At 39.9% G+C, this 53,313-nt stretch overlaps 5 protein-coding genes across 7 annotated transcripts; 1 reads left to right on the top strand and 4 right to left on the bottom strand.

Annotated features, from left to right (window-relative positions):
* Nucleotides 1-2,557: 2,557 nt before the first annotated feature.
* prph2a (peripherin 2a (retinal degeneration, slow)) lies at nucleotides 2,558-10,907 on the bottom strand. Its single transcript, XM_057825462.1, has 3 exons — nucleotides 10,053-10,907; nucleotides 7,857-8,103; nucleotides 2,558-4,282 (listed from the first exon to the last, which is right to left on the bottom strand). The coding sequence occupies exons 1-3, from the start codon at nucleotides 10,631-10,633 to the stop codon at nucleotides 4,073-4,075; spliced, it is 1,038 nt and encodes a 345-aa protein (XP_057681445.1). The 5' UTR covers nucleotides 10,634-10,907; the 3' UTR covers nucleotides 2,558-4,072.
* Nucleotides 10,908-11,415: 508 nt separating this feature from the next.
* Nucleotides 11,416-16,820, bottom strand: tbcc (tubulin folding cofactor C). The gene is made up of 3 exons (XM_057825463.1): nucleotides 16,756-16,820; nucleotides 14,915-14,994; nucleotides 11,416-13,212 (listed from the first exon to the last, which is right to left on the bottom strand). Exon 3 carries the CDS (start codon nucleotides 13,202-13,204, stop codon nucleotides 12,179-12,181), a length of 1,026 nt encoding a protein of 341 aa, XP_057681446.1. The 5' UTR covers nucleotides 13,205-13,212; nucleotides 14,915-14,994; nucleotides 16,756-16,820; the 3' UTR covers nucleotides 11,416-12,178.
* bicral (BICRA like chromatin remodeling complex associated protein) lies at nucleotides 16,575-31,693 on the top strand. Of its 2 annotated transcripts, none has more exons than XM_057825458.1 (11): nucleotides 16,575-17,226; nucleotides 18,997-19,061; nucleotides 20,806-20,851; nucleotides 20,943-20,991; nucleotides 21,097-21,162; nucleotides 23,737-24,870; nucleotides 24,974-25,056; nucleotides 25,188-25,333; nucleotides 25,411-25,505; nucleotides 28,011-28,113; nucleotides 29,262-31,693. In XM_057825458.1, exons 3-11 carry the CDS (start codon nucleotides 20,811-20,813, stop codon nucleotides 29,597-29,599), a joined length of 2,055 nt encoding a protein of 684 aa, XP_057681441.1. In that variant the 5' UTR covers nucleotides 16,575-17,226; nucleotides 18,997-19,061; nucleotides 20,806-20,810; the 3' UTR covers nucleotides 29,600-31,693. The 2 variants fall into 2 exon arrangements, with proteins under 2 accessions (XP_057681441.1, XP_057681443.1); XM_057825460.1 differs by lacking the exon at nucleotides 16,575-17,226 and adding an exon at nucleotides 17,254-18,907.
* si:dkey-21c1.4 (uncharacterized protein C17orf80 homolog) lies at nucleotides 31,448-39,622 on the bottom strand. 2 transcript variants are annotated; one of them, XM_057825464.1, is made up of 5 exons: nucleotides 39,310-39,622; nucleotides 38,396-39,142; nucleotides 33,521-33,619; nucleotides 32,070-32,186; nucleotides 31,452-31,995 (listed from the first exon to the last, which is right to left on the bottom strand). In XM_057825464.1, the coding sequence occupies exons 1-5, from the start codon at nucleotides 39,317-39,319 to the stop codon at nucleotides 31,967-31,969; spliced, it is 1,002 nt and encodes a 333-aa protein (XP_057681447.1). In that variant the 5' UTR covers nucleotides 39,320-39,622; the 3' UTR covers nucleotides 31,452-31,966. The 2 variants fall into 2 exon arrangements, with proteins under 2 accessions (XP_057681448.1, XP_057681447.1); XM_057825465.1 differs by lacking the exon at nucleotides 33,521-33,619 and having other exon boundaries at nucleotides 31,448-31,995.
* A 150-nt stretch (nucleotides 39,623-39,772) lies between these two features.
* On the bottom strand, nucleotides 39,773-53,091 carry LOC130909235 (guanine nucleotide-binding protein subunit alpha-13-like). Its single transcript, XM_057825461.1, has 5 exons — nucleotides 52,532-53,091; nucleotides 50,175-50,401; nucleotides 43,413-43,463; nucleotides 41,293-41,493; nucleotides 39,773-41,200 (listed from the first exon to the last, which is right to left on the bottom strand). The coding sequence occupies exons 1-5, from the start codon at nucleotides 52,812-52,814 to the stop codon at nucleotides 40,829-40,831; spliced, it is 1,134 nt and encodes a 377-aa protein (XP_057681444.1). The 5' UTR covers nucleotides 52,815-53,091; the 3' UTR covers nucleotides 39,773-40,828.
* Nucleotides 53,092-53,313: the final 222 nt, after the last annotated feature.

Raw genomic sequence — 53,313 nt, 5'->3', positions numbered from 1 at the left:
ATTGTGATTAATAAACGGCAACTGACCAGTCAGAGAGCTTCCTCAAACCCACCCGTTATTATAATAAATAATAGTAATGGGAGATTTGTGTTATTTATTATGTATTTATTTTTTTTGTTTTGTTTTACAAGTTAGACCTGTTGAGAAACTAATTGCTAACTGTGTACTGTAAGTCCCACCTGTGGTTGTGTGGGCAATTGCCTGTGCTTTGCAGAGTATAGCTTAAATAATTGTAAATTGTTGTCATACCATTTATACCATGGTTGTTATCTGAAATTGAGGCTTGTAAGTCCCACAGCATGGCAAGTGGGCAGCACCATTTTCTGCTTATGTTCCTGGACCTGAGCCCGTCTCGTCATCCCTGCGCTGTCATATGTACTTTGTGTTCCGGCACCTAATGATTTACAAATTAAGCACTGTCTATGAGTATTACCTCACAATCATATGAGTATCTGAGAAATGGGTGGCTCAGCGGTAGAGTAGTTGTCCCATTAGTTGTGGGTTGGATTCTCTGCCCGATGAACTCGTCTAAGTGTCCTTGCGCAAGATACTGAACCCCACGGTGCTCCTGGTGCTGCGTTACCAGTAAGTGGATGGCGAGATAGTGTAAAGCGCTTTGAGCGCCTTGAAAGGTGGAAAAGTGCTATATAAGTATAACACCATTTACCATTTACCAAATGTTGAGAATCAGCAGTAAAAGCCAGACTTCCCTTTCCCCATTCAATTCATCCAGTAACTCCTTAGGCAAAATGAGGTGGACATAGTTTCCTCCCTCGGGGACTTACCTGTAGAACCCTACCAAGGAGGCATCTATGCGCCATCCTAACAAGATGCCCAAACCACTTCATCTGTCTCCTCTCAATGCAGAGCAGTGCAGTGGCTCTACTTTGAGCCCCTCCAGATGACTGAGCTTCTCTTAAGTGTAACTCTGGACACTTTGCGGAGTAAACTAATTTGTATCTGCGATTCACAACCCATAGTTTATGGTAGGAACGTATATCAATCGGGTAACTAGATTAGTAATTAGTTTCGCCTTTCGCTCCTTCTTTATCACGGCAGACCAATGCATAGTCTGCATACTTCAGACGCTAAATGCTACATAAGGGTGTAGGTTTGGTGTCGACATTTGTAGGGACGATATGACAGCATAACCTACACTTTTTTCTGAGGACAGGACATTGGGTGAACGGGAGTCAGGGCTACATTTCTCACAAATATGTATCTAATTAATTGGTAGGCTAAGTTATCAATGCAAAATAAATCTGGATTGATTCATATTCACTTTCACGTGTGACTGTTCGAGTCAAACCTTTGTTTTCAAGAAAACTTAAATGTCTGGATTCTATTAGCAAATTTAAATTGCAATATTTGAACATATCTTAAATTTATACTGTAAATAAATACAAACTTTTTAATAATCTCTTAACTTTCCAGGAATGTAAATAATAAACATTTGTCTTAAGACCACTCAACATTGTATGTCTAAATAAATTAATTAAATAAAACTGAAAAAACTTCATAGGGTATAAACAAAAATGAATAAAACTGGAGCCTTCCTTCAGGTAAAACTATACTGATTTTGTCCAAAACCACAGCCAAACTCAACAAAAAATGAAAACTCTTTACCTCGATTATGTTTAATGTATGATTATCTGAAAAAAATGTCTGCATAGGATGTAAATAAAAATATTTTTAAAAATAAATAATGTAGAAAATTAATACATTTTAAATAAATGCAAGTTATCAGCCAATCAAACATGCATTTGAGGGGACAAAATGGACCGGCACATTCAGCAAGTAAAAAGGGTAAATGTCTGAACGTGATGTAAAATACACTTAATAATGGTAGGGTCAATTCTATCCTTCCAACATATGGGAAGACAATATAAATGACCTACAGTATATAACAGAAGTCATTATATAATGCAAATCAGGTAGCTTAAAAGTTGGTGGGGACAATTTGAGCATCCTGAAAAGTTGCTAGTGTTATGTCCCAACTGTCTCGATGCAAACCTGCGCCCTTGATATTACACATAATGTAACAGTCAAACGTCTCTTTTAAACCACAGTAATAACTCATTTATTCATTACATGATTGAATTTATAAAGATAATAAGGTAAGGAAAGAGTACTCGACCATCTCATGTTTAAGTCATAGGAATGTTTGAAATTGGGTGCCCAACAGTTCTACATTTGTTTTCATCAATCTTGTGAAAAGACGCCTTCTTGTGGACAAAGTGTGCAACTGACCTAGGTCAAGACCTAAAAAGACACCAAGATAATGAAGAAAATTTAAAAGGTCAACATTACAAAATATGCAATTTATAAATTGTTGGAAATAATTTCTTAAAGTATTTGTATTTTGACAAAGTGGACTGGGACAGTATTTAAAGTGTTACCTGTGGTGACAGCAGAGCTAGGAGGTTATTTCAGCAGTTTCCTCTTGAAAGTGTTTAAACCAATTTTCTTTGTTAACTTTTTTGAATGGATAAAGTAATCCACACAACCCTTACATTTCTGCTTTGTTATTGAAAGACAGACAAGGTACTAATCCCGCTCCGTTTTGTTTTTTCTTGCCTCTCCATGCCCAGCCCCCATTGACACTTGCATGTACGTGACGTATACGTGCTGGCGGCAGGACATCAGCCGCTCACCTGGTTGAGGGGGGCTCAGGCTAATCTCAAATCCGATTAGGCTCCTTATCTACTCAGTGCTGCTTTTATGTGATTTGGAGCCAACCGAAATACCGTGCAAAGAAGAGTCAGCCTCTTTCACCTTTACTGCATCAGGGAACGGCGATGAATGTAGAATGTAAACAGCTACAAAATCCAAACTAATTTACTCCAAACATTTTGTAATAAGTATGGAAGCCATCGTGGAGCAAAATTTGTTTAAAAACATTGGTCTCTACCCGATTAAAAACATGAATTCTCCATTATTGTGAGGTTTTTTTCCCCACAATTAATAATTTCTTTGGTTACACGGCAAACACACATTAGGCATTTACACACATTTTCTTCACTTTTCCTGTAGATGTAACATATGTCCATATAAAAAACATTCATCTCCAAATGTCAGAATTTTTATACATACTGTATATGTGCGTAACATGAATTTTTTAGGTGAAAAGGGCATAAAAACACGTATTTCAACTGTATTGCATTCAGGTTCTGCGTCGTTAAGATAAAATTCAACCTTAATCTTTAATCCATGTGAAAAACAGGTGCTGTAACTCGTTATTTCATGAACTTCACATCCACGTAAAAATACGAAATTTAAAGGTCGTACACGGTCGCACAAACCACTCTTGTTTTTACACACACATACTTGTTCAGTCAGAGCATGTGAAGAGTCATCCCATGTCCGTGCATGTGAAAGCAGTAAAGAGCATAATTGCCTTGATCCGGTTGTCGACTTAATCGGGAGCCTTGTGGCCCTCGCTGTGTCTCGGGCCTCCTTGACGCGAAGGCTCAAAGTCAAAAGACGACAAGACCACCGCATTTTCTCACACAAACTCTACAGTCATTTTATTCGTTTTTCCTGTTTTCTAAACACACAGCCCATATACACATTTACATTGAAATTTATATGTTTACATTTGTATATTTATATATTAACAAATGATGTGATATTTATTTTTTTAAAAAAGGTTAAATCTTCACATTTTCTACACTATGTACAAAGACCGCCACGCCACCCTGTTGTTAAATATACAGAGACTGAATGACAGTATGTTGAGGATGTTAGGGGCTGTTTTTTGGGAGGGTAAATATTTAGCTGCCAAATTCATTGACGGTGTTGTATTCCGATTAACAAAAATATATAGCCTTTCTCTTCAAATGGCCCTTGAATATCTCGAGTTGCTGCGACAGGGGGGTTGCACGGTAACCACCATCCCCATCCAAAGTGTTTTGATTTGATCTAAATTGCAGATGGTTAACTACGCCTCGGTATTCACTATGTACAGTAGATTTCCTGCAAGGAGCCAATAAAAAAAAAAAACATCATTAATTCCTTTCGGGGTGGTAGCGGTGTCAGTTTTGGCAGGGCGTGCTGTGAATTGATAGCCGGCTCAGCTCACAGTGGCCACGCCACCCTCTTCGCCTCCCTCCTCCACTTTGCCACCTTTGCCCATGGCCTTCATTTTGGCCATAATGTCGGTGAATGTCTCCTTGACCGTCTTCTCCAGGAGCCAACCCTCACTCTCGCTCTCTGGGTCCTCGGGGTTGGCGAGAGTTGACAGTGAGCTGTCGACATACTGCAAGCCTGCCGTCACTGCCACCTGCAACAGGATGGCAAAAATGTGGCTTAAATAGATTTTTTTTATTGACCTGTTTCTCATTCTGGTTAAAACTATAACTACACCAAGGCTGAACAAACACAAAATTCTACACCTCTGTGAATAAATAGCCACCCATTGCACATGTCTACAAAGAATCTTATATACTTTTGATAAGATTCGCACTGGAATTTTGTGGTTTTGTTTTCCTTGTCCCACGTCTTAACCCTAATCCTCACCTTAGAAAATGACATTTTTGAAGAAATTGAATGTGAAACCTACTATGCTATCCATTCATTATGCGAACATGTAGACTAATGTTTGATGGAGTGGAATGATGCTGAATGAAGTGATTTTGGGGCAAATTTTTGGTCACCTCACTTTGATTTTGGGCAAATATGAGTTGTTGATTTCACGTTACTTCCTGTTGATTATTGTGGTTCTGACTGTTTGAAATTGTTATGGTCCGAGACCCAGCTTCATGAAATTGACACAAAATCTATGGCCGTCAGTCAGTTGCTAAAATATTGTACAATATTATCCTTAACACTTTATGGCGCAAGTGAATATTTTTTGTTTTTTGAAAACAAAAACAAACTTAATTTAAAACCATATAGACCTGGTGTCTGTATATATGGATATAACATCTGGAAAGTATGAGACAGAAAATATAATTTTTATAAGTTCTATTTTTTTTAAATTATTATTATTAATTATTGTATTTTTATTTTTTAATGACTAAATAAAATTATGAATTAGGAAAATGTTAATAATAAATTTAATAAAATTAAAATGAATTTAAAAAACAGCAATACACTCTGGTTATGGCCCCCATTTACAATTTGAAATTGATTTCTTTTTTAGTGTTTATCTTATTGCCTGCCATTGTCAAGGCTAGACCAAGTCATTTAAACTGGGAGGGCTGGCTGTGAATGCTCATCTTCCAGTCTAGTGTCGTCAATGGCAGGCAATTAGTGCCCTATAAACAGTGGTTAATTTGTGCCGGATCCTGCCGGAACAAGATCGGGCACCTCTTGATTTTGGCCTCCCTGTGTTCTGGGACTTATTTGGGCAGATCCGGCACCTCTCGTGTCTAGAAAATAAGCAAAATATAAAAACGTTTTTAAAAAATGTATCAAATAAAATAATAATATGCATAAATAATAAACAGAACAAATCCCAAGAATTGCAAGTTGTTTATGAAAATGTAATTTCATTTGAAAGATTCGGAGATTTGTTGATGCACTGAAAGCTGCACCAACAAATCACGCCCCTGACAAAAAAAAAAAAAATAATAATAATTGCGAAAACTTTGTTAAATTTGTGGCATCTGGGGAGCAAGCAGCCAGGATCAAACGGTATTTCAGCATGCCGAAAAGACAGTTGCGTTTACTTTTTTCAAAAAGAAGGAAGATGGTTCAAAACGAGTCAGAAAAGCAACAACCGGCGATGAGGGCAGCTTCAGCGATCATGCTAACGGGCCGGGCCGGGTGCAGCAGGAGGCTAGCGCTGCAGCAGCTAGCCAGGTTCACCTACAGCCAGCCAAGCTGGGGCATGAGGCTGTTACCATAGCAGCAGCTGGTCAGGTTCAGCGCCACCCGGAGTGGGGTTCAGCTACAGCGCTAGCTTTCAGCCAGGTGGACCACCAACAGCTGGAGCAACAGGCCAGTAACCTCATGGGAATTTTTGGTTTGGGCTGCACAATTTGTAAGGCGGTGGGAACATTGGGGCCAGAGAAGATGGAAGGGATGAAACTCTCAAAAGAATGGGTTTGTGTTATTTATTGTAATCTCTGATTTTTATTTAGACCTGTTGCGAAACTAATTGCTGACTGTGTACTGTAAGTCCCACCTGTGGTTATGTGGGCAACTGCTCATGCTGTGCACAGTATAGCCTGAATAATAGTAAATTTTTGTCATAACATTTATTCCTTGGATATTATCTGAAATTAAGGCTTGTAAGTCCCAGAGCATGGCAAGTGGACATTTGCGTGTGTTTTTTCAGCACCATTTTCTGAGTATGTTCCGGGACCTGTGCCCGTCTCGTCATCCCTGCGCTGTCATATGTACTTTGCGTTCCGGCACCTTATGATTTACAAATTAAGCACTGCCTATAAAGGGTTAATATTGTTTACAGTGAGCAGTCACACAGATAACTCCTTTATCTGTGCCAGCATAGATGACTTGCATAACCATTTTTAATCTGGTCTTCCTCCAAGTAGATCAGCTTCCAGGGAATCGCCTCTAACCAGGTTTCTAGAGCAAACTGTTGTCTGCCGTCTGTAGGACATTACCTAAAAGTGTCTGCAGTCCAGACAGGCAAATTCAGGGCCAATTTAAAGCAGCCGCCAAGAACCATCAGATATTATGTTGGCTTGTAGGCCACGGCAACAACACAAAAGTTGACAGCGATAGACGTCCAATCCATTTGAATTGGGAGGGCTGTGACTGAGTTAAGGGATACGTGAGGCACCATACTGAAGGGAAGGAGGAATTATTTTTAGGTTGTTTAGGGAAGGGGTAGATGCGAGTGGAAATGAGGAAAAGGAAACAGGCGATAGAAGTACCAGCTGGGTCAAGTGTTGCTCCACTGACACAATTGGGACAAAGTTCTCGTTTGACGTTTTCCTCAAGCATTCCAGACAATGCGTACTGTGTTATGAATATTTAACGATTTTTTTTTTCAATATATTTTGTGGGGAGGGTCTATACATGTGTACATTTTGAGGAAAAGTGCAGGCTGTGTTTGTGGAACATGCTAAAACCATTATTAATTTCAATAGATTAATTATCATGTTTGTGTTGTTGATTGAAAAGCAATAGCTACCCCTATTAGAGTGTTTTATCTTGTAGTATTGCAAACTGAAAAATACTCTCGTAGTAATATTGTTTTAATGTGATTAAAAATACTATATGTATTTTACTGTATTATTATGACATATAAAAACTTTAACATTGTTAAAAAATTAAGTGATGTCTTATATTGTAAAGGTAAACTTGAAAAATAATATAATATCTTGCAATGTTGAACTTTTTGTCGTTGTTGTTTTTTTAAAGGAATAATTCAATTTTGTAGGATGCAACATTTTCTAAATATATTTTTTCATATTGCGTGGTACTTTGGGAGATTAACATGTTTTGGACTCTTTAAAATGTATTTGATACCTTTTAACATTATTTTCATTTATTATTATAACATTTTTAATCAAATATACAGTGATATCATGTAGTACTACTCTAGTTCTACTTGTGACCTTTCATTTTATTATTAGAATACTTTGGAGGGCAATAAAAAAAATGTGCTTGTTCTGCAAATGGCCCCCAGGCTGGACTTTTTACACCCCTACTATGCCATAATGACCACAATATTAAGTAAATCTCCAAAATCTAATTAAATCCAATCAAGCACCTCATACACGTGCACTTATATCTCAAAGGGGTTTCTAATATTCAGCTTTGCATATTTTTTCTGCATGAGAATGAATCCATTGCACTGATCTGGCGTGGTCCTTAATATTGTGGTTACTGAATGGTTATATATAACCTGCTGACAGTATCATTGCTGTATGTCCCCTGACCTCTAGCATGGTGACCAGCAGCACCAGGAGGGCGATGGTGGTCATCATGCCTCCATAGTAGGAGAGAAGAGCGTCGCGGCAACCGCTCTTCCACACGTTGAGGTCCTCGGTGTAGTGGTCGTAGCTGTAGTGAGCCGAGTTGTTGGTCATCTGATGCTGGATGCACGGCCGCGGCGAACTTGGGTTACAGCAGCTGAAGGGCACGCCGTCCATCAGGTACTGGCCGTCCACGTTGCTTCCGATGCGGCTAGGAACCAAATAGCATACCATCATTGGTGTTTATAGTACATTTTACAGTATGTTGTTAGCCTAATAACATAAATGTCGAAGTCAGTTTGCCTGAATAAATATCAATGAAAAAAACAGCAATTCGTCGCCTCTTCTGTAGGTTGAATTTTTTTCAATCCTCTGAAAACATACGAAAATTACACTACTCTTTTAAGTTAATTGATGTTGTAGTTTGCAAAGTAAATAACAACTGTGATTTTTTGTTTTGTTTGTTTTTTTAGCTGGCTAGAGAGAACGGTGAAACAAATCAAAATAATTAACTAGATAATTTATTAAGTTTTTTTTTTTTTCTTCCATTAAAAATTGACTACATAAAAATATGTTAAAAATGATAAATATTTGACCAATGTAATTCAAAATGAATATTTTTTAAAGAAACAATGCATTTGAATTAAATAAAAATGCATAAAACATTTTTATTAAAAATAATTGAATATTTTATATGCAATTTAGATTTATAATGCAATTAATGTAAAAAAATAAAGTTAACTTATCTGATTTTTTTAACGTAATTGTATTTCATTATATAAAAAAATATTGGATAACAAAAACATGTTTTTTTTAATTGAAAACAATATATTCAAATAAAATAAAAAGATCAAATAAAAATATATTCATGTGAATGACATTTTATACAGTGTAAAATGATTTATTAATATTTAAAGTATTAATTAATTGGAAAAAATGCAATATTTGATATGAGTACAACTTGTATGTGCCTTCTAGCCTCAAAATTTGAGCGTACTAAGCTATAGGAACATCCTTAATTAACCTCAAATAGAGTTGAGCCTCAACAATGCAATGTGCGCAGGACATCCCGCGACAGTTGACTGACATTTGTGGGTCAAAGTCGGAAACACTTAATCCAGAATCAAACTGAGTAAACCTCTTTGATCGCACAGGAAATACAATATATGGGTCAGTTTGCAGAGCCGCATCCATTTTCGGGCCTTAAAAGAATCCACCAAAGTCGTCAAATTTTTAATGAGCTCACAACAAATGTCACAAAACACAACCACTTTCCCTCTTTGTCAATATAAACCATTTTAAAACGTTCGCAAATTAGCTTTCCCAGAGCCTGGTGGGGTTGATTGGACGAGACGCTGATGCTTAACGTGATAATCCTGGGGATTTACTAGTCATGATGGGAACACTAAAACAAACTGGAACAACATCAGCTGCACACCTACTTTGCACCTCCCCCTACGTTTAGTCGTTGTTTACAAATGAAAAACAAATTTTAAGAAAGTATAATTTGCCAGTGTTGAGAAAACGACAAAGGTACGGGCATCAGATTTCTTTTCTCTGAAAAATAATCGATCTACAATGGAATAGCAGAGTTTTTATGAACCATTTTATGGTTTGTTAGCACACCCAAAATATTCACGGGTCATTGTGACCTGCTTTTGATTCAGAGTGAGGAGTTTCGGTTAATCAGCTCTGGTTTTGATTTTTTATTAGCCGGTGAACATAACTTTGTGGTGAGAAAAATGTATCACCATGTACTTAAAATCCCTTTTGTTCTGGTCTGACCCCACTTATTGGTTTCCGCACTTAATCCCATCCTGACCACTCTCTCACTCCTCACCTTGATAAAACTGCCTAGTAACTTCCACCTACTTCCTCATTCACCATCACCATTTCTGTCACACTAATCCTCAAAAGGACGCTGGCAAATAACGCACCTGCTCTGACCTTCCTTAACCCTAAATCCACTTATACTCAACTCAGCTACAGAGTACCCCCACCTCTGTAACCCGTTATTGAAGTAGCGGTGGTCAGGGCCAAAAAGACCAAATTCTAATATTAATCTATTCACAAAATTGACATTGGTTACACTACTGTAAATACAATTTATACCACTACAAATCACACATCAGATTCATCAGAATACCGTATTCCACTTACTCTTTGACCTCTTTAGCGCTGAAATCCAGGTAGCGGTTGCTGACCCACTGGATCTCGAACCAGTCCCGGTAGTTGTCGTTGCCGCAGCATCGGAACTCCATTTGCATCAAGTCCAGCGTCCGCTTCATGTAGCAGCGTCCTGGCGTGTCCGTGTCCTTGTAGTAGCGCATCCCATTGCGCAGGCCCTCAGCTAGTGTGAATTGCAACGGGATGCGCATGATAAAGCACAGCAGCGCCGTGACCACCAGCAAGATGTTGAAGACCACGCAGCCTATAAGGAAATTCTTGAGCATGGGCTTCCACTTGACGAATTTGGTGGGGTCCAACGAGTCGTAGCAGATCTTGCCGCCTAAGGCGTTGATGCCGCACGCTATCAGGCCCATAAAGATGAGTAAGTTGGGCAAGAAGTGGCTCTCGTTGTTGTCCATCAATTCTGAGCGTTTCCGCAGTTCAATCTTGAAGAAGAGGCCCATGCTGAAGACCAGCACGCCGGCCATGACGGCGAACCAGAACAGGAACCACACGCTCTGGGCGAGCTTTACCCGCTTTTTTAGATCGAATTTGACCTTCAGCAAAGCCATTGTTCAAACGGATGTGTCCTTTAAAGAAAATGTCCAGATAGATCCTTGAAGAACTGCTGGATGGTTCTTTTTTAAAAACCTAGTCCAGGTTTGCGCTTTGATAGTCTCTTTTGATCTTTCAATAATCCATCAGAGATCATTCCCTTCGTGACCTGGTTGAACCCCAGTATGTTATTCATTCAAAGCCACCCCCATTGTTCCCCCCAAAACTTCCAGGTTCAACACCTTCCCTTCGCTCGATTTCTTCAGGAAGATTTCTGTAGGGATCCTCATGACTAAACACACCAAGTTACAGTGCGTCATGCTAAGCTCCTGTAAGCGGCCTGATCCAATTTGCGAGAAAAAAATCCTCCCGCATAAGATGAGCCCGATTTGAAGCCACAGCCCTGTGGGTCTTAATTGGTTTGAGTGATCACGTGTTCATTCTGGTTACCATGATGCGCATCTCCAAAGACGAGCAGCATGAAAAAGGCGCGATTCCAAGAGTCATTGACAGACTCAGGTCTTCAGGATCAACACAAAGCGGATGTCAAACTGCTGGAGGCCATTAGGACATCAGCAGCACTCTCATAAACAACACAGCCACTTCTTGTGTATTTGCTGGATACACAATCCAGGAACAGAGCTTCATCAAATATATTGTGGGATTAGACATGTAAAATTTGAAAACTAATGAATCACAATTGTTCAACAACATGACTAAAATATTTGTACAAATCATTGGAATTTTAGTATCAGCAGTATTTTAATTTTGTAGTCTTTGGTGAAGGGAGACTGAATACAAAACAGATTTTACTTTGGAAAACAATGACCAACATTTTTCTATGCAATGGTATGGGCAAACATGCACAGTGAATCATAATCACGTTATATGAGAAATAGTTTATTCAATCATTGAATACTTGTAGCTATAAATAACCTAATTTATATGTACTGAAGTACACTGTCATTAAAAATATATATATTTACAATTTAAGTAAGACACCTTCATCAAGTGCATCTTAGTGGAAAGAATCCAAATTGAAAAAACAATTTCATTTTTTGATATGTAATAGTGGAGAAAACAGGCAGACATTTTATCAATGCCATTAGTTCTTTAGCAAAATAAATACAAGTACCCCAGATTGCCTGCCCTCCCTCATACACCAGTATTACCCATTATGCCAGTCACCTGTGTGCGTTCAAGTCTATCAGTGCTTACATGCATGGGTATCACATATGGCACAGCTGTACTCATAAGCGGTGTAATTTTGTGTTTATTATGTCTAAGAAGTTCACTATTTGCATACTTAAATACTGCCCATTTATACTTGGTGTTGTCCGTCCTTTGAATACCACACTAGTTCATCATTTTGAAATGAAGCTATAACTTTCAAAATTTCTACTTTAAAATAAGACCCCCCAAAAGTAATTCAGGTTACGCATTCATTCAGTTTATTAAATAATCACGTGTTTTATTACAGGAGTTTTGTTTTTTAATACATTCCAACACCAAAGCACTAACAGATCACAGTAAAGTTGTGATTTCAAGGCACGGAGGGGATTTTAAGCATCCCAGGTAGTTTTACGGTCCTCTTCCGGAATAACTGTCCAGTTGGGCGAAGGCGTCCCCGCGGCAAGCCAATTGAAGTCATCCACCTGGTCCCAGTTGTTTCGCTCCGGGTCCAGTCCGGCTACGCGGAGGTCCTCCTCCAGGTTGGGATAGGACCAGGAGTATGGCGCGAAGCTGATGCCGCGACAATCCTCCACGATGGCGCGGCTAGTGACGTGCAGGTAGACGCAGGTGTCTTGAGTGTTGTGGGTGCGCAGCTGCTGGCATGCTAGAACTAGGGTGCTGCTCTCACAAAAGTCCACAAAGACAGAGGTGGCCACGGGCCCGCAGAGGATCTCGCAGCGGTCGATGTGCTTCAGGTGCAACGTGCTGGGCGAACCGTACAACCGCACTTTGCAGTTGGACAAATGGGACAAGTGCACGTCTTCTTTCTGGATCTCTTCTGCCGTCTTTACAAGGACCATGTCGCTCATGTTAGAAAAGCCGCATTGTGCAATAGCTGGATCTCCATCCACTTGTGTAATACCGGGATCTACAGGTGGAGCGACCGCAGATTCCTCCACAGTGGCCGAGGAGGCTTTCGTGCGACCCCGGAAGCCGAATTTTTTCTTGGGAAGCACTTTCTCTCTCGTCTCGTTAAGGGACGTCTGCAGCTTCTCGATGGCCACCTGGGCTTTCCGCCGGTCGTGCGTAGTCAAAAACATTATGCTGTCGTTGAGGAACTTTTGCAACTGTACCGTTTTACTCGAAGCTTCCTCAAGCCTCCGAGCCGCCGCCTTTTGATCAGCGTCCAAACAACCGCACAGTAGCTCCTCGATTGCAGAGCGCTGGTCGTTGAACGTGCTGAGAAAGTATTCGACGCTCTCACTGGCCACCGAGAGGTTCTCTTTGGCTTCTTTTCGCCGCTCGGCGTCCTCTAGCCTCTCTTTATGTCGCTTCTGTAGCCGCTCCTTCATTTTAAAAGCACCGTTTCGGCTCTCCTGGTCGTCCAGCTCAACCACTTCATCGGCTGCCTCCATGTTGTCGCCTGAAGTAGTGTTGTATCGGTCGCGAACGATTCGTTCTTTTTGAACGAATTGTTTGGGTGAACGAGACCGAACTAATCACCATCTGCACTGATTCGTTCTATGAAGTTGGTGGCGCTTGTTCGCTGCGTGGGAGGGCGTTGAGCAAGCGGCAGCGTCTTCTGACATCGCACACGACCAATCAGACGCCAGCCTCATCGCGGGCAGGGGAGGGAGCGGAAACAGAATCATGGCGTATGTCACTCATTTCCACGTGTGGCCAATAAGCAGCCAGCGTGCAGGCAGGGGGGAAAGACTGAGTTTTGTCACTTCCCGTTCAGTGATTCGGTCCTCCGGTTCCTGACCTAGCTTGCTGCTAACTTGACTTTCCAGTAATGACTATGCGGTGAACGAGTCATAAAATGAAAGGAAACGACTTTGTCACATATTTGTTAACGTGGAGCCTATCAAATGCTGCTCAAAAAGACAAAAACACCACACAAATCTAGCGAGCATGGTTTAGTGTTCTACTTTTCTCAACAGACTCGGGACTGTGCCTATGACGATATACTATCAAATTTACAGTAATTTAAAACACGCGTAGCTACGATGCAAGCAAAACCTGAGCTGCGGTCGCGTGACGGCAGTGAAGCGGGCAGAGAACTGTCACTATATGGAGGCTTCATGGCAGCGATATGTACCTCATATGTGCACAGAAAAAAAAATAATATTTAGTATGATCACCATAATACTGATTTGCAATGAAACTGTATATACATGTCAATTTTTTCCGAGTGTTTTTTTTTTTTTTTTTTTCGTGTCAGAGGGTGTCGGTTGGTTTGACAAATTATGTCAATCCGTCCATCATGTGCTACTCAAGCGCCCCAAAAACAAAGCGCGCGGACACGGGAGATGTCGCAATATGTCTACATTTTTCTTAACAGACTAATGAGAGTAGAAAGGCGAAATCATAAAGCAAACAATTATTTCTCGTCAGCATTTGACGATCTGAGATGCGGGGACGACAGGGAGCTGACCGGATTATTTTATTTATTAATACCAGTGCAAAAATTCAAAACGATCATCTTAATAATAAAAAACAAAAATACAACAGAGCGAGAGGTTAATATGATGTGTTGGCCGTTCCATAATTAGAAATTAAACTTTCGATTTATTTTTATTTTCGTGACAGCAGGCATGCCGCGTTGGCTGTTAGCAGCAGCATTGTATATGTGAGCAAGATCATGCTAAAGAAAGTCCGTGCGCCCCCGACCCCAAACCCCGACTTCCCCCTCAAAAGGAAAATGTTTAACCGTGTCCTAATTCGAAATGCAAGCACGAGCCATGACTTTGAGCCCATAGAACTAGGACAAACGACGCGGAAGTTCTCCCTCGCTTTTGCAGCAGCGGGAGGGAGACGAGGCTGTCTCTGAGAGCAGAATGATATCGCCTGTCACTCATTTCTGAAACTACGACGAGTGGTCAATGTGCAAGAGAGGGAGGGACCAAGCAATGTCACTTCCCGTTCAGTTATACTGCGAAGCGGTCTTTGGGGATTCGTTCGGCAACGTCACTTCCCGTTCACTAACCGAACGATTCATTTGGGTGGGGAGGGAGATGAGGGGGGCGAACGATTCGTTGAACGATTCGTTTGAACGAATCGTTTTACTGAACGAACCGGAATGGATTCGTTTACTCAAGTGAACGACAGATCCCGTCACTAGCCTGAAGATGACGTCAGCTATTCTTCTTCGCACTGTTGTTTTGATGGTAGCGTCCAGCGCCACCTGCTGAACACGGCGGCACTACAATGTAAACAAAGAATGAGTTGTCGTGTAATCTCATTTGTCATAATCTAACAATTACGCAAAGTGTTTCCCAGTCGTCGAACGATTTAGAAACATACCTTAAATTGTTGTAAATGCTGTAGAAGAGTAGTGGCAATTCTTGAGTATTGTAAACTGAACGACAGCCAACCGTTGTACTTAAGTATAGTCATTGATACATGTATTTGTTTCTTGTTTTGATTTTTTTTTTTTATGACTAAAAGTTCGGTGTTTTATTAATTTATTTATGTATTTCTATATCTATTTATTATTTTATTTGGATTTTATTAAAACTTTGTATTTTTCAAGCGAGGAGAACGGCTTGTTTTTTCTGTTTACCTCTGATACTACTAACTCCATATTCTACAAATCCAGACTTTATCTACACTACTTTAAAATTTTGCACCCAGAATGTATTCTACTGTAGAATAGTGTGTTAGCAGGCCGGCTAACTGTTAGTGAGTAAACATGAGTATTCGCAGACAGTCGCCCCAGTTTAAAAGAATTCGTCTATCGCTATTAACGGCGTGCAATGACTTAAATTCTACGGGTGAAAAAACAAACTTTAGAGTGTTATATTGTGCCGTATCCAGGGTGTATATCTTTTTGTATTCATTTTAATTGTAGTAATTTAGTTTTTATTAACACTGCATTACTTTATACATTGATTTATTATAATACATTTTTTTTAAAATACTATAATGATTATAATATTTTTCAAATTGCTAATATATATATATGGCGGAAAACACAGACAAGACTGAAAAAGCAGTTTCTGCCCTTGCACTCCCCTTTAAAATAAACTGCTATATTTTAAGCCAAAAAAACTGTTGTGTTTGATAGAACTGCCATAGCAGATTCATGGCGCATTAAGCCCCCAAAATATTTTTAATTTGTCCGTTTTACCCTGGAAACCCCCGTTTACAGACGTCGCGCAACTGGTTTTGTTTCAACTCAGCCATAAAAACAAGGTAAGTAATTATATTTATTATTCGAAATGCTTGTCATTTTTAGCTAAGAATCATTAATCAATGTCTAATGTATCGTTAAAAAAAAAAAAAAAAAAAATTAAAAAAACTATTCACTCACATATTTTAAACTTTTAAATAAATTATCTCACAATGAAAAAAATAATTTTCTGTAAATACAGTAAGTCACGGATATTTTCCTCATAACTATTGCTTAATTGTATTTTTTTGTTACTGTCGCATTTTGCCAATATTTTAGATGATAAATAATCGATCCAAACAAAGAAAAATTGGGGGAAAAAACTTTATGAGAGTAAATATATGAAAAAGAAAATCTCAACCACTCCTTGATGTCTGTGATTTCTGCATCACGACCCTTGTTATATTACCATGTTTCACCCACAAAATCCCCAAACAATCCGGCTGTGGCCATTCACAGCTGTATCTTGACACACGTTGATACATGCCACATGTAGTTTTTGGATCGAAAAGAGGTAAATACGAGATATCTCGTTACAATAATGGCGCCTTTAATTATGCACTCGCCTGGTCTCACCTCCAGTTAGGATTTTGCTGTTTTTTTTTTTTTTTAATGCCCTCCTGTTTAAATGTTTTCTTCCCCCTGAAAATTGAGATTTTAAGCTTTCCAATGATGTATCACACATGCATATAGGAGAATTTTGAAATTTGGCCAAATTGGAGGTCTCAGAGCAGAACTTCGTCACCTCAGTGTTTTCCGCCAAATATTTTTTTAATGATCCAAAATACTCACTTTCCTTACGTTCCCTATAAAGGATTAATGGTTTTAAGGATGCCTAGTGAGCACCGTCCCTGAAAGGGTTAAACATTATGTATTCCAATTCAAAATCTACTGTCCTGTGTATGAAAGAACAGCACTAGTCCCAGGTAATTTTTCGCCACGCCTTTATATAGTCACTTGTCACGAGTGACGTCACGCATCACAGGCCCGCCCTCTACTGTTGGAAAAAGTTCACTAATCTCCATTCGCCGAGTCATTTTAATTTAATGTGTATTATTTTTTTTTTTTTTTAAATAACTTGACCCTCCATTATGTCAACTTTTATTATGGTACTGTCAGGGCCGTGGTGCGTGGGGGAGGGGGCCGCTGGTGCTGCTGTGCCCTCCTTGAACTTGCTCTTCCAGCGGTGTGCGCGCTAGCCCCCACAGCCCGTGCAGCCATGGCGAGGAAACCCCGTTGACAAGGCACTGCTTTTTCATGACGGTGAGTTCCCCCTTTGAGTGTATTATCATTTTGGGATAAAAATTGCAAGGGAAAAAACACACACGGCCTCCTTCCCTCTTCCTCCTTCGGGGAGGGTTAGGGAGACAACTTTGAAAATGGAGCCGAGGCAGCACAGTGTGGGGAGACAGTAGTGAGGCGAAATAACACGAGTGGTGGGAGAGAGGGAGAAGAAGGAGGAGGAGGAGAAGGAGGGGGCGAGCGAATTAAAAGTTGGCCAAATGGAGATATTGGGTTTCAAGTGGAGTGGAGATGGGAGTAAAGAAAAAAGAGGGTTTGCCTCTGCGAGTCTTTATGTTATGCTAATCGGGATAAATATTTATAGATTCGTTCTTGTCCGTCCAAGTGCGCTTCCAAAAAAAAAGGCAGGGCGTCGACGACACTTCGACGGGCTAGCTAACCGTAAAGCCGAGCGTTTGGTCGTCAAAATGTCTCCTGAGAGAGCGGAGCCGACGAAGACTGGGACCGGGTTAGAGAAAGAGTGCGGCCGCCCGGCCAAGCCTCAGCTTCGGGGGAAATGTGACGTGTGGCGCCGTTCGGGACGAGGGAGAAAGCCTTGCCCAAAACGCGTCGAGGCAATCACGTCGACTGGCCCCCGGACTGCGATTATGTCGATACGAGGCTGTTTTGGAAACAAAAGCTTAAAGGCTGCACATTTAGCGGACTTTCACGTCTCCATTTTGAGGCGTTTACTGGACGCGATTGTGACAACATGGCGTTCGAGCTAGGGCGGCTTTGAAGGGCAATTCGAGCTTTGTTCGACACATTCGTGGCTCCTACTCTGGGTTGGAGTTGTCGCTTGTGTCAAACGGCTGATTTTTTTTCTTTAAATTGTTTGGTTTGAATGTTGCCTTTTTAAAGCTATTCCACAATTTTGTTTAGCTACGGCGCCATTTCTCACCATTCTACATGTGCGACTCGATTCGAAACTGTCACGCCAGTGATTTTTGTTAATCATTCGGCAAATAAGTGCCTTCAAAACTGCTGTGGCTTTGATACGAACTTAAAAGTCATTGTTGCCCTCGTTTATATGTTTAAAAAAATACAACCCAACGCTGTTTTGACCCCAGTAAAAAAAAAAAAAAAAAAAAAAACTTGTCGTAACGGCAGAATGCATATTTCTCGGTAATAACTTTACCGTTGATAGTAATTGCTGCCGCCAAAAGGACTTCAAATACATTTATAATAAAAGCTTTATTGTTGTTTGGATGGTTCAAAGATGGAGTCTGAATGTGACTGGTGCAGCGCTTTAAAAAAATACTCTGGCTTCCACAGCAGCCATTTTGTTTAGATTGTACAGTGCAGAAAATGTTATTTGAGTCTTACTTTTCTCTATGCGCAATAATGACGTTCTAGCATGGAAAATGTACATTGTTCCCAAACACCTGCACAACAAACTGAAAACATGAATGTTAGTGTCAGCAAGGCCTGCTCACACCCTTTATTTATTACACAACACAGTTGACGGCTGACATAAAGCCAACAATTCATTATGTCTGCCCTTCAAGGTTATTTGGAGCACGGTGTAGTTCCTTCCACACAAATGCATTTTCACCCTGAGTGGTGACTATTGTAGGGCAGGAAAGTGACGGGTGGGTGTAGTGTGTCACAGTACAGTAGCCATGTTGTCTGAAGGAAGACTACACTCCACTGCACTCCCATGGTGATACATTGCATCGTCTTACTAGCCCTCCCATTCTTTGTCTGATTTTTAACTTGACTGTCATTTCCTTCCCATGTCCTGTTATGAAGCCTGGCCCGTTCCTGGTAACATAAGTGTGTTACATGACTGGATCCATGTGGCCAGATACTAATCTGTAAGTGATGCAAAATAGATATACACAAATTGGACACAACCGTGAATTCATTTGTATTTAATTAGTGCCATAAGTTTTGTCAAGACACTTAATGCACTTTACTCACTCACTGCCATTGATGTTGACAATACCAGCCCTCTAAGTTTAAAATAGATTGGACGTTGATTGCCATCAAAGAGTTAAAAATTAGTAATTCGATTACTGATTCGATTTTCGGACTATAGGCCGCTACTTTTTTCCATTCATTTTGAATTCTTATAGTCCAGTGCGGCTTATTTGTTGATTCGTTTGGGTTAATAGGTAACGGCGGTGTCATAAGACAGCCCTAAGACCATCATAATTATGACATGACACTATCTTGGGCATTAATTAATGCTTATGACAGATGTCATTATCATCCGGCAAATGTGTCACTAACTCAATTTATGTCCAGCTCGGATCTTTTCCATCATTCAAAAGTGAAATAATTTGCTGGATGACACAACATACATCTGTCATAAGCCTTCATTAATTAATGCTCATGTCATCGTCTTGTCATAATTATGATGGTCTTATGATAGTTTTATGGCGCCACTGACAAAGTGTTACCACATACAATAACTAGCAATTATGAAACAACTGGAACAGTAACTGAGGAAATAATTAGAACAGAACATGAATTATGATTGTTATTTACATCTGTAGCACTACAATGCAGGGAGCTAGGAGGCATGTTGGATGACAACAGTGTTGACAGCAGGTGGCAGCAGTGGTTGATTGTCACCCCCAAGGAAGCAGTGATGGCCAAATGAAGCTTCTTGAACCAATTAAGCTTTGTAGACAATTGGTTCAAAACGTCATGGTGGTTAATTTGGTCTTAGTCTTATGATGCCACTGTAAAATAAAGTTTTATCGATTAATATCTTTTGGTGTAAATATCCAATAATACAGTGAGGATGGCTGCGCCTTATAGTCCAGTGCGGCTTATCCATGAACAAATGCCATTTTCGTGTCAAATTTGGTGGGTGGCGGCTTATAGTCAGATGCGCTATATAGTCTGAAAATTACGGTACTTGGGAGAAAGTGGAATGTTTGACAATAAACTTGATTTATTTTTTCTCACTGGCAAAATTTAAGCTTTATGCCATCAAAACATTGTTGTGAACTGATTAAAAATCAATGTTGTTAGCTATTATAACGACTGAAAATTTTTCTTCATAATAGTTTCGAATGCCAGAAGCAATCGAACAATTCTTATATACAGTTGGGGAATATTGTGCTTCTCTTAATCTTTTGCGTCGACCTTCTATCTTCACTAGTTGACGTTTCTGCCCATTTTCCCCCAGCACAATAACTTATACTAACAAGATCATAACTTGTACAGCATGGGTTGTCTTTTGTAACATTTTGTCATTAACTTGAGGTTGAAAAAAGTACGCCGATTTTGTCAAATGATTAGGAAAACATGTTTGTTCAAATGTTTGAAGTATTTTTAAGTACATACAGAATCTAAGTATACAATCACATTCTTTTCATTATCATACCTCTAATGGCACAACCAAAAATACGAGGAAACCTCAGCCAAAATAGCAACCATAATAGCACTATTATGTGTTAATAGAATTGAGGATTATTATATTTTTAAAGGCAATATTAATACAGCTTTTGGACTCATTGAAGTGTCCAGTAAATGGATGCTAATAAAGTATGCAATCTTTTGAAGTGACTTTCAACAAAGTTCATTTGGTCTGTTGTTTATCTTCAGGTGTCATGGATGATGAGGATGACCGCCATCTTCTGGATATTTTAGGGTAAAACAAACAATGATATCGTAACATTAGGAATACGTGACCTGAATTTTTGTTGAATTCCCACTTAACATCAGTAACTTGACATTTTCAGAGATGTGGATGCATTGAATGACTATCTCCATGGCAACAACAGCAAGTCCGTGAGTGGCTCTTTAAAAAAATTATTTACAACTGTTCGCATTTAGCATGTTTACGTGGAACTTTCCACTCTTGACGTTGGCAATAGCGTGTTCTATTTCATGCAGATTGAAGAGGACGACGTAGCCAATGCTGCGTACGGCTCGGACGCGTCTTTCTTTGCTGGTGATGCTGTGAGTACAAGAGTCATACTTTGAATGCTTCTTTCAAAGGAAACTGGTTTGAATTCCATGAAGGGAAATGTAGACGTGTCATGTAATTACTTTTAATTCCTTCAGTGGCATTGCACCTTGCCATTTATTCTTAACAGGGTGTACTTGGCACAATAGAAATGAGCAGAGCAATGAGAAATTATCCAAAAAGTTCACAATATGCTCGCCACGCCTCCGCAATATACTATATGAGTCATGATGAATGAAATCATCCTTCTTGCCAGTTATTAAAGTTAACTGCCACATTTTGCAATAAAACTAAAACGACTTGAAATTATCCACAGTCCAAAAAGTTGCTTAGTCATGCATGTGCAATTTACAGCTCATGTGGGAAATATTCATAGCATTTTACTATATCGTCATTGTTCCAAAGTGGAATAAGTCAATCCTCACTCTTCATTCCCGACAACCACCATAATAGAAATTTAACTCGTTCATGCATTAAATATGATTTTTAAAAAATCCTTAAAAGGGTCCATTTAAATCAGGGGTCGGAAACCTATGTCTCGTGAGCCATATCTGGCTCTTTTGATGAGTGCATCTGGCTCTCTGCCAACCTCTAATTTTAAATGTGGAACCGGCAGGTTCACTTGACATGAACAAGCTGTGATGTCACACATTTTTCCTGGACCTTCAAACAAACGTCGCAATAATATGCTTCAGTTCTGTGCCCATTGGTGGTCCTTCCGTCGTGGATTGCACGGAGATGGGCGTTAGTACAGAGCTCGTCTCGCGTGTTAAGTCTCCGCTCTGCCAGCAGCGGGGCTGGCCCCTCCCAACTCAATGCAGAGCAAACTGGAGTATATAAAAAATGCGTAGGGGAAAATTAAACTACAAAAGTGAACTACGTGATACCCAAGTCACAGAGGTGTGCAATCAGTTTCACTTTTATAACTTTTTCGCCTGTCAAAATTGTTGCCACTTCCAGGAGAGCGAGACTCACGAAACGGCTGTCCCGAGAGGCTACACCTGTCAAGGCACACGCCCCCCTTGTTGGGGTTTCCTCTTCCAGGAAATATAAGCAGCGCAAAGCCAGGTTTCTATTGGTTATTTTCCAAGTGGAGAGTGCGCAACTGAGCAACGATTGTAACATCCCAAGTAACAATGTCAGGCTTTTGTTGTTTTCTAAAAATTTATTTCAATCACAACTCGGCGACTGCTCGTAAAAGCCGAGCGTGCCCTCACTCACGCTCCTGCATAATGTGTTCAAATGTTCATGAAAAAAACTGTTCACAAAACTGGCTCAAACAAGCTGGCAACAGAACATTATATATATATGGCGGAAAACACAGACAAGACTTAAAAAGCAGTTTCTGCTCTTGCGCTCTTCTTTAAAAGGAACTGCTGTATTTTAAACCAAAACAACTGTTGTGTTTGATAGAACAATATGTCTATATGCTGCCATAGCAGATTCAGGGCGCATTAAGCCCCCGAACTATTTTTAAATTTGCCAGTTTTACCCTGAAAATACCCGTTTACAGACGTCGCGCAACCGTTTTTGTTTCAACCCAGCCATGAAAACAAGTAATTATATATATTATACAAAATGTTTGTCATTTTTACCTTAGAATTATTAATTGATGTCTAATATTTTGTTTAAAAAGAAAAAACGACTTTAAAAAAAATTTCACTTGCATATTTTAAACTTTTAAGCAAATTATGTCACAATGAAAAAAATGGCGTCTGTAAAAAAAGTCACGGATATCTACCTCATAACTATCGCAAAATTGTTATTTTTTTGTTACTGTTGCATTTTTCCCGATTTTTTAGATGATAAATAAAATTGAAAAAAACGTTTAAAAGGGTAAATATATGATAAAGAAAATCTCCACCACTCCTTGATGTCTACGATTTCGGCATCGCAACCTTTGTTATATTACCATGTTTCACCCATAAAATCCCCCCAAAATACAACTGTGGCCATTCACAGCTGTTTCTGTGACTCAGTGATACATGCGACATGGAGTTTTTGGATCAAAACAAGGTAAGTACACGATAATATCTCGTTAAAGTCATGGCATCTGTAATTCTACTCTCGCATGCTGTCACCTTCAGATAGGGTTTTGCCTTTTAAAAAAACTTAAAAAATAAAAAAAAATGTCTAAAATGTTTGTTCCCCCAGAAAATTGAGATTTGAAGCTTTCCAATGATGTATCACACATGCATATCGGACAATTTTGAAATTTGGCAAATTGGGGGTCTCAGAGCGGAACCTCAAGTCACCTGAGTCTTTTCCGCCATATGTATGTACAGTATATATATATATATATATATAAAATACACACACACATGCTGTATGGCTCTTGTGGAATCATATTTTAAAATATGTTGGGTGTTTTGGCTCTCTCGGTCAAAAAGGTTCCTGACCCCTGATTTACCTGATTCCTTATTAACACATTACCATACGTCTGGATTGGGTGGGGCTTTTTAAATGACCAAAAATAGTCACTTGCCCTTGAAAGTGTTAATAAAATCAAACAATATTTGTCCAAAGCATATGCAATCATTCTTCAATTCTGTAAATGCCTCTGTTAGGCGAACGCTGGACTCAAAGATGGTGCCTCCACAATGGCGGGGTTCGATGGGGATCCGACGGGGGATGGCCTCCAGCTCTCTGGCAGCCTTTCATTCATCGAGGACCACCTGGGAGTGGGGAGCCCCCCCGGAGGCGGTGTGGACCTTGGTGAAGAGCAGCCCTTCGACATCCTTCAAAAGTCCCTGCTGGAGGCCGACATCACGGAGCAGACTTTGGCGCAGGAGGCCTTGTTGGACACCCAGCCTGCGCCCACCCTCGTGCAGGCCCCTGTGCCCTTCTCCTCCCAGCTGGTCTCTGGGGGGTACGGGGGAGGCGTGGTTACTACAGCGGCGACGACGACATTACCGGCTGCACAGTTCCTTCAGGGCGTGTCGCCGCTGCCGAATGGCTCCACGCAGCACATCCAGCTGCTGGGGTCCTTCGGGACGGGAAGCGGAGTCATGACCCTGAGTGGTCTGGAAAGAACTCCTCAGATCGTGCTGAGGGCGGCCGGCCCCGTCGCCACGTCGGGGTCCCCGGCCCCAGGCGGGCAGGTTTTCGCCCCCACCCAGGGGCATCTGAGCCAAGTGGGCTTCAAGAACATTCCCCTCCAGAACGTCATCATCCATAGAGGTCCGGGAGGGGCGCAGACTCTTGTCAGGCCCATTCAGCCTAAACCACATCAAACTGGGACTCAGACTGTATTCAGCCTCCAGCCTGCGGCCCCAACCTTGGCTAGCGTGACTACCAACGCTACACCACAGTCGACCACCAACGGCTCTTTGGTGGTGGATCAGCAGCAACCACAAACTAACATACAAGCAGGACAGTTTTTGCTACCTACGCCTTTGGCCGTCCATAACGGCCCCACCGCAGACCAAATCGCACCACATAACACGGTGCAGTTAGTCGCCGGGCAAAAACTTACAACGCAGGCAGGTGGACAGCTAATATTGAATCAGGGAGCAACGACCGGCAGCGCAGCGCAAACACGGAAGACCGTCGCACCTGCCACGTGTGCCCCTGGACGGCTGTCACTGATCAGCCAGGGGCAGTACTCTGGCAGCCCCGTGCAGCGGCTTCTCGTCACGCAAACGCCGAACTGTACGTCTTTGTCTCCTTTACCCAACACGCCCGCACAAGAACACAGACAGGTGAGCAGTACTCTGCAAGTTGTACTACCTAAAGCTGATCCTGTATGTTGTAATTCTGCTACCGCAGTGATTTAATTAAGCTGCCGTTGATGGCTTTTCCCAGAATGCTTCAGGAGCTGCTGTCAAACAAGTCCAGCTCAACGCACAGAAGAGGCCTGCCCCCGCACCACTGACAAAAGGAGGAATGTGAGTTCACCCTATAGAAAAGTCATGCAGTTACTTAAGAATATTAATCCTTGACACCTCCCGAAATAGATATAACATGTTTTATAGATATAACATGCTTTATTCTTTAAAAAAAAAAAAAAAAAATCTAGAATTTTACAGCAGCTAAGGGAACATCACGAGCGGGTGGACAGGCCTGACCGGAGACACTTTACGTCGTTCAGTGACGTGCTGCAAAGGCTCCTGCCCTTTCATGTGTTCCAGGGTGCACCGCCTAGCCACGAGGAGTTCTCGCAAGGTACATTTATTTTCAACCATTTTGGTTAGAAGTGGTAGTATTTAACTGATGGCATCCTATGTTCTTTGTATCGACAGTGGATGAGGAGTTCGAATCGGTTGCGACTCACGTTTTGATGAAGACCCAGGCCATGATCAATAAATACAGACGGCTGCTTTTGACTGAATCTGAGGTATTCAATGTCGTGCCATTTTATTTAAACCAGAGGTGTTCTCATTCTGTTCACAGAAAGTGATTTTTTTTCTCCTTGTCTTTTAGCCTTTTATTCAAGTTTATTTATTTTGCTAGATACTTGCTCACGGTAGATTTCTTGTCCTTTTTTTTTTTTAATCTAAAACAAACATATTTTGAACATATTTTTTTTTGTTAGTGTGGAGATGCTTATCATTGCAATTGAGATCTTATTTTTATCTTTTAAGCATATTCTCCCTGGCTAAATGTATGCCTAAGTATTATGTATTTTTTTTTAGCAACTAAATGTACATTTTTTTAATGAGTATGTCAATTTTGCAACAGTTCATTTAAATTTAATAGGGATGTCCCAATCCAATCCCGCAATCGGAAATCGGGTGAAAAGGATCAGGTTTTTAATTTTTTTAAAAAGTGTTTTTCTGCTTAATGCTCGTACAGCGCCACACCCTCCCTCATAAGCGGCGCAGCCAAAACTGCATTTGGTACTTAAAGTTAACGATGATTGACAGGTTTGTAGCTCTGATCTTGCCAGAGAAACTTAGATCAAAGGCACAAATGTGTCGATCAGCGTTAAACTTGCAGCCCAGTCATAAGTGTGCTGTGGCAACTAAAGGTGTGTGAAATTTCTGATTCTGCCACAGAAGATTCGAGAACGATTCACAAACATCCATGTTCCGATTACTTAAATATACTAAGTAGAACTAAAACACAGTCAGCGCGGTCTTCGGGACGCAATGAGGAACAGACCAAGAGTAAACATCCACAACTCATGCCGCTAGATAAAAAAACACCGACAGCCCCTATTTTATGGGGGTTGGTGGTGCGTCCCCTCTTCCCATCCTTGAAGGCCGGTTAATGGGGGCGCGGGTGGCCCAGGGGACCACCCTGGATCCCTGGGGGCTGATGATAACCCCTTTACTGGGCTGCGAGAGGAGGGATGGGCTGCACTGCCCCCCGTCTTTCCTTGGTTGTCAGGGCCCCCACGTGGTTTTAGCCGGAAATACATCTAGCTGATGATAGCACCAACATATTCATAGTTAGCCTTGTCAATGTATTTCTTGTTTTTTGTGTTTCTTCCGTCTCTCTCCTTCTTGTGTTCCCCCATAACCCCTTCCTGTTTGCTGCTTGGCATAATAAACGAAGTATGTTAAATGATCAGATTGGGAGTAGGGCGTACTCCAATGTGAAACATAAAAACTGTTCAGACCAACGGGACACTCAGACTTCCATTCTCCGTTTCAAACAGCTGAAAAGGACAGGTTTTTAGAAAAAAAAAAAAAAACTGCGACAGCCGCTACAAGCAATGCCCAGTTGCTACAAACTTCGCCGACATAATGCTACGGCACATATCACATTTATATAGAAGTAGACATGAAATGACAGACTCGGCGGCGTTAACACATGTATAGAGAATTAGATGTGAAATGACACTCGCCAGCGTTAGTAAACAATAATTTATATTCGAATCGTAGCCTCCGAATCAGAATCGAATTGTGAGGGACCCCAAGATTCCCACCTCTAGTGGTAACTCATTGTGTAAGAGGCTGAACCGTGTTTTTTTTTTTTTTTTTTTTACGTTCTTGTTTAATTAAAAAAAAAAAAAAACACAATTTACGAAGGCGGAAAATTTAATGTATACTTTGATGTCTCCGACAAGCGCTGAGCAGAAGCATCAAAACAAATGACCACTCATGCTGTCTGTAATCCGTCATTCCAGGGATATCATATTTTGCTTTTTAAAAAGAGAACACAAATATCAGACATAAATAATCCCAGTTTAGGTTTATATTCAAATTATATGGATCGATAGCATGCACGCACTGTCCGTGCATGTCACACACACATACGCGCAGTTTGCCCCGACTCTCGGCCGTGTAAGCAATGTTGAAATATTGCTTATAAGGAGCAGACAGAAAACCGATCATTCACAGGCTTATCCTCAACCCATTTTCATTTTTTTTATGACTGTTGTCAAGTCCGACCCTTCCTGAAAAGCCGTGTTCAAGGCAAGCTAGGCGCTAATAACGCACAGCTGCACTGCTACCGTGGCGTCTCTCTCGCTTTTTGATGACGTAATTGCTGCATGAATTCCGATTTGAGAGACGGGACAGTACAGACCGCCGCGACAGTCTGGAAAAATGTGGCACAGATCGGATTTGAACCACATACGAAAGTGACCCATATCGGATTTGAAATGGTCCAGTTCTATGCGACTTGTCACGTTCAGACCGTCAAGTTAATGCCTCACTCGAGTCGGAAAAAACACGAAAAAATCGGATTCGTGCATTAAGACCTGTAGTATGAACGTAGCCTTTAAAGTCGCAGCAATCTTAATTAATGCCCACTTAACATGAATTTGAATCCATCAGTAGTTTTTACGCCCTCTTCATTTTCCTTCCATTTGAGTTGGTAACATTATTTGTCACTTTTTAAACTATTTGAAATGACTCATACTTCTGACGAGTTAACCCTGTTGTTACGGCAGCATTCCAGTCCTTCGTCAGAGATGGTGATGATCGACAGGACCTTCAACCAAGAGGAGCGCCACTGCCTAACGCAAGACAAGCGTATGCTACTCGTGGATCCAGGTACTTTTTGTCTACGTTTACGTGTTTTGAGTAACTCAAATTAATTTACCATTTCACTGTCAACTAGGGCTGCAGCTATCGAATATTTTAGTAATCGCATTTTCTACTGAAAATTCCATCAATTAATCAGTTTAAAAAAAAAAAAAAAAGGTAAATATCAATTATAAATTTACATGAGAAAACAAGACATTTCACCTACTACTGAACCATTTTTAGACAAATGTCTTTATTTTAGATGTACATTAGTGAAAACAGCCAACAATTGCATCTCGGATGTGACTAAAAAAAAACAATCACTGCTTTCACTCAAAAAGCTCCTTTAAAAAAATCTTACCTAAAAATGCCCTTACGCTTGATAAAACACATCATTTAAAAGTTGGGTGTTTTTCCCCATGTTTTTCAATTAAATTTCCATTCATGTCAAGCTAATTTGAAGTTCTAGTTAAGTTCTGATAAGATTTTTTTCCCAGTGTCCGAAATATATGTATGATACCTACTGTATTAGGCACCAGTGCTACTTGATGTTTTATCCATCAATGACTACTAAGCTAAAATTGACAGTTAGCTGTGTTTTTATTTTACTCTCATAACTCTACAGCGCTGTTTTTACAGATTAGCCTGTATGAAAGATGCGCATCGACAGTAGTCATAATTAATAGAAACCTAGCCCTCCGCAGGGCTAACGTTACTTTTATTTATTAGTCTTTCGTTAACTTAATTTTACCTTGTCCCGAGTATCGCTCCTCCGCATTCGGAGTAAACCTTCGGTGGAGCCGTTGCATTGAAGAAATGCTTTAGTGGTATGCAAGAGTTGTCTGACAGTGAACGCAAAGTGTTCGCCTTGGTGTCCAGCTTGAAAAGCTCCCACATCTTGACATTTTCTGCTTTTTCTTGGTGCCTCTTTCTTCGTTTCCGCCGGTTTCTTCGTCGTTATATCAATATTCATGCATCGTGGAAATCAAATATATCCGCCGCCTCAGTCTTCTTCCTGTACGTACGTGACGTCAGCGCGTTGTGCCGCATTAGCCTGGGCAAAACGTCATGCTTAGTGCTGGCGAAATGAAACGATTCCTCGATTAATTTAAAAAATCGAGTTACTCGAATTATTCGAGTACTCGTTTCAGCTCTACTGTCAACTCTCCTCTCAGACGCTTTCCTGGAGGACTTCTGCTGCGGGCTGAAATCCAAACGTTTGCCAGATCCCGTCCCCTCTCCTCCGCCGCTCGCAACTGACTCCGATGAGCCGGCGTTTAGGACAGACTCGCCGCCTGGCTTCGGCGACCCGGGAGGAGGGGGCGATGACAAACTCCAAGCTTCACGCACGGGCAACAAAAGCGTCTTGGATGTGAAGCGATCCCAGGGGGAGGAAGGTAGCAACTCATCTTTTGCAGAAAGGGGGCACACACACCAACAGGCGGCATCGCCCCCACACCTGGACACAGACTCCGCTCTGGAGGCGGCCGTCAACAGCATTCTAGAATGTTAACAAACCACACGGAGCTTTGTTCTCATTCATTTGTGAAGTTTGTTCTGCTCTTTACATAGCACTACCTTCGTTTTACATCGGCGGATACTGGGGGTCCTCGGTTTGCGATGGAGTTCCCTTCCAACATGATCTGAATTTGGTCACGAGGTGGAACGGGTAGTAGTTGATCACTAACCTACACTAACGCATTGTCATGATTAGAGTAAATATTTGTATAATGAAACACTTTTGAGCCTTAAACAATATGAAGAAAAGCAAGAAGTTGTGCCACACAAAGCTGTATTATTACGCTGCTATGCAAATTAGATGATTTTTCGCACGATGTAGTATGGAAATGTCATAATTACAGTTAATATTTGTGTTTAAAAACAGGTTTAGGTAATTAAAAACGCAATATATGAAAACCGGAACATAATGATAATTCCTTACACCGCTGATATGAAAACCGGAACATAATGATAATTCCTTACACCGCTGGTCAAAGTAGTTTATTACAAGTGACAGGACTTACTTTTTGCCTTTCAGAACCCTAAAATGTTATTTATGGTAATTTAAGATATTAAAAAAAATAATCCTATGGGACCTTTTTTTTTTTTTTTTTTAGGACTGGCTATGAATGCTCACGTTAAAATGGATTGAACGTCTAGCGCCATCAATGGCAGCCACTGAGGTAGATGAGTGCCCTATAAAGGATTAAGTATATAATTAAAAAAAAAAAACATTTTGGCTTTAGATCTAAAATACAATGAAATTCTGAGAATATGGCACAAACTGAGCATGCCTTATTGTGCCGCCATATTCCTACGCCGCTGCGCAAGGTAGTTCATTTTGCACCATTTGTACCTCACACTTTCATACAGTAAATACCTGCATGAAAAAAACACTTCTAGGACGAACATCGAAAACATTCCAGTGACAAACGGTAAGTACGGCACTGAGTGAGCCTACCTTAATTTTGCCTTGCCATCAACCAAGGACCCCCTGTACTCTAAAGACAGGCACTTGTTCCAATCACCTATGGCGCTGTGGGAATGTGTGCAATTTAAAAGGATCCATAGTTCTTATTTTAATGGCCAGTTTGTTCACCGTGACAATTTCGTGCCTATACTTTTATTTCAAAGGGTTTACATGAAGAATCCTACATTTCCTTGACCAATTGCACTAAAAGCCGTTTATATCGGACTGCACGCAAGCGTGTCACGTAAGCCGCCATGCCACACCCGCTCACTTCAAATTTGGCATTTTCTTTGGCTGTTTCCCTTTCTTTTGTACCTTAAAGGTACGCGAGTCCCTACATGCCAAACACGCAAACTTGCCTATCATTTCAATGTGTTTGCGCTAGGGGGAGATTAAATTAATCCTCAGATTGAGGACGTTACTTTGTTCATTTTTGTTTACATTTGTTTGCTTTGGTTTTAAAACTGTTTGTTGATTGTACGCATTGTTTTATTTTCTTCTCAGCAGCACAACCAAATAAGCATATTTTGTTGACATCACATAGGACTAAAACTGCACTGTGTTGTTACATATAAAAAAAAAACATGACTGAATAAATTCAATTAATTTCTGCCAACATTACAATTAGTTTGCATGTTCTCCTCGATGTACTGCAGCTTCTGCTCACATTCCAAAAACATGTTTTTTAGCTATTCTTGCGACAAAATTTTGAATGAATGGCTGTCTATATGGCCGGCGACTAATCCAGCGCCAAATTCCAGCTACAATGCTGAGAAAAAGTGCTGTTGAAAATAGATGGATTCATAATCTATCTTCTAGCTGCAAATCTGCATTGAAAATCAACTAGTTCTATTTTTAAAGGAAGAAAGATCACTTTTCTTTTTACACCACATCGCCATTTTGTGTCATCACTACGCGGGTCCGCGCTTGTCCTGCTTTCAACGCGAACTGTCTTGACTTGATCTGTATAGTTTGTTTTCTATAAACAAAAAATATTTATAATTTTTGTATGGAAGAAGAAAAGAATGTTAAAAAAAAAAATGAGAAAATGGCAATTATTTTGTATTATTTTGGCGTCACTTGTTCATTGTTGTGTTGCCTACAGCAGCAACAATAAATTCAGTTTGAATACAAAAATGCTCGTGAATTTTTATTTGGCATTTGGATCAAGCGGCATAACCTCCAATAAATGGATAGGCACGGGTTTTAGGAGGGAGAACAAAAATTAAGAGACATGTCTGTAGTTGTGCAGCCTCTACATCCTGGTTTAAAGATTTTATCTAAAGAATGTGCCAGTTTTTAATCCTTTTACAGAGCGAGCACACGATGCAAGACAACAGTGACATCCAGTGGTGACTTGTCATACTGCTTACATGGGAGTCGATCAAATCAAATGAATATCCATTCATTTTAATGATACTTCCTCCAGCGATCCTTCTCTAAAATAAATGGGGGGAAAAAATTATCCCAAAATCATGATACTGTAAAGACACGCATATGCATGCATACTTACTAAGATGCGGGTAAGACCAGACATAGCTGAGCACACAGTATCCGGCCAGCAGCATACTAATGCCGCCTACGCCGCCTCTCTTCACATCGATATACCTCCTGTAGTACCATTGCCAGCCTGTAGGTGACAAATTTTTAAAAAACTTGGAAAAACGTTGCTAACGCAGTGGCAGTTTAGTGTATAATTATAATTATGGGTCGACCGATATGGGATTTTCAAATGCCGATACAGATATCTAAAAAAAATTCATCTTATTTTGTAAGCTGATATTTGAATATACTTTTTTTTTTTTTTTTTTTTAAGTGCGTAGATTATAAAGGTAACTTGAAAAAAAAATGCTTTACCAACTTCATATTTACAACAATGACCTGAAACAAAGGATTAATTCGGTCTAGTCCAACCAAACCCACGAAGGCAGCACTTCTTTTTACGATTATAAACACTCGGCAGGAACATTACATTATTTTCAAATAAACTAGGGCTGTCACGATTAAAATTTTTAATCGAGTTAATCACAGCTTAAAAATTAATGGCAATTCAAACCATCTATAAAATATGCAATATTTTTCAGTAAATTTTTGTTGGAATGGAAAGACAAGATCTATACATTCAACATACTCTACATAAGTACTGTATTTGTTTATTATAACAATAAATCAAGATGGCATTAACATAACATTCTCTTAAAGCGATCCATGGATAGAAAGACTTGTAGTTCATAAAGGATAACTTAGTACAAGTTACAGAAATTTTATATTAAAACCCCTCTTAATGTTTTTGTTTTGATGAAGTTTGTATAATTTTCAATCAAAAAATAAACTAGTAGCTTGCCATTGTTGATGTCGATAATAATTATGGTGCTGAAACCCATAAAATCTGTTGCACCCAAGCGCCAGCAGAGGGCGACAAAACACCAAAAAATAGAAGTAACAAATGGAAATGACACTTTGCTGTCATTTTAATCTGAGCGGGGCACGTGCGTTAAATGCGTCAAATATTTTAACGTGATTTTAAAAAATAATTAACGCCCGTTAACGCGATAATTTTGACAGCCCTAAATTAAACCCAACAAGACGTCACGAGGAGATGTAAACAAGTGAGTTTAAGAGGATGCTTGCATGCTAATGCAAATGCTATGCCAATGATACAAGCTACATTTAGAGTGTAAGGATCACTCAGGAAAAAACTTAGAAGGCTAAAGCAACATTGCATAGTCTCTCATGCAAGGAAAAAAAAAATCTTACAATATTTACAAAACAGGCAAGCTTGAAGCTTCCTGTAGCAGCCTGCCTTCAAGCTGCTGCACGGTCCTATCATCAGTCAGCAGTTGCCCACAGATGCCTGATCAAAATCCATTCAGCTTATTTTTCGTTAATCGGCCGATGGCCAATGTTGGGGAAAGGTCCATATATCAGCCCGATATATCGGTCGACCTCTAATAATTTATTCACCTTTTTGCATCATATCTACTGCATCTCGCGGGCGCTGTGGCGTCCTACAGGCCAGCCACTCAGGAAGCTCCCTCAGTGTCACCTGACCCAGGCTGCGCTCTGCATGGCAAATTAAGAAATGCTATTAGTAGTATATTTTATTATCTCGGCCAGTAGGTGAAACCTACAGAAAGCAGAAGTTATTATTCAGTTCCGAAGTTTTATTCGCGATACCTCAAGATCAAAATTGAACAATATGTAACATGAAACAAAAGGTTATTAAATTTGGAGGTAATGAGGTCAAAGGTCAGAAATTTTGAGAGAACTTGTTAGCCTATTCAATTCAAATTAGCTAGGTAGGTGAAATGGTGTGAAAGAATTATGCCAATTTGAGGCATGAGGGGAAAAAATAAGAGGGCATAAATGTACACGAAGTGCCCACTCTTATCAAATATAGTGACGCTTTGAATTTGACTGCTGAGGCGGATTTATGCGCTCTCAGTGCTCCGCTAGTTTTATTCTATGAAGTTCTACACATTATATTTTTAAGATGAATTATGTTCAGTCCCCACTGCCAAGCCAGTTACTACTTAACCCTGTAGAGGCCAGCATTGTAGAATTACAGCATTTTTATTTTTTGTAAAAAAGGGGGTTGAAAGTTGTTGTTTTTTTTTTTTAACATTAATATAGTCATTGGGTCTTACTGTTCAGTCTCTCAATAGGTGTGGATAGGAAATCTGTATATAAGCCCTGCCCACAGTTCCAGGACTTTCAGAATCTGCAGAACTTTGGCTGTGCAACAACACTTTGGTTCCTTGGACTAGAAGTGCAACAACACTTTGGTTCCTTGGACTAGATTTATCAGATGTAAGTAAGTATAATGCCTTTATTTATTTATTTATTTTTAATCATTACACTTACTAGACCATGTACATATGCAATTATTGTGAAATACATTCATCAAATGTAAATTAGAGCATCTCGTATATATGTTGTAATTTTACAACTCTGGCCCTTGGGTAGTCAAAATGGCCATGATGTAGGTTTACAAGTAACCTGGCTAGTGTAGCCTAAATAGACATTTTGACAGGGACCTTCTATTTTTCACAATATATTTTAAAATTACACACATCTAGTACACTTTCCAGATATACTGGACTGTATTATATAGGCTTTATATTTATTTTTAATTTCCAAACCAGTGCTATTTGGAACTCACTTTACAAGAAGCTGTATTACCGAAATATATTGCAATAGCATACCACTTTCTACTGCTTATAATTAATTTCCAAACCAGTGCTATTTGGAACTCAATTTACAAGAAGCTGTATCACCGAAATATATTGCAATAGCATACCACTTTCTACTGCTTACAATTGTAGTCACCTACAATAGTTCAGTTTCTCATTCTGTTTGTATATATCTGCCTAATATGTTGGCTCAATTCATCGCCTAAGTAGTTAGATCTGGGGGGATGCTGAAGGGTGTCTGTTGCGTTGTGCCAGAAAAGGCGGCAACATTCGGAAATGCATTCCCATTGCAGACATTATCATCTTTGTAGAAATGCAACATGCCTTCCTTTTGGGATGATGGTTTCACATTCTTGAACATTCTCACCTGATAATCAGAGCACAATAAGTTGGCCAGACATTATTGTTTGACTAGTGAGATGTGTAAATAGGTTACTTTGCCCCTCACCCATGTAATAATGTTATTTCCATTTAGTTTTTGTCATTTCAGAATGTCTTCAGCATGGAGAAAGACCTTCTACACTGTGCAGGAGGTCATCGATGCTGTCCAAAATGAAGAGAGTGATGTGGACATAGACTTGGATGAAACTCACAAAGAGTCAGATTTGAGCTTCCGCTGTTCGTCAAAGCCAAATCGATCCTTGAGCTTCCAAAAGTTTTTAAAGCAATCAGGCTTTGAATGTGAGTGGTCGAGCTCTCATGTTTGCTGAGGCTTCGTGGTAGTTTTTTAATGTCACAATATCTCGTGTTAGTCCAGACATTGGCACAAGTTAAGAAGAAAAGGCAGGGAAAGCAGCAAAGGCGATTTTTCGAAGGACAGCCACATAGCCAGTCTTTTCGGGTGTACCAGTCAGTTTGAAAAGCGCGAGTTATCTTCTGTCCCGTAGTTTGAAGCAAACCTTTTAGCTCTGGTGTTGTGTTAATCGCGTCCACCTTTGACGGAAAGTCCAGTTTCACGTACGCCCACTTTCAGTGCGGCAGAGTACTATCTGCCGCAACCTGTGCCTTTTCACTGCGGTTTTATTTCCCATCAGCAAAACTAAATGTCGCTAACAAACATTCAACTTTAAGGGTTAAAGACATTAGCCAGACTGTGTCAAATCAGGTCACATGAACGTATCTGGAAACATAATGGCGACATGCAGATGTACGGCAACCAGCACACTCCAATTCCATGTATCAACAATCAATGAGGCTTTACAAATCAAATCAAATCAAATTCATTTATATCTCGTTGCTATCGCACCTCTCGTTTCATTTCTTTATTTGAACAGGAAATAGGCAAATTCAGCGATTTTGACTATAAAAAATGTTTGAAATGAGTCATACATTAAGAGCAATGGACAAATATTAATATAAATTTCATGCTATAATTATTTTTTTGTCATGATGACAGGTGAGGCTCTGCCTCCCCTGCCTCTCCTGACCGCACGTCACTGGTTGAATGTATATATTAGTCTTGTGTCTTATCTTTCCATTCCAACAATAATTTACAGAAAAATATGGCATATTTTAGAGATGGTTTGAATTGCGATTAATTACGATAAATTTTTAAGCTGTAATTAACTCGATTAAAATTTTTAATCGTTTGACAGCCCTAAAAATTAGTAATAAGATAATGAATCCAGTTGTGGTTAAACAATAGCATACGACAGTTAGCAACCGTGTGGCTTAATGTGGCTAACTCCACCACCCCAACCGAACTCGTCAGCGCTGACAAGTTCAATTGATGGGGAGGGTGGGTCACGCCAGCGAGTGAAAGCCGGGCCAATGTTTATTGTGTATATCATGGTTGCCTCCCTTTTTCCTCCTCAGACAAAACTTTTTGTCTCTTTTGTTGCTCTGCCATCTTTGCAGAATTCTCGCAAAAGTGTTTGCATCGACTTTATAGTGAATGGGGAAAGGGGGAAGTGATGTATGCCGTAGAGCACATTTTTGTTTTTTTTTTTTGTGTCAGGGTTCCTGCCACCCTTCTCAAACTTGCTGAAAGCGACACAGACCCCCTGGAGATATAAAAGAGGTGTCATTCAACTACTTGTGAGTCGAAATAACACACATGTTATAAAAATATTACATAAAGGTTGAAAAGTTACTTGTCTTGCTTTAAGTTACCTAGTGTTGTTTTAAGTATTATAGTATTCACAGAATGTGTTGTGGTGGTTAGTAAAAGAAAATATATTAACACGCTTTAACTCATTGGCTGCCATAGTCATGGATATGAATATACAGTGGGGAGGAGAAGTATTTGATACACAGTCAATGGGAAAAGCCATTGGCAGTGTATCAAATACTTGTTCTCCCCACTATATATATATATATATATATTAGGGCTGTCAAAATTATCGCGTTAACGGGCGTTAATTTTTTAAATTAATCACGTTAAAATATTTGACGCAATTAACGCACTAGGCCCGCTCAGACAGATTTAAATGTCAGTACAGTGAAAGGCCAACTTGTTAATTGTGTTTTATGGAGTTTTTCCGCCCTCTGCTGGCGTTTGGGTGTGACTTGCATATGTTATGTGGCGTAATGTCGCCCTCTGCTGCCGATTCAGTGCAGCTGATTATTTGGGTTTCGGCGCGCTTTTCTGACGTTATTATATGTCGACGCGAACTCACACTAATAGACAGTGCTATTCAGACCAGCTAACGTCCGCATCCAGTATTCAGTGGCAGTTCTCATAGCCCCATCACACTGTTTGTGTCTAATACATGCATCGCTTGTGAGTTATATTCCTCCTTTGTTTATATTCATGAGCATTAGATAGTTATTGATGATGTGTATTTGAATTTGTTCACATATATGGTGAAATGCAGTTAAATTGTTAGATGCTTGTGAGCTAATTGGCTAGTGCTAGTGCTCAAATGGACACGTGTGTGTACATTTTATGTTATTTTGTGATTTATGCAAGTTATTGACACATTGCCTTGTTATTTTCAGTTTTACAAAAATACAAGAAATGTGCTCCTGTCAAAAAGAGATGACTTCAGTAAAGCCCATGCAACTTTGCCACACCGTCTGATTTCTTTTTGGAACTTATGTTCGCTATCTGTCAATTTGTGTACTCACACACATTGAGGACAGAATAGGGCTACTAGTTTATTTTTTGATTGAAAATTTTACAAATTTTATTAAAACGAAAACATTAAGAGGCGTTTTATTATAACATTTCTATAACTTGTACTAATCATCTTTTAAGAACTACAAGTCTTTCTATCCATGGATCACTTTAACAGAATGTTAATAATGTTGATTTATTGTTATAATAAACAAATACAGTCCTTATGTACCATATGTTGAATGTATATATCCATCTTGTCTTATCTTTCCATTCCAACAATAATTTACAGAAAAATATGGCACATTTTATAGATGGTTTGAATTGCAATTAATTGCGATTAATTACGATTAATTCATTTTTAAGCTGTAATTAACTCGATTAAAAATTTTAATCGTTTGACAGCCCTAATATATATATATATATATATATATATAATCTTTTTTAACGGAAGGGTTGTTAGCAATCAAAATTAACAAAGTATGTGTTGTGGTAGTTTGTAAAAGAAAATGTATATTCAAAAAGTAGTCAATGAGTTAATATTTTGATGTAACAACTGTGCCATTTTCACTTTGTAAGAATACTGACCTAAGGGGTTGTGCTTCCTCCTTTCCATTGTCATTGTGTCTCTGGTCCTGGACTGGAGGTCAGAAAAGCATACAGGTACTGAGGCGTTTTCAGTCTGGTGAACATCCACTTTGGATGTTGGTTTACAGGATGTCACTTTGGACCCACAGGAATCATTTTTAGGCAAAAGTAGAGATAGTTTTGGTTTTAAATTGATGTTTGTACCAGCTGGGTTTAACTCTGGACTGGGTTTAGTGTTTGTGGCTTCAATGTTGACGGTTAGTGTGCTGGTCTTGACTCGGTTTAATGTGCTGCCAACGTGCTGGAGCGTAATCCGGGGCATCGCCTTCTCTATGGCCACGTTTTCCTTTTCTGTGGGTATAATTTGTTTCCTTTCAGAGCCACTTCTGGGTTTGGGGGATTCAACAACTAAAAAGTCTTTCGATTTGGACTTTACGCTTGTGGCTAGACTTTGCGGAGTGGACTCCGGTCCTGTTGACATATGACTAGACTCTACTGAGGCCTGGATGCTTTTCTTTGGCTTAGAAGGAGGGGAACCTTTTCCACTTTTCACAGATGACTCTGGTGATGCTTTTTTTCTGAGAGTTGGTTTCTTTTTCACAGTCATCTTAGACAAGTCTGCTTCTAGTTGACCCGATGGCGGAGACACCTCAGTTTGATTGCCGCTCAAAGAGGACTTAGCTGCTTTGCAGTGGGGCAGGTGGCTCTTTAACCTCTTGAAGGACTTTCCACAGAAAGGACACACTTCTGTAAAGGGGAAACGTGGGTGGTTTACATTCCTTTTAATATACACCACAAGCCGACAGTTACACATGCTGCTGTCAGTAAAATTAGTATAAATTACCCTCGGGCGACTTTCAAAATGACAATACTTCGCAGAAGTAAGTTTACGTCACGTGACAATCGAAACTTACCGGGGCTCATTTCGCACGTGCAAACGAACTAACACAAAAGAGAAACAATTCGTAAATCTTATTTCAAATTAATTAGTTAAACGTGGCGTATTAGTTCATACGTTAATAATAATTTAAAAAAGCATAACTCGTATGTTTAAAATGCAGACTAGCTAACGCTGTCGTGCTGTGACAGGCGAGTGTGAGAAGGACCACTCGCTTTTGGTGACCAAGTAGAAGCCTGACCAGAAATGCTAAAATTGGTCCCAAAAAAAGACGGTCTTGCAGTTTTACCACCTCATTTTAGAATCAGAAACTAAATGAGTCATTTCGATGTAATTAATTTAATCACAAGGATTTTTTGACGTGTTTATTTTTTGTTCAGGCGTATTTTCCGGTTTAAAAAAAAAGAACGTGGAAGTTTCTAGTAGGAAATGTTATGACTCGTCTGCAAATTTAAAATGAGAAACAAACGTGCAAATGATTATATTTTCTTTAGAAAAATGATTTATTGATAACGTTGGAGTGGCATGAGACACGGAATAATTTCAAAACCAACGTCAGAAAAAGAACTGGAAAAAGTAGTGATTTAGAACAAAAACAAAAAGTTTCTACAACCATTTACATATAAGTAGATAAACCTAGACATTATTTACATTGGAAACATCTGCGTATTTACAACCAAAAGCTTAGCGTCATTTTGATTTTCAAAAGGGGAAGCAACTAGTATGTTCAAAGGCATTTGGCAAAGAAAAATGAAATAACTTGGCGCTTTAATGGAAATTCTTGGCGGCAGTTTGCATCAACCCTGAGATAACTATCGGCCTGTGTCGGTTATCCGACAAAGCACAACCAAGCTAACTAGTAATGGAAAATTGCATATAATGCACCCTTTCCGGAAATAATCCAATTTCGCTTAAAAAACGTATTAAATGTATCGCAATTAAAATGTGATCAATACCATTTTTTTCCTGATCGATGAAATTATTATTCTTTAATCATCTCATTATTTAACAGAATATTCGATTCTAAAAATGTTTACTAGTCACAGCCCTAACAGGAAAAAAATGTGAAATTGGATCATTCCCTGTGGCACAATGGCCAGTGCAGGCACAAAAAAACAAAACAAAAAAAAACAGTATTTTTAAACAGAAATCAAGTCTCTGTTAAGGCAACGCAGGTTCATTCAGTTTGTCCCAGACACATTTAACTTGTGACTGGATGAACGTCAACTGGGATGATTTGGGGAAACACAGGATTTAAGGGTGTGTCTGCTTTTATTTATTCACAAAGCAGCACAGGTGGTGCTGGGGGCAGTGCAACAACCGACTTGAATTTGCGTGCATTCAGTGCTTGGACAACAAAACGGACACGGATGAAACCACTCGACCCCCCGCGTGAAACGTTCCATAACAGCACGTAGTCTGACGATCGATATCTGGTCAGCGTCGCAAACTACCAAACCATGACCAACGTAAAAGCGGCAAAGTTCTACAAGATTTTTCTTCTTGAGGCCCCGTTGAAGGTTTGCGCACGGTGGTCATTGGAGCATGAGCTGCTTGAGGTTGTCGTGGAGAATCGTGTCCTTGACGTCCCGGAACACCAGTCGGATGTTCTCCGTGTTGATGGCGGTGGTGAAGTGGTGGTAGAGCGGTTTCTGGGTGGCGTCGCGCCGCTTGGCCCGAAAGCACTCTACCATGAAGGCCTGTACGTCGGGCAGGCTGTGCTCGGGCCCGTTGTATTCGGGGAAGTAGTCCTTGAGAGGTACGCTTTTCACCTTCTCCTCTAGCAGGTCTGTCTTGTTGAGAAAGAGGATGATGGACACGTTGGCGAAAACGCGGTTGTTGACGATGGTTTCGAAGATGTTGAGCGACTCGCACAGTCGGTTGGTCTGACGGTCTTCCATCAGAACCTGCGGGACGGATTCAAGTTTTTCGTGCAAGCCGTCGCTTGGAAAAATAGAATTAATCAACATTTTTTTTTTTTTTTTTTATGTCTCCTCACCTGATCGTACTCAGAGGAGGAGACGAGGAAGAGGATGGAGGTGACCGAGTCGAAGCACTCGAACCAGCGCCGCCGTTCAGACCGCTGGCCGCCCACGTCCACCATCTTGAAGGGGACGTTCTTCAGCTCGAAGTCGTACTCGTGGATTCCTTTGGTGGGCTTTCGTGCCAGCAGGATGTCCTGCTGACTCGGAAGGTAATTCTGGTGGGAGCAGACAATGAAAAAAATTTGGTATTGTGGAAAAATGTCAACATTTAGTTCATTTCGTGACGGCATTGTGGAAATCTAGTTTACATACTATCAAAAATAATTTTTAAAATATTTGTCTAACTTAAAAATGTATTTCCCTTATTTTTAATCTGTAAAATATAATTTTTAGGAGTTCAACTACAGATTCTAGCCAAGATAAAGTTCACACTTAATAGCTAACAGCAATGTCCAGTATAAATACATAATTTAAATTTTAAATAAATGTAAAATAACTAATTGCATAGAATTTCAGAGCTAAAAAACTACATTTCGAAAATTAAGCAGCATTTAGCTACATGAATCAAACCAACAAGTCTGAAAGAACATTTTACATTTGTATAGATGCTGTTTAATCACTGGTGTCCAAATACAAATTCATATACTTAAACTCGTAAAATAGCACATTTTATGATCTGTTAAGAATTAAAATAACCAATTGAACTGAGAAAATGATAAAAGACTCATCTTTAATGCTTAATTACATTATTTTAAAACAAAATGTGGTGAAAAATCTAATTCAAATGTGATTATGAATGAATGTATAACAGAAAAGTTACCTCAAATAAGATCTTATTCGCTTACTTAGGTGGGTAGAGTAGCCAAAATATTAACTCAAGTAAGAGTAATGTTACTTCAAAATAATAATACTCAAGTTAAAAGTCATCCAAGTAAAAAAGTATTTGGTGAAAAGAATACTCAAGTAACAGTGTGAGTAACTGCTTTTTTTTTTTTTTTTTTAACCCAGTGGTATTTGTCTCAGCACAACTTGATCTATATAAACCGTTATTTTTATACTGTACTATAACCTACTACATAATCACATTAAGCTAAAGATATACGAAAAGAGGAAAAAAATACAGAAATGAAGCATCATTCGTCCAAAGAGCATGAGTGCTCTCTAGTGGAGAAACATACTTCCTATTATAAAACTAAAAGGATCATATATCTGGTTTTCCATGGTCAATAGGTGCCAAACAAAAACTGAGAGCAAGGTCAAAATCCACGCTTTCGAGTCATGTTGACGGCAGCGCTCTATGTCAAATAAAGTGGTACCTCTACATACGAAGTTAATTCGTTCCAGGACCATGTTTGTAAGTCGAAATGGTCGTATGTCGAGCAGATTTTCCCATAAGAACACATTACAATTCCATTAATTCGTTCCACAGGCCGAAAACCTACACTAAATCCTTAATAAATACTGCTAGTACATTACAAATGGCAAATACGCATAGCAATATGTCATAGCATAGCATAGCAAAACAAATAAATTATAAATAAAAATCAGAATAATAATAATAATTCCAGTAATAATGTAACGAATTAGGTTCTAATGTGGAGCCACGCGATTGAACAGGTGGGTGTGACCATAGCACGGAAAGCTTGAGTCTGATTGGTATAATTGAGTCATGTGATTATTGTTGGGACATTTCATTAGTGAAACTGGCAGAGCCACTGTTGCCATCTCTGGCCCAAAAAAAGTAAAATCTAAAATGTAGACTAAAGAGGAAAAATTGTTTGTAACGACTAGTGTCAGCCAAAGTAGCGGAGTAAGAGTAGCGTTTCTTCACAAATTAAGTAAAACATATAGCTTAGTAAAATCATAAACTACCTAAACAGCCTTCGAGGTAGTTTTCTAAAAAAGTTATTCAAGTAAATTTTAACAGTAAACGTAATCCGTTACTACCAACCTCTGATCGCTTGTTTAAATTTGCACTATTGAGTGTGTATGGAATGCTTTGGCTGTCCTGATGCTGAAGAAGTTATTTAATAGGATCTTCCCAGGGCGACGTCATTGTGTAGACAAGTGAGATAGGGCAGTGCACAAGTATGAATCTCCCAAAAACAAACGAGAAAAAAAAAAAAAAACTCACCAGCTCGCCAAGCTTATCCAGATTATCCAAGAAATACTTGACAGACTCGCCCTGCAAGAAACACACATACACAAACAAGCACGTTGCGGTCAAGTCACATTAGCTGATGCGGTTCCACGGGTCTCAAAAACACAGGAATAAACGGAGACACCAGCATGTGCAGGTTTTTCTCGAAGCTTCATGCTAAAAGGGCAATTAGCGCAAGCCCGGACATGAGGCCGCCACGACCAACATGCATTCCTTTATCAGCGTGTACGTGTGTAGTGAATTTCCTTATCATCTTTCCTGGTGTCTCTCTAGAGCTTTGTTATCTACCAATACTCACTATAAAGACATCTGCATGTATTTTGAGTAAATTTCATTATTTGACAAATGAATGCAAACACAGCATTTGGCAAACATTTAAAAAAAACTGACCCGACCTGAATAACCTGTATCGGAGCTGAACGGCTAAGCTAACACAGTGAGGGTATATTTCAAAATCGTGGACGAATTGCTGAGACTGTGTGAGAGAGGGAATAGAAAAGGAGAAGTAGGACAAGCACTAACGCAGATTTTCCCCTTCTGCTGAGAAACCAAAACTAACAGTGTGATGATGTACAGTGTATCTCTTATCACTCACGCACACAGATTCACAACGTTGAATGACTAATCACTGCTGGCAATCCAAGTTCAAGTAAATTGGACGTTTATCGCCTTCCGAGTTCAAACGGTTGACTTGATTTTAAAACCAGTTGTCCATTAATTTGATAATTACTAGGGATGTGCCGATCGGATATTTTTGCACCAGAGTCATATTTCTAGTCACCGGATTTTGAGAATCTGAGTCCTGATCCGATACCGAAAAAAAAAAGTTTTTAGGATGGTGGTGAGGCGGTTATTTGAACAAAAGTTACAAACATGTTACAATACTGTACTTTTTACAGTACTTTGACTTTTTCCAGGAGTGTTGTGGAGTATTAACCGAATATTTTATATCTTTGGCATTGCCATTTTATTTCTGGATTATTTTGTTACTTTTTAGCACGTAAAAAGAAAAAATATAGATTAAGCCTGAACGATATTGGAAAAAATTAACATTGCGATATATATTCCCAAGGCTCCACACTTACTTTTTGCATTGGTTGCCCTGGTGCGCCTAGGATGCACGAGCACAAAGTGTAGGTGCACCCACATGATTCATTGTATCACCTTAGCATCACTCTCCATAACTTTCATATAATTCATATGAGTTCACTTAAATTCACTCACGCTGCTGAGAACAGCTCGTCAGATCAAAGCTAAAAACCTGTCAATCATCGTTAACTTTAAGGCGGAAGTTCAGGATTTTTGACATTAGGCTTAATCTTCGAGTTGGAAGGGGTTTAGTTAGTTGGTGGAGTTTGATTTCAACACATTCAGTTTAGTTTGCAAGTTATTCGTTAGTTTCAGGGCTCCGGAGTGGCTAAGCTAGCGCGAGTCAATGGCACCATTATAGCATGCCAATAAAAAAATAACATAAGCACACATGAAAATCATCGATGACCCATGCAATAAATAGTGTTGGCTGTGTTTTCAGGGATGAAGTTATTAAAACTTACCATTGCATGTCAATAATTGCAGTATGAACGGCAACATTTGTAATCCAGAAGCTCTGCAGAGGAGCATGGTGGAGTGATATCCCATCAGGTTTATTTTCACCGCTGATTTTTTAATGTCGTAGCCAGCAGCAAGTGACCAGTTTATATTTTTCCTCGTTCTTCAAAGGGAATTTGTGGAAACTTTCCTTTGCCCATTTCTTCTGTTTCCATATTTTTCCATGTTGCCAGCCGTCAGTTAACTCACCAGACTGATGCTGCATTTGAGAAAGGTGGGAAGTCAAGAGTTTTCAACCTCTGATGTGGAAAAATATTAGTACGCCTCCACTATTTGATCACTTATGAGAAGTCAGGTTTGCTGGAGGTCAAAATGTCTTTTGAAGGCCAAAATTTAAAAAAAAATTAAAAAACCTGTGGCGATCAGCCATCTTTGCTGTTTACATTTGCTTGGAATGCTTTAAGATCGCAACTGGTATCCTCCGAGCGGGATAAGTCCGACTTCCCACCTTCCTCGAATGCAGCGTGAGAACAAAAGACCAAAGCACTCCTCGTTATTTGGGTCGTATTACGCATCTCAAAAAAAAAAATAGTCCTGCGGAATGAAATGAATTACGGCAGTTTGGTGTGACAGTTGCCACGTTTACATGGAGCCAAATATTCCCATTACAATCGGAATATTTGTTCAAACCGAAAAAATGTGTTCCATATAAACACCTCATTCGGAATGAACAGGCCCAAACCGAATGGAATTTCATTCCGATTCACAGGGGTGGAATATTCCTTTTCCCAAACCGATTAGAAGTAAAATTATATCATGTAAACAGGGAACCGGAATGGTGTCTGGTTGCGTTCTTTCTGCACATGCTCCGTACTGACGTGGTGACGTCACTTTGTGACGTAAGTAACGTCACTTGCAACATGGCTTCCAAGCACAGCGCACCTAATTGGAGTCCGGCGGAAAGATTGTATTTAATTCAAACTTTAAAAGAATTGAATATAATTGCTCGCTTAGACGGGCGTAAAACGAGGAACAGTGAACTATTTAAAAAAGTTCACGAGAGGTTACACGAAGCCGGAATAGACCGGAGTGTTGACCAGATTAGAAACCGGTGGAAAACCGGCTACTACAAGGCAAAAGAGCAAAACAGCAGAAGCGGATACGACCCCAAAAACACAACAAGTGGGTTAAAGTTAAAACAGCAGCACTCCGACGATCGATCTCCATGTTTTGCAACGTGACTCTTTGTTTTGATTAATCTGCGCATGTCAGACGGCAGTTGTCAAACGTCCTTTCAGAATAAAGGCAGTCACATGTAAACGCTGGATCGGAATAGATGACGTGACATGTAAACAGCTGATCTGAAATTTCCATTCGGAATGATTTGAATCGGTATGAATAAAAGTCAGCATGTAAACGTGGCTACTGTTTCGGCAGCATGGGTGTTTTGAAACAATGATCTGTGTTTTGAATTTATTTGACTATGTTGGATCTGGTCGTAGATCTGTATCATTTTTTTATTGGCATGCTATAATGGTGTCATTGACTCGCGCTAGTTTAGCCACTCCGGAGCCCTGAAACTAACAAATAACTTGCCAACTAAACAGAATTTGTTGAAATCAACTCCACCAACTAACTAAACCCCTCCGAGCTCCACACTGCTGTCGCTGTCAAAACTACACCTGAGCTTTTTGAAAACCCCCTCAAAAAAAGTCTATTCTAGTATGGGAGTATTTCGAATACATAAAAGAAACTGACGGCTGCGACTTAAAGGAGGAAGGACAGTTGACGTGCAGGCAACACCTCCAACATGATTTCACGTTTATGTGACCATCATCCGTCACTTTACACAAAATTTAAGGTAAGTAAACGCTGTCATAGACCTTTCCCACCAGCGACGAGAGTTCACTCCAGCGTATTTCAAGTGACTAGCGATGGTAAAACAAATACCATAACATAAGCTTGTTAACGTGGCTAGTTAGCATGCCAATACGGCTAACTAGTTTTTGCTCTATTAGCGTGCTTTTGTAAAGTCTTCCGCCATTGTAAACATCTGTTCAAAATAACATTTTCATAATACAGCCTGTGGCGTTTTTTTAGTTCTGGTGACTTTCTGTGTTGAGAGAGGGTGGGTGTGTATTATGTACAAGTAATGATAAGAGTCATACACACGCGCAGTCTCTTGCTCTCACTATCAATTAAAATTCAACTACTTAATATTAATAGTAGTAGTTGTATATTAACCCAGAAAAGGATAACATTTACGTTTCTGCATCATAACTTGGACTATGAGAGAAATATGTAGAAAATGAGCAAGTCTCTAATTTTATTTATCTTAACATTATATTCACGTTGATGTTCCAATTTGCAAATATGTTGTGAAAAATAAAAATCCTGTTCAATGGAAAAAAAATTAACCCATACATCCCATACCATGAAACCACGCCATTTTTGCTTAAGGTTATCATACCGTCAAAATCTACCAGCACATGCCTAATTGCAACATTCACGAAATTATAACCAACTTCTTTAGTAATTGACTGATCAACAACTTATCGATTTTGATAGTTGATTATACATTTAGACTTTGTTGACCTAAAATTTGTTTTTTGAGCCTCTTAATAGTAACTGTTCCCATATATATATATATCTATATTTTTTTTTACAATCCCCCACATTAAATTAACTTTTTCACAGCCATTGCCAGTTGTTGACATTAATTACATTTGAAAATGGGAAGCTGGCATTGAATGATGATGTTTCACTGCCATTGACGGCAATATACATCCATTCTATTTTTTTAAACCTGTCCTGTTCAGCTGCTTAGAAACAGAGAATAAGTATCCGAGTGTCCTTATGGTCTGAACACATGGGAGTTTAATTGGGAGGTTAATATACTCCTATTGTGGTTTTTTATCATATTTTATTTATTCATTGACTTCCAGTTAAAATGCATTGGATGTGTATCGCCAGCAATTACAGTCAAGAGTTTAAAAATAAATAAATAAATAAATATTCTTTCAAGTCATTTTACATTTTTATTTGGGGGGAAAAAAACCAATTATTATTTCATTTATTCATTCTTTGATTTCTGTATTCCTTAATGAAGTAGTTAATCAAAATTTGCAAATATCTGCCTTCAGTTTTAAAAACAATGATAGCTACATATTTACATAATGTTCATAGCCCAAATTTCAGTGCAGTTTTTGATTCAATTAGTGTTGCACCGATACAAATACTAGTATCTGTATTGGTGCAAATATAGAACTAAAATGATGTTATCAGAATCGAGCAGTACTAAGAAATAATGTGCTGATGCTACACAGTAGGTACTCTTCCAGACCTAGTTTCCAACTGCTGGTTGCCCCCACCAAGATGGCCGCCGGCTGTGCACACAGCCGTATAAACAGGAGGACTTGTCGCTCTCCCAAGATGCTGATAATTGATATCCAATTAGATGACGTCCAATCCTCTTTCTGTTGTGAACTTAAATGAGTTTATCACTAGTAGACGTTAGAGCTGGGAATCTTGGGGCACCACCCGATTCAATTACGATTCAGAGGCTACGATTTGATTATAAATCGATTATTGATGCCCCCCCCCTTAAAATTGCTCCCATTATTCCATACTTTTCCTTCTGTCTACTTTCGACATGTGAAAGTTTTAAAGTTGTTCCATCATTTAAAGATAGATTCAAGTCAAGATTTTGCCGATTTAGGAGTACTTTAGAAAAAAAGTTAATTCGGTTCGCTACAACAGAGCCTTCCAGAGAAGTCTACTGCTTTAAGGTGGTGACTGTTTACTAACGCTGGCAAGTCTGTCATTTCACATCTAGTTCTATATATATGTGCTATCTACCGTAGCATTATTTGGCCGTATGTTTAAAGCAACTAGCAATTGGCCATTTTTTGTAGCGGCTGTCGGCCACAGTCAGGTATTATTGTTTATCTAGCGGCATGAGTTGAACATGATATTTACTCTCGGTCCGTTCCTCATTGCGTCCCGTAGACCGCGCTGGCTGTGTTTTAGTTCCGCTTTACCTGGTATAATTAAATAATCGGAATTTGAATGTTAGTGACTCGTTCTCAAATCTTCCACGGCCGAATTGCAAAAAATCTAAGAATCGGAAATTTCGCATGCCTCTAGTAGACCTCCAATCCATTTGAAGTTGGAATGAACGTCGCTGCCTGCCTCCCACTTCCAATAAATTCACGTCTATCACCGTCAACGGCAGCCAATGATTTAAGCAGTATGTGACCAAGCCATTATAGTATTACTTGACATTTAAGTATGCAGAAATTGAGCAATAAAAGAAAAAATATATGCAGTGTTATTAAAAAAGAATGACTCCATTTCATGATTAAATATTTTATGAAGGTAAAATGGCAAAAAATAAAACTTATAAAAGCGTTTTGTGACTATTACAGAAAACTGGGAAATCCGATCATTAAAACACCCACTCCCTCATTCTGATTCATAAATCTACTCATGAAATAGGGTCATTCTTTTTTAATCACCCTGTATTTTTTTGTTTTTTTTTTTTTAAAACATAGTATCGGTACAGTGTTAGCTGAAAACACACATCGTATCGGTATCGATCATGCAACATTAGTTTTAATGCACATTTCCCCCTAAAATGTAAAGCCCAGAGTCCGCTGTGATTCATATATGAGCCCATTACTCAACTAACTGCAAGAATAATCGTGATTAGTCACCTATCAAAATAATTGTTTCCAGTCCTAGCAAGCAATATTTGAATTTCAGCGTCAGTCACCAGAGTACGCTCTGAGTAACACTAAGTGGGCGAGCCGAGGCCCCCGGTTTGTAAGCATAAAGCAGTTTAACGACAGATCAACATTCCAGCTCCGATCACACTTGTGTCTCTCCCCCGCCGCTAACAAAACACCATTGAGAACCTGCTGCAAGCGTCTTTTGCAACCTGCACAAACCAATCAAAAATAGTTGATTTTCATGTGAAAGCCACAAGAGGAAGTGTCAAACGATGCAAAAGGCGGACTGAATCTCTCTGTGCTTATTGGAGAGAATGTCCACTGACCATCTGGGCTAAATGTCAGCTCTTACATCAAGGAGGAAGGTGTAAACAGGAAGTTGACTGAGTCACATGACTGTCCACTCAACAGTCAGCTGTGAGGAAACGGAAGGTTTGATTATGAGTTTTCCACCCACCAGTTGGAATTCTCGACGGCGATCGTAAGCGTTCTGGATGCCGCTGTCGGCCCACAGGGCTTTGATAGCGGGCAGGTACTGCAAGAAAACGGGCGTCTCCAGCTGCCCGCGCACCATCTTGGCCGAGCGCGTGTCGAACGCCATCAGCTTGTCGCCCCGCTGCTGGTTGCTCGGGTCGCCCCATGGGATGTGCAGCTTTTCGCGGGCGTCCACCAATACTCGAATGCCTGGCGAGGGGCAAGGATTGGCAGGTTAATGAAATGTATAGATTCCAAAAAACATTATTTTTGTGATTAGTCAACGTATAATGTCATATTACTCTGGGCTTCACATTTTAGCTGGAAATTTCCATTTGAACCAATAAATGTGTGGAGAAGAATTAGACAATGAATATTATGTAACTATACAACAACTCATATATCATTGTTTTCCAAAGCAAAAGCAGATGTTGCGGTCCAATATTCGATGAATTGTGGTGACCCTAAGAAATGACAAACTTAATGGCTGCCATTGACGCCGACAGACGTCAAATCCATTTGAACTGGGAGCGAATGATCGCTGCCAACCCTCCCACTTCAAATGGATTGGACGTTTACTGCCATCAATGGCACTGGAACATCATTCACTGCCAGCCTTCCCAGTTCAAATGGATTTGACGTCTATCGCCATCAATGGTAGTCAGTGAGTTAAATACTCTTTTACCATTGACATTTAGGTGATGTGCTGAGTAGGCATGTGCCGATTACCGGATTCAAGGTATACCGTGGTATGAAAACGTCAAGGTTTCAAAACCGCAAAAAATTTCCGTCATACCGTCCCTAAGTGATTAGCAAATTTTTATGTCCTGACAATGCATGGAGAAATCCCTCGCTTGCAACTGTAAGGCTCAACCCTCCCCCACCGTTTGTTGCTCAGTCTCAGTGACTCAGCTGTGCTAGACGATGGCTGGAGGAGGTGAAACTCCTGAACTTTTTCCTACGTCAAAAAAAAAAACAAATCGCAGTTATGGGAATATTTCGGTTACCGAAAAGTTACAGGGGCCGCAGCTTAGAGGAGGGTGGCAAACCGACATGGAAAACATGTTTGCGGAGGGTGTCTGCCGAGGAGGCAATGCCTCCAATATGAGTTAAGACAGGGGTTCCCAACCTATTCCACTAAGGCACACTGTGGGTGCAGGATTTCATTCTTACCAAACAAGATGACAACACTTTTTCCCCAATCTGGTGTTTTACAAGTGCAATCAGTTGATTGCAGTCAGGTGTGGCTTGTTTTAGCAGAAGCCTCATTGGTTCAACTGTCTCTGCTGGATCGGCTGGAACAAAAACCAGGACCCACAGTGTGCCTTGAGGACTGGGTTGAAAACCCCTGAGTTAAGATTTATACAAAATTAAAAGTTAGTAAACACTGTCATGAACGTTTCCCACCAGCTACGAGAGTTAACACCAGTGGGTCTAGCGCTGGTAAAACGTGATTTTTTTTCTCTATGGCAATAGTCTGTTGAGAAAGTGTGTATAATGTAAACATGATATTAGTCATACACACGTGCTTTTTATGGAAAATAATTATTTTTATTCTGATGGTAATAATGTTGAGCTGTGGTTGTGGGTTTATGCTCACCTAAAGGCTGTATTTATTTTAATTTGTTACTTTTTTTTTTTTTTTTTTTTTACATTTATTTTAACTGAACGTTATACTTATGTTCCAATTTGCTCATGTTTTGAAAAGTAAAAATCCTGTTCCATGGATTTTTTTTTTCAAACCCAGATATTTCAAAGTAACACATTTTAGAGCTGTAATTGCAATACCGTGATACTGTAAAACCGTGATATTTTGGCTTAAGGTTATCATACCGTCAGAATATCATACCGGCACATGCCTAGCTACTGAGGTTATACCTATTTGCTGTTTCCAAGGTCACACAAATAGAAACTTGTAGTTCATAAATTAACTCACTCTAATATTTTAGTAAACGCCTAGTTCGACTATGCTTTATTACATGAGTGTCAATTTTATTGCATGGCAGGTTGACCTTAGTCTTACTTTCCATTAGGACAAGTGACCATACAGCAACACCTTACTGTCTTAGTTCCATCCATTTCAGCTCTTTTTTGAGCAACAATTCCCAATAAAACTATTAGTTCACTTTGGAAAAGTTCATTTAAAAGCAAGCGACGATATAAGCGTATAATGTACGCTAAAAACAGGTTTAAACAAGCAGAAGGGGGCTCTCGCGTAGGGTGTGTCGAGGACTGTTTATGTGCGTCTCTCGCAAACTTTTCCCAGCTTTTAAACCACAAACGTGGGCCTCGCCATACTTGAAAAAAAGTGCATTTGTCGTGTTATTTGTTCGACTTTACCCTTGATAACGTTGCTGTAAATAGTGGCTCGGAAGTCCTCGCGGGCTCTCTGGTCGAAGTCCTGGCCGTGAATGATCCGCATTTGTTTGAGGAACGTCGATTTGCCGCTCTCGCCCGCGCCCAGCAGCAGGATCTTCACCAGCCGCTTCACGTAGGTTTTCTCTCGGGAGAGCCGTCGGTCGATCTCCTTGGAGCGGCGGACCTGCTCCACCTCACCGCTGTTGAGCAGACACACGGGAAGGCAAACTTTGAGCACGGAGCGCGACGGCAGGAAATCCGCCATGTTCGCGAGAGCCTCATCGATGCTAATTTGGCTGCGCTGTGCGGCGGCGTCAGGAGGCACGGGACCAAGCCCCTTCCCTCCACTCAGGAAGTAGACTTGTTTGGCTGGCTGACCGGCCGTCTGCGGTGTGCGCCGACACGCCGAGATTAGCTCGTTAAAAAAGCTACATATCTAATCTTTGAGTTGAGGAAGAAGACGAATATTTATTGAGCGGTTTACTCGTAGACTCTAGGAAGCTTGCGAGGTGAAGTTACGAGGTGGCCTCGTGACTTCAAACATATATTGGGAGTGCGTAATTTCATAACATGTTTCAATGTTTAAAAGACAAAGGAATAATTTATTTTGCGTAAAGAACAGGATGTTCTAACAGTAAACTTTGATCTGGCTGTAATGAAACACTGCCCTCTAGTGAGTAGTGGTTGTCATTGTGTAACGCTTTGCGAAAGCAGAAAAATGCCGCCTTCTAATTGGTTGAAGCTGCTTTGTGCTTTGTAAAGTC

This window comes from Corythoichthys intestinalis, chromosome 21, assembly GCF_030265065.1.
Source record: "Corythoichthys intestinalis isolate RoL2023-P3 chromosome 21, ASM3026506v1, whole genome shotgun sequence".
NCBI lineage: Eukaryota > Metazoa > Chordata > Actinopteri > Syngnathiformes > Syngnathidae > Corythoichthys > Corythoichthys intestinalis.
Note: the sequence above shows the minus strand (reverse complement) of the source record. Positions and strands in the feature narration are given on the sequence as shown.

Excerpts from the sequence above, each read along its gene's own strand:
- prph2a (XM_057825462.1), bottom strand. The coding sequence starts at position 10,633 with ATGGCTTTGCTGAAGGTCAAATTCGATCTAAAAAAGCGGGTAAAGCTC. Across the intron at positions 8,104-10,052 it reads AGCGCTAAAGAGGTCAAAGA|CCGCATCGGAAGCAACGTGG; the intron begins GTAAGTGGAATA and ends TTTGGTTCCTAG. Across the intron at positions 4,283-7,856 it reads TGCTGGTCACCATGCTAGAG|GTGGCAGTGACGGCAGGCTT; the intron begins GTCAGGGGACAT and ends ATCCTGTTGCAG.
- tbcc (XM_057825463.1), bottom strand. The coding sequence starts at position 13,204 with ATGGAGGCAGCCGATGAAGTGGTTGAGCTGGACGACCAGGAGAGCCGA.
- bicral (XM_057825458.1), top strand. The coding sequence starts at position 20,811 with ATGGATGATGAGGATGACCGCCATCTTCTGGATATTTTAGG. Across the intron at positions 20,852-20,942 it reads CATCTTCTGGATATTTTAGG|AGATGTGGATGCATTGAATG; the intron begins GTAAAACAAACA and ends TGACATTTTCAG. Across the intron at positions 25,057-25,187 it reads CCACTGACAAAAGGAGGAAT|AATTTTACAGCAGCTAAGGG; the intron begins GTGAGTTCACCC and ends AAAAAAATCTAG.
- si:dkey-21c1.4 (XM_057825464.1), bottom strand. Across the intron at positions 33,620-38,395 it reads GAGGAAGCACAACCCCTTAG|AGCGCAGCCTGGGTCAGGTG; the intron begins GTCAGTATTCTT and ends TTTGCCATGCAG. Across the intron at positions 32,187-33,520 it reads AGTAGATATGATGCAAAAAG|GCTGGCAATGGTACTACAGG; the intron begins GTGAATAAATTA and ends TGTCACCTACAG.
- LOC130909235 (XM_057825461.1), bottom strand. The coding sequence starts at position 52,814 with ATGGCGGATTTCCTGCCGTCGCGCTCCGTGCTCAAAGTTTGCCTTCCC. Across the intron at positions 50,402-52,531 it reads TTACAGCAACGTTATCAAGG|GCATTCGAGTATTGGTGGAC; the intron begins GTAAAGTCGAAC and ends GCCCCTCGCCAG. Across the intron at positions 41,494-43,412 it reads TGGATAAGCTTGGCGAGCTG|AATTACCTTCCGAGTCAGCA; the intron begins GTGAGTTTTTTT and ends TGCTCCCACCAG.